This window comes from Alosa sapidissima, chromosome 3, assembly GCF_018492685.1.
Source record: "Alosa sapidissima isolate fAloSap1 chromosome 3, fAloSap1.pri, whole genome shotgun sequence".
Classification (NCBI taxonomy): domain Eukaryota; kingdom Metazoa; phylum Chordata; class Actinopteri; order Clupeiformes; family Clupeidae; genus Alosa; species Alosa sapidissima.
The window spans coordinates 30686623-30740877 of record NC_055959.1 but is presented as its reverse complement, the minus strand read 5'-3'; the positions used below and the strand labels follow the sequence as shown (position 1 = coordinate 30740877).

The following is a 54255-nucleotide window of genomic DNA, read 5'->3' as shown; positions in this document are numbered from 1 at the left end:
CCAGGAAGAATAGGCTCAAAGTACACCTGAGAGGATATAAAAGTTGCTCAGATATTGGAGGAGGGTTTAAAAGGAAAGGTAAGACATATTATATTATTATGAACGTAGCTAGCATAGCGTATAGTCATATACAGTATAGTTGTCAAAGTTTTTTTTTTTTCTGTCAACGTTCTGAATTGTTCGATTCCCTGGACACCAAAAACACCAGAACACATGAAACTTGGTGTGCATGTAGCTACAGTACACTACACTTTTACAGAAAAGAAAGGTACCCGGGGGCGATGTTGAGAAATTGAGATGTGGACGAGCAAGGCAAACTCACACACACATACACACAGTGGCAACCCCCCCACCCCCCATACACACACACACTCACCATACCCTGCCACAGATGCATAAACACACCCCCCACACATACACACAGCAAACACACACACATAGCATGAGTTAGCATGAGTTGCAAGAGTAGAGGGACAAACTCTGACTTGCGTGATTTATTTTTGTGGAGAGAATGTGCAGGACAGAGCAGCGGTCATATTTTGTACCGCTATGCGGTACATCTAGCTATATAGAGGATGCAAACTGAGAGTTCTTAGAACCCTTTGTTCTTATATAGGAACATTTGTAAGAAAAGAAAAAAAGACTGCAAATCTTGTGTTGACAATGCATTTATTTGTTTTACACTTTTTGTCATTTTAGAATAGGGCGATGCAAATATTTGTGTTCAGCTGTATAATGTAAGAATACACAAATATATGAATTAATCCATTTGTTTAATTTAGCATAGTACTCCAATTTTAATATGTTAACACATACATACCCACATGGCAGTCAAATTCACCAAATCAGGGCCAGATTTCCCTATACGCACACTACGCAAGTTGCATAGGGCCCCACAAGTTAATGAAGGCCCCCCTCCCCTGTCTCCCCCTGAGTCGAGCCAGCGACAGGTATACAGTTATGGACCCTTTCAAGAGAGTTCCATTATCAGCATCATAGTTGGCCCCACAAGGCTTCCGTTTTAACATTCCATATGTTATCTTAATGCAGAGGAAGTAGATTGGGGCCCAAATAGAACGTTCAAGCATTGTTTTTGTTTACCTTGTTGAAAGGGTCTATAGCGGCAGAAAATGAAGCCGAATTATCCTTCAGGGAATGATAAACGGAAGAAGAAACTTCACGAGAACGGATTTGATGTCAACAAATAATCTGAGTACGGTAATGTTAACTTGATCTGTTTATTTGCACCTCTCCAGCATGCGGTCCTAGCCTACTGTACCGAACAGGGTAGTGAATCCTCTGATCTGTCTGCAGCTTGCTTGCCAGCTTTTCCCAGTCAGAGTACATCGCACAGTTGTGAAATCTAACCGTATAGTTCATTTTTTGGAATGCTGGCGACTGGTTACATTTCTAAAAAAATAACTGCATCTTTCAATGCGTTCATAATAACATGTGTGCTTGAGATGAAACTAGCAGTTTTTTAGCAGAAATATGCGAGGACCCGTCTAAACTAATCAGTGACTTCACTCTTCCCATACATTTTTAATTTCAATATTTCAGTCAAGCTTTATTGGTTTAGATGCAACTGAACGTATGCAAAATGTAGCCTAATCAGATTAACTTTCATTTGCGGTGCTGCATACTGGACAATAGGAGGCTAAATTAAGCCTATATGAAGTATTAAAATAATAGTTTAAATATTCTGTTTGAAATATTGCAAGGAATCAGGGTGAGTGGCAAGTAGCCTACTACAGACACAGGCGAAGAAGTCAGCCTCAGTCAGTAGACTACTAGCACAACCAGATATGTAAGCTACAGCAAGCATCAAAAGCAAGCAGCCCAGACCCTAAAACTTGCCATTTATAGCTGTGAAGGAGATTCACACACAATTAATTTTCTTTATAGGGCAAAAAAACTATATTTGGTATCTTCCATAGCCATCCAAAATGGGGTGGGATGATCGTATTGGAAGAACTGGGGTGTGAAGTCCAACTGCAAGCTACAGTTTGGCCCTCAGAGTTCAGGTTTGAGCGTCCCTTAGCAGGATTTTGCTTAGGGCCCCATGGAGGTCTCAACCAGCGCTGCATACGGTTTGTGCTGAAATTCCTAGTTCATCCATATGCACATCTACCCTGGAAATCCAGAGTTCTCGCGAGAGCACAATGGAATTGTCTCTGCGAGACACTCTGGCAATGAGCAATGATGTACGTTACTTTTACCCCTTGCATCCCGGGGAACCAGCTAAACTGATGAAGACAGCGCTGCAACGTTGGAGGACAGTAAATATTGGGCGTAGTGTTATCCGATTGCGTCAAAGTCCAGAATCATTCAGAGTAAATTGGTCTAGTGTTATCCAATTGCGTGCAGTGAGATTTTCAAATGCATCCTTGTTACCGCCCCTCGAGTTAGGCCATTACACTGTTCGTGGCCAGACCCTAAATCTTTTTAGATTACCAGGGTCTGGATTTTCCAGGCTAATGTTCATCCGTACATAGATTGTAATGTTGTAAAATGTAACTTGCAGACGATCCCTTACACAGGCTGTAAAGTTGCCAAACTGTTGGATCAGAATTGATAGTAACAAATATTGTTGGATTCTCATAGGGTACATTATTACTTAAAAAAGAAAAAGCAGCAGTTAAACTGTATTTGACACTATAATAGTTAAAACTTACAATCAATCTCGGGGTACGTAGTCCATATGGATTATGGATCAATTAGGGTGCTAGTAGCATACACATGGTGTCTCAGTAATTTGTACACAAAGATTGCTTGACTGTACAAAGTGATTTCTTGTTTTTTATTTGTTTATTATAAAGTTCATGAATAAAAGGGGAAGACTGGAATGTTACATTGATTAACAGTGGAGGTTCAAGCACAGCATTGGAAATTCACATACACAGACGCAGGAAAGAGCATCCACATTTATATATCTGTTACTTACCATTTAAAACTACACAAATACATAACCTTTTGTAACAGACCAACCCAATGAAAAAAATGGTTAATTAAGGGAGGACTCAATACTGGATAGTTGTTGCATGTACCCAATTTTTCAAATGTAATATGATACTTCACATTCCTAAACAACAACATAGCACTATCAGGCAGAGACAGACACAAGACAGAGGCACATATTCAAAAGTTAACAGCAATGACAGAATCCATCATCTCCACTATAATCCAATTATTATTCCAAACTGCCCCATTTTCAATATACCAATCTTTACAAACCCTCTCTAAACAGCTGTCCAAAACACATTTGGCCACATACTAAAACAGGTTAGTGATACATTTAGGCAAGGTATAACAGGGAATAACAATCAAATTATTTAAATTGTGGTGGAAACGTAAATGCTGCAACAGATGTGCACACTGAAAAAAAAGTATGTGTGTGTGTGTGTGTGTGTGTGTGTATGGCTCTTAACAGCAATATAAAAAAAAAGAAACGAAACAAAATGGAGAAAATACAAGCATAATTCTTCATTTGGATTATATTCAGTCAAATATTAAATGTAATGTAACAGTATATGCATAATACAAAATGTAATACTGCTTACAAAAAAATACAATTGAAAATACAAAAATTCCACACAGGAGTTATACCTAAAATAAAACCATGGCAAGCCATACTTTTCCGCACTTTAGCAAGTTTTCCTTCCATCCCATCTTAAGTGGCAGCTATGCACCTACGAATAAGATTTACAAATTATACCTTAGTATAAATTCTGAATCTTCAGATAACAAACACTGACAGAAATGGAGATTCAGGATTGATGTGAGTGATACTGATTTTATTCAGTAGAGGCCAAGCACTGCAAGGAGCGGTGTGAGAAGGCAGAATCCTGACACACCCCTTCTAGTGTTTCCCACAGCGTTTTGCAGCTTATGCAGCCGCATAAACAACACACATCTCTCGCCTTACTTATCGGTACGTTGTCCAGAAATAAACAGACAAATAAGTAAATCATAATTTCATAGCTCTCGTAGATTTCATTGTAGACTATGCGTGCAACTTTACCAAACAGTATAGAAGTAAACCCCCTCTCCTTGCCATCGCCCTCTTTCCCTCGCTCCAAATAAAACATTTACAATCGTGAAAACAGGACGCATAGAAGACGACTAGCTAAATTACTATTAAATCCGGTTAGCATCATTAGCATGCTGCACACATTTGTTGAAAACTCTTGCATTCAAGTTGACTGATCATCTCAATACCAATGTTTTTCAAGACTCAAAAGGGCCTGTCCCAAGGAGAAAAAGTATTACCTTGAAACTTAAAACACACATAGGGAAACTGAACAGTCCAACCAGTAGACTATGGTAAGCTAGCCAACTATGCTACTTTGTGTACAATATTTCCAGGCTTTAACCAGACAGCTGAATTAAAGAGGTAGGCTAGAGTTGTAAAAGAAATAGTAGGCCTAGGCCAGGGGTCGTCAACCCGCGGCTCCGGAGTCGCATGTGGCTCTTTGATCCCTCTGATGCGGCTCAGCTTTTGAAAATAATTAATGAGTATTTAGTTAAAATGTATTTTATTTTAGTTCGTTCATTCAAATCAAAATGTAATATTGTAGGTCTATCTGAGTAATTTATATAACTTTCCACCTCACTTGACTCCATAACCGTAGCCTGCACAATATTGTTACATTCGCGGTTCGTTGCCATGTCAATATCAAACAAAATCACCGATTTCTCTCCATTTCAGGTAAACAATTGTTATTGTTGATGTGTGCGCTTGCTGTAGGCTAGATAAGGAAAATGTCAAAAAGGAAACGTCAGCGACCACAGCTTGCGAGCTCGAACACAAGCGTGCTGAAATGGGAAAGTTTCCATCCGAAGACTGATTCTGAAAACGCGAAATGAACTGCCCGTTATATATCGCACACTGCAACGAGTTAGTATTGCTGTGTTAACCCTATTCCACTTGCATGTGAGAAATCTTGCTCACATATGAAAAATATAACAACAAACCTGCGCTCACGTTTAAGGGCAATTCCACGCAAAACTGTCACATCCATAACGTCAACACAATGCCATGGTATTTAGTTGCCATTATGGATATATGAGTTTTGCTTGGAGTTGCCCTTAAATGATGACAGCCTCAATTCTTGCATGAAACCTATTATTATATTCACCTCACTGAATATGAGTCAGCCAGACTCCAAGGCAATCACCAAATCTAATCTCTGGTAGGCCTAATGTCAACATGTCAACGAAAATTGAGAGTTGTGTTGTTAACTATGATGTTACTTTGCATACCAAAGAACACTGGGAAAATAGGGGGTGGTGTTTAGCCTACATGGGAAGCCTAAGGCCTATACTACCGTCATTCCACTTTACATTTCAAGTTACTTGCACATTACTTTTAAAACTAGTAGAAAATGTATTAAAAAATCCTGTTGAATGAAAGTAACTATGTTAAATTTATAACTTATAACTGAAATAAGTTGAATTTATTTTCTTCTTATTCATAACAGCACATATTGCAGATTTTAAAACCCTGGTGTAATGTTATCATGCTTAATAACTCATTGAGAATTAGAATGATGATCGGGTGGAGTCAGGTGCGGATATCTAAATCTGAGAAAAATTGTTGGTACAAGTGGGTGGCGGTGGATGATTTATTTTTACCTATAAACTATAAAGTAAACTAACCTACCATAGTTTTGCTAGAACTAGCAGACTACCACAAAGTTGCTGAATGTATGTTATTTCAGGTTAGTTTGCAACAATGTAAGTTTAACCTTAAGTCCTTAGCTGCTACCTAGCTAGTGAACATCACTAGCCATTCCCATTCACTTTCAGTTTACTGTGCTAACGTTAGCGTTAGGGTGTTTTTGATGTGCGACAGCTACCGTAGTTCTATTAGGTTGCAATATAATCCCTAAACACTAGATGGGAGAAGTTCTTACACAAGTTATCACAGGTAAGATAACACATTCAAAAAAACCTTTTAAATTAACTTTCAAATATGGCAAATGAGCAGTTAGATGAAAGTTAGTAAAACCAGCCCCTGCAGATGACCATCTGAATATTCATGTTCATGTTGGACCACCATTGTTGGCTCTTACCCTTCAGGCGTTATGCCCTTCAAGCATGCAGGCCATCTCCATCTCCATCACCTTGCTTCTGCATCTGTGCCTGCATTTTAGCAATCATTTCCTGCATGCGTCTGAGCTACAGGGGGGTAGAAAGAGAAACTATTGACATATTTTTTTCTTTTATGTTATCTTTAGTCAGTCAATATTGATGTGTAAATTATGTTGTTTTTTTTTTTCCCCTATTACATAATAGTTACAAATGAGTATACATTAAACTAGAGGCTAGAGCGGGATGAACCAGGTCCTGCTCCTGCAGGATCCAGTCCAGCTCCCAAATAATTTGTCTGACTCCCACACATCTTTCACATTTTGTCCCACTCCTACAAACACATATGGTGGACCGGGACTGTACGCATCAGTGCCTCCAAAGTACACTCATTTTGAAGTGGTGGATCCATCTCTCAGCAGCACAAGTTCAATCACCCAATCACAGTGAAATGGCATCTTTAGTTAACTTGGGAGAATTGATATCTTTACCCCTTTTTTTTACGCCATTTAATGCTAAGACGGCACCTAGTTAGTCATGATCCTACCCATTTCACAATGTTACATAGGGCAACATTAAGTGTTCCAGGCGCATATTGCCAATGTCAGACACTTCATTCTTGGTATTATGAGTTAGTAACATCAGAATGAGTTCTCAGCTGCCGTTTTAACTGCATTGAATTGTTTTAAAAGGTACAATAACTTGTTGCTATTCAAGGTCAACAGATGCTTATAGATGTGTTACAATTTGGATATCAAAATATCTTGTCAATGCACTATTGTTTTTGACACAACACATATCTGACCTTTGTCAGGTTAATCTTTTCTACAACTGGGCACCTTACCTCAGCTTCCTTCTCCTGCAGGATAATATCCTTGTCCATCTCCTCTGATGGTTCTGGGCCCTTCCTGGATCAAAATGACACAGTAAAGATGGCAGGGCTCAGATGGTCAAGAAAAACAAAAGCTGAATACTTTATTGTTTTAATAGAAAACACAAAAATATCCGTCTATCACTGAGCTATATTCAAAATCTGTTTATAATGATTATGATCCAGCTGCAATGGGAGACTTTAACATTACAATACAGTGCACTCTGTAAGACTGGGTGATATTATCATTCATCTTGACGATCAACGGCAATCAAGTATTTTAAGGCCAAGCTTGACAGATCAATTGTGTGGCCGAAGTAACATATTCCATCTTATATGGCTATGCATCCTTGTAAAAGGGTTAGGAGCAGCAGACTATGACAAAGGAGTACAGGATTATGAAATAATGCCCTCATTTCCCCCAAACTATACAGATATAGACTTATTACAGTGTACTTTGAGACTGATATAGCCATTACAAATGGTTTCTTCAACATTCAGAGAGAAGTGCAATAGTGTGGAATGGTATTTCTAGATAGACAAGATTGTGTCTCTCAGTCTCATTCTTTTCTTTAACAGCAAATCACTTTTAAGTCTAACAAAGTTAATAACATCCATAGCAATGTCTTAGGTTGTAAAGTGTTATGAACACAGCAACATTTAGCAAGAGCGTAAAAGGAGGTAAAGGGAAGTAAAGAGGTAAAAGGAGGTAAAAAGGCAAAGGAAGCTGGGCACTACAGTGCAGCAAGAACAAGCCGAGGGGAAAAGATAGGAATGTTATAAAGACCTCAACAGTACCTTCCCCATTGATAACTGGCTTAGAATCAGACATCTTTTAAGGCACGTTAAAGGAAAGTTCCGAAGTTAAAACAACCTTTGAGCTAGACCATTGTTTGTATTAGCAACGGCAGCGGGCATACACACACGTCAAAATAAATTGCTATTTTTAAAACCTCCGACAAAGTTTAAAATAGCCTTACACTTCGGAGGTAGTATCCATAGGGTTCCTATAGATAAACCGAAGTATTGATGAACCGAACTTTAAAGAGCACAGAGAGGCTATAACAAGGAAGGTTTCTGAAGGCAACACTGCCTTACTTCTGTTCCGGTAACGCCAAATCAGCGTGCGCGTTCGAATCCGTGATGCATGATTGATCAGCTCCAACATTCAAAGCATTTTCTCTCTTTGTGTATTAATGGTTTCACTCTTGAATTTTAACCTGTCCGATTTGTCTATATAGGAGCAAGGCGCTCAGTTCCTGGCTCACATTAATCCAGTGTTACTATCTCTTTATATGTGAGTGATAAGATTGATGGTTTCACACCGTATTTCCAAATGTATCCATTTATAAAATCACTGGTCTGCCAGGCAATTAAGCGATTTGTCAGGCATTATGTTATTGTTTGTTTTTATGTAATGTTCGTAATTTTATGTAATGTTCTGTTAATTTTTTGTATTTATTTGTCTAGTGAAATGTATTCACTCTTTATTTATGTTATTTTCGATAGTTTTTGTGTTATTCTTAGTCCTTTTTTTCTGATTACAAGTCGGCTGATGCCTAACGTTAACTAACATTAACGTTAGCTGCTACTCCATTGGGCTGATGAGCTTGCCTTGACTGGCCGTCCCTCATCCATCCGTGAACGACGCTGTAGCCTACATCCAATGTCTGGACAGAAAGACTGCGAGAGATCTGCAGCTGCCACGACCACGACGGCTGACCTGCGAGCTGCCATACTAGCATCTGACGTTGGGATGGGATGGAGCCATGAAGCAACAAACTGTCGCTGTCTAAATCCACCGAGCTGCAAGAAGATCGATTAAATAGGCCTACAACCCGAAACTAAAAAACAGACCAGGCCTGCTCAAGTTTAAAATAATGTTTAAACGTATTTTTTTTCTCCTGGGCCTTATTTTAAATAGGTAAAAAAAAAATCAATAATTATCTATATCGACTGATATTTTTCAATTTCAATTTAATTTAACTTATAGAGCGCCAAAACATTACACGTCTCATGGCGCTTTACAGAGTACAACTTCTGATATGAAACACTTCTACCGTGATACGGTTTTCAGCCATATCACAAAGCCCTAATCCTGACTACATTCTCATATTTTTAGAACAGACAACAAAACTTCTTTCCTTGGACCTCGAACATAAGTATAGTAGAGCATTAACCAACGAGTTGGGTCAGGTAGTCTATTACTCAGCAAGGTGGGATCAGGGCTATTACAATCATGATCATTTTCCAGTTATTATTCAACTTGTAATACAATGCCACACAAAGCTGCATAAAACAGTGTATTTGAAATGATTTATGCTCAGTATAGCTGGCATCTGCAATATTTTTGGAGATCATTTTTAAGTACATGGTTTAATCTTGTTTTTAGTTGATCTGTGTTTTGTAGATGGAGGTTGGGGAAGGCACAGAAAGGCATGCAGACAGAGCAGAGCAGTACGTACACAGGCGAGAGAGGCAAAACATAACCATGGGAAGACAACCTGCCACCGCGTTTCAGGCGTTCAGATCGGAAGTTCTCATAGTGCAAATCCTGGGTCACCTCCTGTAGATCCTGCATGTGTGTACTAAGGGAAAAAATAGATGTGCAGTTTCATCAATAGAGAACATATAGAAATGCACTAGTACACAAGATGGGGGTGCAAGGAAGACGACTTGTCATTGTTCAATTCCAGTAATCATGCACTGTCGATCATATCAGTGCCATATCAAGTAAATCAAAATAATAATAATGCCCTCTTACATGAGCATGGTGCGCAACTTGAGGAAGTCGTTATGTTCCGGGTTCTCCACTTCTACCACACCCCATGGGTACAACCGCCCACGCACTTTCTTTCCTTTGGCTTCAATCTGCTGGTTTGACCCCACCACTGCAAACGGAATGCTGGCCTAGACACAGAATGATGTACTTAAAATGGTTATCTAGTTTGTTAAGGACCCATGTTTGGCAACAAAACTGACAGCAAAAATCCAGGGTGTAAATTTTGCCCAAACCGAAGTCCCTAACCTGTGTGTGACAAGCGTGTCATTCAGTATGTACAAAGCTACATGGATGAATGACCAAAGGGACACCAGCTTACCACCGGGCCTTTAGGCCAGCATAGTCAGTGAGTACAGCAGTAGCTAGGCCTATATTAAAAGGACTTCATCTGATATTATTGGGATTAATGAGGGATCATTGCAGTAGGCTACATGGGCATAGCTCTTCAGACTGTTTGAATACAGCTATAAAGTTAGCTGATCTCTAATCGTAGCCATAAGTCTGCTTTTCACAGAAAAACATGAGTTTGCATGAAACCCTATTGACTGATCATGATTTTGACTTTACTTTTTTGACATGACTTTACTGCAGGCTTTCTAGCTTATTTAAAATGTCACCTCTGAATTTGCTGCAGTTTCACATATGATGTGTGAAAAAACACTTTCAGTGTAACAGGTTCACTTGCTAATGACGGGATGTAACTAAATGGCATCAAAATTTGAGTCTGATACTGCTCCATTGGGATGTGATTATGGGGCGTGTTTCAACCAAGGGTGCATCCTTTTTCTCCAGCATTTTTCTTACAAACAAATCGTCCGAAGCGTGCTCAGATGACATGATGGACGTGGCACTATTGCTCATCTGTCCATCATCATACAAAGCCCGCCCAGACAATTTGATTGGTCCGAACAGCGAATAGTTGCTTCTCAAAGGAACAAGTCCAGACCGAAATATCCAACATCAAATTTTGTTTTGTTGGCAATTTTTTTTTGTTGCTTTGGTTAGGCATTCATGATACTGGCAGCACATGTGGTACTGTGATGGAGGGGCGTTACAGATCCTGGGTACAACAGGCGGCGCTTTTGCGACTGTAGCCAGCCTACTGTGCATTGTCGTATCCTAAGCCATGTTGCGTAATATTAAATAGGCTTGGTTGTTGATTGGCCATTGTGGGAAACCCCCTACCTAGAGTACAAGGAATCTAACGTTTCCTGTATACATACTGTATCTGAAAATTGAGGCCATCTAATAATCAGTGTTATCCCTTCATGTTTGCCACTGCATCATTCTTTGCCTTGACAATGCAGAATTAAACATAAAACGACATAACTTTACACCTTTAAAGACTTCTGTGACTACATGAGGCAAACCATATAAACCCATATGAACCCAACCATCCATGTATCCATGACTAAACTGAAACTAGCTATTACAAAGGCAGATGTACCTTCAGAATTCTGGTCTGTTCTTTAAAGTCCTCATCTTCATCAGACTCTGCATCAGGCAGATGGTAGATTTTGATGCCATGTTCATCAATCTCATCAAGAATCTGTCAGAGAAATGATTATGAAGAGAAATGATTATGACATGGACCAGTTTGTTTACTGTTGATCTCTAAAGGTGCTCGAAGCGATGGTACTTATTTATGTCACTTACTGCAAACATCACCTAACCAACCGCTAGCTGTCTGTGGCCTGAATACACTGTAAAAAAACGTGATCTCTGGACAGCCCAGGCCCCAAAAACGGCAACAAAAACAACCTGGGAAAACCTAGCCGATAAAAACATAACAAACTGTTTCAGCAAATCACAGACGAGATGCACGTTTAGGAGAGTTTCAATTGCACGGGAGCAGCACGGGAGGGAGGGGGAGGAAGTAGTGACATTACCCAGCATCGCTTAGAGCACCTTTAACTTGCAAAGTGCATTTAATGCACTTGGCCCTCTACTGCTACATATGAGTGTGCAATGTGTTCTTAAATAGATTCGGCACATATGAGCGTAGTCCAGGGAGATATACATGTAATATAGCACAATTTGTTAAACTCGTGAATCAGGGCTTTCCAAGCTGTCACAAAAATACGTTATAGCATCATGTCTCATCAAGTAAGTACACGGATCAGTCGTAGTCATATTGAAGTTGGTTAGGTTGAGGGAGAGTCGTATCTAACACTAAAAGAAATGGCAATTGCAAAATTGGTGAAATGTGTGTCAAATCCTTTACCCTTCGTTTCAGTCTCTCTCTTTCACGCAGAGTGAGGGTGTCAGCCTTGGCAATCACAGGCACAACATTCACTTTATTGTGAATAGCCTTCATGAACTGAACATCAAGCGGTTTCAGCCTGTAAAAATAACACAGGTTCATCGATGTGTTTCAGCCTGCAAAAGGGGTTGTCAACTCTGGTTTTTCTTGTGTGTTTATATAACATACCCATGTCCCAGAGGGGAGATGAAGTAGAAACAGCAGTGGACACGGTTGTCAACAATGTGTCTGCGATTTAGGCCACTTTCATCATGCAGGTAACGCTCAAACTGGTCATCAATGTAGGAAATAATGGTACTGAAACTACACAAGAAAATAACGGTTTAGGAAACCTAATCTCTTTGTATAATGAATGAAAAATTAAGTTAAATGTACAAAAAGTCATCCCTTCTATACATCCATATTACCCTTAATACTATAAAAAAAGTGCTGGCAGAGGGCTATGCACAGAGTAGGCTAGCAGGATCCTAGCGCGTTCTGGTGTTCTTTCTCATATTTGTTTAAGCACCCACCGCCGTGGTCTGATTGGTGAATAGGCTATTTGTAAATCAATATTGTAAAAGAAAAGACCAAAAAAAAAAAAAAAAAAAAAATCAGACTGCCAGAATAATTTGGCTGGGCCAAATTATTTCGGTGGCGGGCCAGCTTTGGCCACCTGTTGCCGACCCATGTCGTAGATTATAGCTTAAACTAAAACGCCCATTCAGCCTACCGGGAGTTCAGAACTGAATTGGTGTTTATTATCTTCATGACTACAGGAGGAAGGCAGGCAGAAGCCTACTAGGAAGTGTCTGTGGCAGTTTGAGGACAAGAAACAGTGCATCATAGTAGCAGCCAGAATCGTTGATAACAGAACAAGTGACGGTGTAAAATAAAAAATCTTTGGCAGCACGGGATTAATGTGATTTAAAAAAATTAATGCGTTATGCTTGGTCCTTAATCTCATCACAATTAACGCATTAACACTGGCAGCCCTAGTTTTTATAAATTATAAGGGTCAGTTCACAATGTTTCGCAGCAAAGTTACTGCGTGGCCTTCCAGGCACACGTTACAAACGTTATATCTGAAAGGTGTGCCGGTATGTGAAAATTCCACACCAGCGCGAAAATTCAGCCTGGTGCAACGGAAAGACTGATATACTGCCCACCACCATGTGACAATTTCATTTTCAGTCAGAACAAACATATTGGTCAAGGGAAAATCTAAATTGAATAGATAGTTGCCAGGGATATGAATATTTTTGGGCTTAGCTGATATATAAACAAAAGTTTCACAAAATTGTACTGTACCAGTCTTGGCTGTTTATGGCATCTCCGTAGCCAGGTGTATCGACCACAGTTAGACGGAGCTTCACACCACGCTCCTCGATCTCAACTGTGGAAGCTTCGATCTGCACAGTGCGCTCAATCTTTTCTACAAATATAAGAAAATGCAAAAGAATAGAAAAATATAATACTTGTCTAAGTAACTGGGAATTTGGATCATCCTGGTATGGGTGCATGTGTTAGCACTGCAACTGGGCTGTGGGGTGGTTTATAAATTAATGAGAATTTGGAAATAAAAATAATCGAATGAAACAACAAAGTCATTAACCCCTATTCACATACATTAAAAACATTTTTATTATAATTTTTATTAAAAGTAATTGGGTTGCTTTGAATCAAGTGAGAAACATTCACTATGATATTGGGGGTACAATAGTCCCTAAGGGCTGCTGCAGACAACCAAATGACCTCACCTGCTGCTCCAGGAATGATTCTCTCAGGGTAGAGATCAGTGAGGAACAGACTGTTGATCAAGGTTGATTTCCCCAGGCCAGACTCTCCTGTGGACAGCAAAATATATGCAGTCACAATAACCAGATACACCAACAAATCTTAACACGCTTCAGTCGAGGACCCTCAACCCATTCAAGGTTTGCATATCGTGCGTGTTTCCCTGTGTTTGCATGTCGAGAGTGCATGCCTCTTCTCTGCAGCCTATCAGTGTGGAGAATAGCCTAGAAGCCTAACCCGTATCAGCCTGTTTGTATTTGTAGTAGAGATGCACTGATTGATCGGCTGGTGACCGGAATCGACCGATACACAAAGCCCAGGCATCAGTATCGAGACTGAAAAAGTCGGATCGGTGCATCCCTTCATATGATCTCATGAAACATTATGCCTTAAAAATACATTCTACATGATGATGTAATGTGAGTAGAAATGTACTTACCAACAACCATGAGCGTAAACTCAAAGCCTTTTTTCACAGATTTTCGATGGACTTGGTTGGGCAGATTTGCAAATCCAACATATCCAGGTGTCTCTGGGTTGGTGAACTGACCTTGCTGTGAATATATAGTATAAGTATATAAGTATATACTCTTTTGATCCCGTGAGGGAAATTTGGTCTCTGCATTTATCCCAATCCGTGAATTAGTGAAACACACAGCACACAGTGTACACACAGTGAGGTGAAGCACACACTAATCCCGGCGCAGTGAGCTGCCTGCATCAACAGCGGCGCTCGGGGAGCAGTGAGGGGTTAGGTGCCTTTCTCAAGGGCACTTCAGCCATGCCTACTGGTCGGTGTTCGAACCGGCAACCCTCCGGTTACAGGTAACCAGTAGGCCACGGCTGCCCCGAAATGACGCAATTTAATAGAAGTTTGACTTCCTACATGTCACTTGCTAGCATTTTATCAACCATGAAATTTAATATTGAAATTACATTATTTTGGTAGTGTCAAAACTATACAATTGCAGACATAGTCTTTGAAAATGCACAAAGAACTTTACCTTAAGTTTATCCACCTGAGACATTGTCAGCACCAACCTGTGGAAGAACGATCAACACAATTGTATACAATTATTTAAGGCAAAACTTGTCATAGCTTCATCTCAAATACGCATGTTTTACATGGCTCCCGAGTGCTGCAGAAAGCTTCTGCTAACCGGGTCCCCCAAGAGGACACAATTATCAATATCATAAGTTAATGTAATCAAATGAATATGTTTTTAAGCTAAACAAACTTAATTGTCATGATAGCCTTTAGGCCTGGGTCATTCTATGAAACTAGGGAGGCACATAATGTAATCTGAAAACTGCTGCCCTGAGTAAAAATAACAATGCAAATGATCTCAGCTGGTGGTCTATAATGGAGTGGGATGGAAAAAAAAGTGACTCCAAACTTTTGACTGGTAGTGTAATTATAAAGTAATTAATTAATATTATACAGTCACCACCTTAACTAACAAATGTCCTGCGGGGAAACACTGTAATATGAAGAGCTTAATTGTTCAATGTTCATTGTGATTTTAATTTTCATTTAGACTATGTGTAGGCCTACACTGTTTCGTTATGGTTTGCTATGGGGGAAAGCTGGGAGGATAGAATTTAATTCTAATTTAACATAATTACAGAAAGCATAATCAAGATTGAAAGCCATTATTCTGTGTATCGGTGTTGCTTTAATCCCATACATGTCGTTTGGCCGTCCTTTTCAACTCACATCAATAAATATAAATATAAATATAAAATCCCATAAAACCGGACAAAAACCAGCTGCTCCCAATGCATTTCTATGGAGCCGTAGTGTCGGCTGTCGGAGTGTGTCTGTCTGTGCGGAGCTACTGAACCGCCATTGGTAAATCAAATAAGTAAAAAAAAAACAAATTGTACAGTTTTCAACCATATCGCCCAGCCCTACTCTACAGATATTAAAACGATTCATGCACTGTCGTTGGCCACTAACTCGAAACTCACTGACCTCAGATTCACTTAAAGGAGCCACACATAGGCCTAGGCTACTGCTATTTTGTTGACTGCTGTACCATTGAGGACTATTATTTGTTCTGTCCATCATTGGCAGTAGATAAAATTACTGAAATTAAATAATGATCATTAAATGCTGTCCCGAATTAATTTTTCATAATTTATTTTCAAGAGTAATATTATCGGTTATCTACAGAGCCCAGGAGGTGTCATCGCAAGATATTTTTGTGTAGAGAGAATGTGTGCTCATTTTACTAAATTGTGCACTCATTTTACTAAATTGTGCTCTCAATTTAGTAAATCGTGCGCACACTTCACTAAATTTTTTACAATGTCTCCCTATAGAGCACCTAAGAAACTAAGCAGAACAATTCTGACATTCTTTTACATTGTTTATTTGTTGTTTTTTCATTAGTATGAGGGGTAAGGCTAAATCCAACAACCCAGTCACACAAATTAGACAGGAACTATTTTTCATTACAGTTTGAACACTATTATTCGCTAAGCAAATTACATTTCTAATTGTACAGCATGTACAGTATGTCGAGTCAATAACTTGACCATTATTGGATAACTAGAGCCATTTTATCATGAAATGTACAACCCAGTCACATACCACCCAGACACATTTATTAGCCTATATTTCAATCCATTATATTTCAATGTGAAAGAAATGTATGCCTGAGGTGGGCAAATATAGATTTTAGAGGGTGATCATGTCTTTAATGCTGTGGATAAATTAGAAAGAAGTTTACTTTTGATGAAAATTTAGATTATGTTATAGTGGAAAAGGCTGTTTCATTGGAATCATTTTTTTTGTCGAAATTTTGTTAAGCTCTGTCTGAAGGATGTGGTCTTGACAGTAGAGAGGCTTTTTTTCTCTCGTGTGTTCTTGTGGGAAAGGAAGTCTGACTCAACCCTAAGGCGGGCTTTAACCCTTAAAGGTGTAGGTTTTTGAACATTCTAAGTTCCGCAACAATTGAAGGTTCTAAAATTCTATGTTGAATTCAATGAACCCAGATATTCTTTAGAACGTTCATTTCCCAACATTCCCGTCACACCGGTGTGACGGTACTCCTTTAAGGGTTAACTACAAAGGGTTACCAGGGTCCAACATGAAGATTTTCCTCTCACCGACCTCATAGGCCAGTATATCAGTTGTACAACACACACACACACACACACATATATACTACCCCCGAAAAGTCACTTTTACATAAAACTGTTAGCCTAATTTTATTAGGCCTACATTGTAATGAATCCTTCTTTCTGTAAGAAGGCAGAAAAACCAATCCAAACCAAATTTACCAATCAACTTGCCAAACATGCTCTTTTACTTGCTGCACGATCTCAGATTTTGTTCAAACCTTGTCTATATCATGAATGGGTCATATCATGAATGGAAATTACAGTATTATTCATACTGTAATTTCCCAACTATTAGCCGCAGCATATACATTGATTTTGCAAAATTTCTTTAGCTATGAGGTTAATACACGGGGGCAGTTAATATGGTATTAATATGGTTTTGTTTATTTTTGAAACTGCATTTTTATTTTGAAACAATGCTTACCACGAACAGAACATACATTAAACATGACATCAACATGAAATATAACAACACAGAAGGATAATTTGATTGTTTCAGCAAACTCAAAAGAGACACAAGGTGTTCATTGAATATTGCACTTATCAATGTGCATGTTGTGCCTTAAAGTAAGCCTAATATTGGACTGTAACTAGAACTTCTTTTCACTTGCTAAGTTGAGTAAGTTAGCATTAACTGACGTGCATGAAGGACAAAATAGCCTACTTCCATACCGGATATTTCAGACTAGCAGGAGAGGCTTCGAGTTTGGTTTATGTGTTGTTTTTTTTTAACTAGCTGCAGCTTGAGCTTAGAGGAGAGCAGGTGGGCAGTTTCCTACCCCAAACTAGAAAGTTGCTAGGTTGGTAATCGCCTACAGAAGACCGCTCAGACAATGGTAAAAGTGCCGTTTGTCATACGTTATGAGGTTATCCTCTTATCTATCACTCATTGACATATCTTACTGTAAAACGACCTAGAAATATGATTTTGAAGGCCAAATGTGTAGGCTGCGCATTAAAGTTTTGATAAAGTTGACGTTTTTCTTCCTAGTTCAGACGCTTGCTGTACGTGAGAGCAGGAAAGTTTCTGTTTTCTTTGGTCTGATAACTTCTTGAAGAGGCCAAAAGCCAAAACACAAAGTCATCATAAATAGGCTATCCACTCGTAATTATTCTGAAGAAATTTTCCATTTAAGCCAAGAGATTTAGGAGAAGAAACAGCGACCTAAACAGTTGTTGCTGACAAGATTCCTCACAGAGATTGCACCCGATTGGTCCGATTCAATTTGTTTTGGAGTTTAAAAAACAAAAACATTAGGCTATACATTAAGCATTAGGCTATTTTTCTCCTTGTCGTCTTCAGAAGTAGATCGAACATTATAGGCTACCTCACAAGTTATACGAATGCCTCACAGGTTTTACCGCCTGCGTGAATGGAGCATTTAGAAGCTGCGCTCATTTACACGTTTCACAAACTTTAAAGTTGATTTTCTCAAAACTTGTTTTTTTTACTGAGATGAGGATAGCCTTCGGCCAGAACGAGGCTAAAGGGTAAGCTTACACTTGCCATTACATATCTCTGGGTTGGATAAACGAAATTGAACAAATGACCCCTTGTTTTAAACCCTAAGGTCTATGGATTATGAATATCCTATAAACCCATTTTATTATTTTGTCAAACTGGAATCATTTCGTGGTAGCACGGCCCATTTACAGCAATCGATGTTGTACAGACATTGTTTACATATAACGTTAGCATACTGGTCTTTGAGGTAAATAGTAATGAACTCTGTGCAGTAGCCTAAGTTAGGATACACAGCATCAAGCAGACGCGCAGACCCACCTCCTGACAAAATACATTTTAATTTACCAAACCTAACGCCTAAGTTTTCGAAGGCTGTTGATTCTCTTAAACCTTATCTGAGCCGTATTTGCAAAAACTTCATTCATTTTCCCATAGAGATTCTTTGGATTGTGTACTGTATAGCCTACTTTTAAAATGCCATGTCAATGAAAACCTGGTCCCTAAAATGACCAGGACATTTCTTAAAGTTTGTGCTTTTGACCGTTCATGCTCTGAAAGGCAAGTCTTTGACGTTCAATAGGGGTTTCACGATTCTCCAAATCCTCGATTCGATGTAATTTTCGATTTTAAAGTCACGATTCGATTCGATTTTCGATCTTTTTCAAATATTACTATTAATGCATTCCTTATATGTTATTTACTCTTTTTGGTCTTTTCCTTTTCTTTTTCGGGGGGCTTTTATTTTGAAACCGCTTTAAAACCGTTCCAACGGTTGTAATGTAAACAGAACTAACATTAGGCTAAAACAGAGACGTGAACATGTTAACAGAATGTTAATTTGATTGTTTCAACACACTCCGAAGAGACCCAAGGTTAGTGTTCATGGAATATGTAAATGTACATTTTAAGCCTTAAAGTAACTTTGGACTGTAATTAGACCATCTTTTCACTTGCTAAGTTGAGTAGGCTAAGTTAGTTTTAATTGACGTGAATGAACGAATACTTCCACAACGGGTGATTTCAAAGTAGCAAGAGGGGCTTTGATTTCGGTAGGTTGATGTGTAGGCCTATATTTTAACTGGCTGCAGCCTAAAATTAGAGGAGTGTTGACGCTGCAGTTCAGCACGTGCATGTGTGTTTGTGCGTCTTGGCATACATGCTGGACGTGACATTGGGGGTGTGGCTGCATCGTCGATTCTACTTTTAAGTTCGAAGTTCGAGATTGAGATGTAATTTCGATCGATTTCGTGACACCCTTAACATTCATATTCGGTTACATCTGCCAAGAACGAAAGAGAGCTGACATTGAGTAAATTTTAGCTCTACCGTAAAACCTTATAGCGGCGTGGACAAAGGAAATTACTGCTAATGTGTTAAATCTTCACCTAAATAAAGTCAGGGTTTAACAGTCAAAACGTATGTTTTTCCGTGAAATTTGTTCACAATCTGAAAGTGTAGACTGTATACTGTGGAATTATGCGAAATCGTGAAATTCGACATTATAACCCGTATGTTTGTTTATCGTGGATTTTCTCAAACTAGCACCGTGCGCAAAGCGACTGGTTTCGCCTTGCAGGGTCACATTTAAAAAGGTTTGTAGGGATTTAGCTACAATAGCGACAATAAATTATTAGATAGACCCAAGAAAAGATTTTTATATGCTGGAATTATCATGAACTACCATGTAAACTTTTTTTTTTTTTTTTATAAAGTTCATGCCTGTTTTGGTCACGCATTGTAGCCTATAGGCTAATAAGGGGTTTGCACGGTGTGTCATCAGATCGGATGTTGCCATATTGGCGGTACTCGCACCGAAAATCAAAAAATCTAGTGGAAACTAGATGCCAGAAGTATGTAGGCCAATCGGCCCACCAGCTTTTTCTACTTTGCCACCTACAGTTTGACAGGTACGATATTTCGAAACGACATGTTATTTCCCATAGACATTTGACAACCGGAAGTTGGGTGGACACGGATGTTTCGGAGGCGGGACTTATTCCGGACAGGTCTATTCTAGCCATGATGTGCTGCATCATCAGTAATTGACATCTCTTAAAAGTGATGCGTCAGTGAGCAGGACATATCAGGACAGGTCTATTCTAGCCATGATGTGCTGCATCATCAGTAATTTACGTCTCTTAAAAGTGATGCGTCAGTGAGCAGGACATATCAGGACATATCTTTTCACATTCACATTCTCTCCTTCATTCCTCCATCCTCTTATCGTTCCTTCCTCGTTTCCCATGAAAATAATTAGGAGGGATAGGACAGGAAGAAGGAAGGAAGGATGGACAAAAAGACAAATGATCTGCACCCATCATCTCTATGGAGAAAATTAACTGGATCAGAAAATGAACCGGAACTGAAGGGGGGCGGGGCTGTTATCAAGTCAACGCCTAGATCTTTAACGTATTTGTTAACTGTTAAATACCTTCTTTGGCTAACGTTATGACTTGTTAGCCGGTCCAGCTCAGCCGCACGAACATCAACTTCGGTGACGCCCAAATCATCATGTTAATATCTACAAGCACTCTCTGACTATATTAACGTTCCACTCAAATTAACACCTACATTACACATTTGCTACAACATAGGTAGTTATTGACGACGTATACTCAGGATTCTGCGTTCGCAACTAACCTAGCTAACGTTAGATAGCGATATGAGGTAGCGTTAACGTTACATTTAGCTTTCGGGTCATCTCTCCAACATTTCCTGTCTGCACACCACCAGAAGTAGTCTACTTCCTCAGCTAAATGTAGCTGTTAGCTTTACATTTGATCATTTTCACCTCCATTCAAATGATTTTGCTCAGCACGGCAAACATGTCTTTGCTTAATTTAAGCTTTATGTTAGTTATCATTATAACGTTGTCCCCGTTAACGTTAGCACTCAACGGCCAGCTTGCCATAGTAAAAGAAATACAACGCTACTTGATGATTAACCGCCATGTATTAACCATACCCGCTTTGATACTATACAGATCATCTTGGACAAGCTTGACAACGTTCAATACATACATTATGGCGTTAACACTGTGTAACTGTTAGTAGTTAACTAACGTTAGGTGAAACACCAAGGAACTTCACTATGGATGTAAACGTTACATCAACACAGTTGGCTTGCTATGCTAACTTACCTTCAATGTCGACATCTCAATGGTCGTTTTAAAACGACCCTCCCTGTCAACTTGCATGTTAGAACTAGCACTAGAGGATTTCAAGGTTTCGAACAACTGAATTCAATGGTCGATTTACGTACTTAAATCACTTACCGTCTAGATATCTGTGGCGTGAAAGCGTGATCTGAACTTCTCAGAGAGGCTGTGAACAACTCACATTCTTTGAATTCCAGTAGCCTACTTCCTGGATTTGTTAAGGTCCCAGAGGGCGCTCGCGAGTTAGTCGACCGGAAACTTGACGGCGGGACCAATATTAGGCGGAGCAAGATAGTTCGTCGTAGATACAGTGCATGAACATGCAGTTCTGTTATCCTAAGTCTTCTTCTTCTTCTTATTATTATTATTATTACAGTGCATGAAATGTATCAGAAGTCTGCTATCCTAAGTCTTCTTCTTTGTCTTTTTTTACAGTACTGTTCTGCTACCCGAAGTCTTCTTCTTTTTACAGTGCATGAAAATGCACTGTTCTGTTATCCGAAGTCTTCTTCTTCTTATTACAGTGCATGAAAATGCACTGTTTTGTTATCCGAAGTCTTCTGAGTCTTCTCAGACTTTAAAGGCGCTCTAAGCGATGCTGGGTAACGTCACTGGTGCTGGGTAACGTCACTTCTGTTGACTTTCAAACAAAACAGAGAGCTAGCTCGCTACTTCCTCCCCCTCTCTCCCGTGCACTCCCGTGCTGCTCCCATGCAATTGAAACTCTCCTAAACGCGCATCTCGTCAGTGATTTGCTGTAAAGCCTATGGTACGCTCCCGCGTCTGCGTCCCGCGCACGCGGCACTGGTGAGTGCGTGACGAGAATTGCGTCACTTTTAAGGCATGCGTCGCGTCTTTGAGTCGACCGAAATTTAAGACCGTGCGTCAAAGTGACGCGTAGACTGCGCATGTGTGAAACGGAACTTCTGTTGACTTTCAAACAAAACAGAGAGCTAGCTCGCTACTTCCTCCCCCTCTCTCCCGTGCTGCTCCCATGCAATTGAAACTCTCCTAAACGCGCATCTCGTCAGTGATTTGCTGTAAAGCCTATGGTACGCTCCCGCGTCTGCGTCCCGCGCACGCGGCACTGGTGAGCGCGTGACGAGAATTGCGTCACTTTTAAGGCATGCGTCGCGTCTTTGAGTCGACCGAAATTTAAGACCGTGCGTCAAAGTGACGCGTAGACTGCGCATGTGTGAAACGGAACTGCTGTAAACACTCCCCTCCAGTAGGTGGACCACATAGAAGAACAACACTTAAACCTAGAAACAAACCTAGACAGAAGAAGACTTGTTTGGTTACCATAACGATGATGGAGCAGAGCGCCTGTCCTCAGCTTGCCTGGCTTTGAGTTACGTGAGACACCACGACATGGAGTCAACTTCGACCGATGTAAAACCACAATCGACAGATACATTCTTTAACATTATATTTAACGGTTACTTTACCATCTATGGTGTAGAACCCAAAGTATTTCAAGACACCACATTTTAGATGAGTTGGGGACGTAATTATCTGTCTGCTGGCCGTTCTGTGCGTTATCTTTCATTGTCGAAACAGTGTGGCTGCATGGGCTCATTGTGGCTACTGGCTATTATATTGGCTTGATTTGGTCATGAGCCCTGGATCATAGAGCACTGAATGAGATGGCAAACAATAAAATAAAACTAATCATAGACTGTAGAAATGTGCTACACAGTACTAAAAACCGAATAGTTTATTTATAGTTCGACTACGGATATTTCACGTCATGTTCGAATAAAAAGTGACAGCCCTACTCCCTGCATAGAGAGCTGACATGACTTTGGATTAAATGCATCTTTTAAAAATGAGCGTAGCCTAGCACCTATTACTGAACAATGCTGAAATCATATCGCGAAACCCAGAAACACTTGCTGATCGAGATGCATTCTCTCCTGTTCCATATATAATGCGTTATCAATAGTGATTATAATAATAAAGGGAATGTAGCCTACCTCTCCCAGGTGCAATCATTATCACCTACTCCTGAACAATGCTGAGCTCAAATCTCGAAACTCACCTGTCAACACGGATAATGCGTTATCATAATAATAATTGAAGGAATAACGCTACCTCTTGCTCTAAATACACTCATTATCACAGTGAGACATTACACACCATGAACACAAATAGTTACTTCAAAACTTTTATTGACACGTCATAATTACAGGTTTTTGGAGCCTGGGCTCGCTGTCCACAGAGATCGCGTTTTACAGTGTATTCAGGACACAGACAGCCAGCAGTTGGTTAGGTGATGTTTGCGGTAAGTGACATAAAATGTTTTAGCCTAACAAACGCGTGGCATTGTGAGCACCTTTAAGCATACAATCTGGCTCATTACAACAATTCACTGTTAAACAATTTAACATTTTAAACTACTCAACTATTTAACTGTTCCGCCATTCCAACTGTCAGTTATCATCAACTATGCCTACAGTCAACTATACCACCTACCTAGCAACCAACTTAGCAACCATTGAAATAAAGCATCTATGTCAGTTTCCATAGCAACCAACATGATTATACTAGAAAACCACTATAGTAACTCCTTTATTTCTGAGAGTAGCAACCATGGATACCCTAGCAACAACATAGCAACCACTTTTACTGTTAAAACCTAGCAACCAATTACATTAACCTAGCAACCAGCATAGCAACCACCACAACTAACCTAGCAACAGCCTAGCAACCACCTTAAGTACCCTAGCAACAACCTATAAACCACTTCCATGATGACAACCTATCAACCAATAAAGCAACCAACCTGATTACCCTAGCAACAGCCTAGCACCCATGTAACATACCCTAGCAACAGTCTAGCAACCACTTCCACAGTTAAAACCTAGCAACCAATATAATAATAATAATAAGCTTTATTTGTATAGCACCTTTCATACACAGAATGCAGCTCAAAGTGCTTTACATTTGAAGCATGTAACACAATAATAGTCAGTCAGTCATTATCAATCACTTTTCTTCATTGCTTATGATCCACTCAGCAACATATCAAAAATATAGAAAAATAACATGTTATAAGACTGGCAGCCTTATATATATATATATATATATATATATATATATATATATATATATATATATATATATATATATATATATAATATAGCATCCAATGAGATTAACCTATCAACCAGCATAGCAACCACCACAACTAACCTAGCAACAGCATACAGTAGTCAACCACCTCAATTACCAGCAACAACCTATCCAATTAGCAACAACCTATCAACCACTTCCACAATGACAACCTAGCAACCAACATGATTAACCCGTAGCAACCAGCCTAGCAACCACTTGAGGTACTATAGCAACCACCACAACTAGCCTAGCAACCCTCTTAATTACCCTAGCAACAACCTAACAACCACCACTATAATGTAAACCTAGCAACCACCATAGCAACCAACATGATTTCCCTAGCAACCAGCATAGCAATTGCTTTATTTCGCATAGCAACCACCATAGGTACCATAGCAACAGCCTAGCAACCATCTTATTTACCCTAGCAACCACCACTATAATGTCAACCTAGCAACCACCATAGCAACCAACATGATTACTCTAGCAACCATCATAGCAACCACTTTATTTTGCATAGCAACCACCATATGTTCCCAAACAACAACCTAGCAACCATCTGAATTATCCTAGCAACAACCTAACAACCACCACTATGTCAACCTAGCAACCACCATGGCAACCAATATGATTAACTTAGCAACCACCATAGCAACCTCTTTATTTTGCAAAGCAACCATCATATGTACCCTAGCAACACCATTGTAACTATCTCTGCATTATCTGGTTTTACTCTGTTTGATATTTTACATCATGGGTCATTGCACGTCAATTCAACCAGGGCCCACGCATTTAGGTCTCAAAAAATTCTGAAAAAATTACCGGGTGTACCTATTTTACCCAGGAGACACACTGTAAAATGACTTTTATGTAAGATCAAGATACGGCCAGTTTTACGGGGGGAGGGGGTGTCGATTTTGTTCGGCCTCTTTTTTTTGTCAAAGTTCACAAGCCCCTATTAACAATTTGGAATGCAATTAACTGCACCTGTGCTCTCTCACTGACTGCAGCAACTTCAATGGAACCTCTTCTCTGTGTCTCTCTCCATTGGACTGGATAGCTCACTGTTCTCTTCCCCACTTTCTTTCACTTCTTTTTCTTCACTTCATCCATTAAACTATCTGTCTTATCAACATCCTATGCACATCTATTCATTCACTATTAAATAATTTAAGTATTTAAACTGCTCAACTATTGAACTGTTCAGCCATTCCAACTGTCAGTTGTGATCAACTATGACTTACATTTTCTAGTTTCAAACTGTTACTGAACTGTTATTCGGGAGATACTGAACTGTTTCACAACTTGAAACTTCCACAACTGTTTCAAAATAAATGTCCTCACTACAATAATTCACTATTAAATAATTTAACTATTCAAACTACTCAACTGTTTAACTGTTTAGCCATTTCAACTGTCAGTTGGCATCAACTATGACTCCCGCCAACTGTTTCCAAATAAAAGTTTGTTTTGCATTTCATGTTAATATATGTTTTGCATTTTCATGCACTGGTAATTTCCTCAAAGTTACATTTTCTAGTTACAGTGCATGAAAATGCACTGTTCTGTTATCCGAAGTCTTCTTCTTCTTATACTGTTCTTCCTAGGCTTCTTATTATTCCGCTTACCACTTTTTCCGTACGCAATTTCTCTTGAACCGTTTAACTTAGAAACTTCGTTCAAACTTTGTAACGTAGGTTTTCAAATGGACCAGGTTGCTATGACTTTTCATCTTTGTAACTTTTATACTTTTTAATTAAACTAGTAATTAAAAACGATTACAAATTTCCCCATAGACTTAACATGGTGATTATGATATCACAATACGGCCAATAAGCAATTAGAATTTTGTGCCAGGTGTTCAGGCCACCTGCAGCAACTGCCAGTCTCAGGCTTTAAGCATACAATCTGGCTCTCTTAAGACCAGGTGTCAAAAGTATTCACATTCATTACTCAAGTGGAGGTATAGATACTAGGGTTTTAAAAGACTTCTCTAGAAGTTGAAGTATCAACCCAAGCTTTTTACTTAAGTAAAAGTGTAAAAGTACTGGTTTTAAAACTACTTAAAGTATAAAAGTAAAAGTAATGTAAGGGGAAAAAATGCCATTAAGGACAAAAACTTAAGCCGTGCCACAGGGGTCTATAGTGCACTAGCTTACCCCACCTCCCCCCAAAAAAATGTTCTTAAAGGCCATAATGACTATAATCATAGCTGCCAACTCTCACGTATTGGCCGTGAGACACACGCATTTGATTAGTTTCACACACTCACACGCCACACCCACGATTTCTCACGCTGAAGTGTCAACCCGGTCGGTCAGATGCCTGAAAAATGAGTTTAGCCTATAGATCTACCTGTTGAGCCACGGTTATGCTTTCAGAGACGGTGAGAGGGTTCAAGAGCACCCCCTGTCTGTGGAATTTTCTAAATTTTCTCTCATTTGCGATGCTACTTCAAAAGCCATCCCAGGCGCATTCCCCCGGCTTCAGGTAGGCCTATGCTTTGAGTATTTTTCACGCTGAAGTGTCAACGTGGTAGGTCAAATACCTGGCAGATGAGGTTCAACTAAACTAAACATATACATGATATCACACATCATGTGAACGAGCGGAATCTAAGCTTTCCAATGATATTAGCGCCAAGTTGCTGTGATAAATGGTTCGCGAGACAATTATCATTGAACCGACGTGCAATTTAGGCTAATCATATTTGCATTTTGCACACAGTGCACACCCATTACTCTCGGTTGTAATATCTCACTAACCCTTCACACAACATGTGGCAAACCTAATATCACAATAAACAGCAAACCGTACCGAATACGAGGATATAAAGCATGCCTCTGTTTTTGAAATTGCAACACATTTCTACATAGCCTCATTGGGGCGAAATTATAATGTATTCTAATGTAAACTATTTGTCAGTAGGCCTACATACATTTTTGTAAATTGTTCAGTAGATTATTCCACTATCATGGTTCTTATATTGTCAGGTTCCAGCCAATCCCACTTACACAGATAAATGAATATATTTATATTGCCATGCTTTCTAGTGACATTAATGCAAAAATATAAAGAAAATCAAATAAGGAGACACAAATATTGATATAAAGCCTGACATAAGCCATATGCAAACATTCACATCATGCAGATATGGGTACATCCTGAAAAAGGAATAGCCTGTAGGCTATGGCCATTACAATGACCAATATATTATCTTAAATGAACTAGATGAAAAACACAGGTGACCACTTCTGCATAATTTCATGGAGTGCTGAACATTTCTGAACTGTGAAATGGACCATATGTTTTTGTGGTTGTGAACTTATTGCAATATCACCATAACTATTCCACCTGTGTATGTATGGTTTTAATTCTGAAGTGCAAAATAGCTTAGGCTACAGCACAAATATTTCCATAAAAATAAGCCTGTAATAAGTCTGACCTCTGAATTGTGAAAAATAAAAGTGCACCAGATTGATGCATTTAAAAGTAAAAATATACAAACATTTCTTAAATTCTTACAAAACACCCACCCACTTTTTAAAATTGTTAGTTTGGACCCCCCCACTATTGCCGTGCGAAATACCAGTGCTGTTTGTACGCCAAATAAATAATAACCTATAGGTTTATGTAAAACTCCCCATTAACAGCATCACGTCACTAACCACAGCTAGACTGCACAATGGTAGGCCTTCAAAAGCATGACATTTTCGCTTTAGTTTGATATTTAATTTACTTTATCCGCTTTCATTGAACGTCCGCAGTGCTGTAATGGAAACCTCATTGCGTAGCCAAGTAGCCTATATATTGAGTTATTTTTAAATTATGCATGATTTACTTTTTATTAATTTCGTAGGCTGGCTTTATTTTGTTATATAGAAGTATCTAAATAACCTGGTAAAATGTACCAGAATTCAGGAAATTGCATCTAGTCCAAAAAAAAATGTCTGGGGGAGGACCCCCATACCCCCCACTGAAATGTCCCACCCACTTTCAGAATGCCTCCATTGCCCATGGTCCTAGCATTAGGCTAGATCCCTTTGATACCAATGTTAATTTAACTCTGGGACCCTGGTCCCTACACCTGAGAACCAATGTACTTTTTTTTTACTGTACGGTATAATGCTGAACGAGCCAAACAAAAATTTCCGCAGCAAATGCCATAAGAAGCAAACGGAGGATTGAAGTAGGTTGGCTACATTATCAGAATCATAGCTTTCATCAAGTGAGGTCTAAGAATGGTGGAGGAACAAGGCATCTGGTGCTGGAGAAAAGTACCTCAGTGAAACAGATCATGGTGATGGCAAAGAATCTGTTCTTCACAGAGGGCAAGTCACCTAAAGCAGCGGTCCCCAACCACCGGGCCGCAGGACATTCCTAACCGGGCCGTAGCCTACGACATGAGTTTAAAAAAATGCATGCAAACTAAACTAAATTTAATTCGCAATAATGTCACGTTTTTACATGGCTTAGGCCTATATGCAGTTGTTTGATTGCACGCATGTTTGCATTTTGCAAGGTCTATTTTCTTACGTCTGTCTGTCCCGCCTTCAACACTTTTACATATTGCCTTCAACGCTGCGCAGCCTCAGGTCAGCTCACTTCACTTGATCAGTTCTTGGCGAACAGTAGTGTCACACGAAGTTAGCTAAACTGCTAGAATGAGCAACAAAAAACAAGCATCTTTAGCAGGTCACTGGCCAGAGTGTTTGAGTTGCGAGAGCCGCTGCAGAGATTTCTTACAGAAAAAAAGTCACCGTTAGCTGCACATTTTATGATGAGGACTGGGTGTCAAAACTCGCTTACCTGTGTGACATATTCGGGTTGCTTAATGACCTCAACCTGTCACTCCAGGGGAGAATGACGACTGTCTTTAAACTGGCAGATAAAGTCGCTGCATTTAAAGCCAAGCTTGATTTGTGGGGACGACGAGTGGACCGGGGTGTATTTGATATGTTCCAAACAGTAGTGGGGGTTTTGGGAGAGACTGAGGCAGGGCCCTTTCTCTCGCAACTGGTGGGCTATCACCTTGTTGCGCTTTCAAATGAGTTTGAGCGTTACTTGCCATCCTCCAAACAAAGATCCACGGCAAATCAATGAGTGGGTCCGCAACCCATTTGTCAATATCCCGAATAGTCCTAACTTGTCAGCGCAGGAGGAAGAGCAGTTGATCGAAATTGCAAATGACGGTGGTCTTAAGAGTGTGTATAAGGAAACCTCTCTGGCGGGTTTTTGGATCAAAAACAAAGCAGAATATCCCGAGATAGCCGTAAAAGCGCTGAAAACGTTTCCCACAACGTATCTATGCGAGGCCGGGTTTTCGGCAATGACTGCAACTAAGACCAAATTGCGCAATCGACTGGACATTTCAAACACACTGAGGGTGTCACTGTCTTCCATCACCCCCAGATGGAAGCTTCTTGTTGCAGGGAAACAAGCAGGGCTACCACTGATTATATTCGTAATGCACGTTTAGTTCCCATGTTTTGTTCCCATATTTTGTTAAGCATGTTCACATTTATAGATGTAGCTTCAAGTTGTTCAATATTCATAGTTCATATTGTTCAATTTTCACTTCTTCAAGTTCACGTTTTTCACAAGAGATCGTTACCTTCACTGTTCATACATAACTGGAGCTAGTTCTTTTCAAGTAATGCATGCACAACACATATGGAACATGGAACCCCCGAACCCCCCACCCCGCTGCCGGTCCGTGAAAAAAAAATAGGAATCAAACCGGTCCATGGTACATAAAAGGTTGGGGACCCCTGACCTAAAGGACCTATTGAGGACTTTACATATGAGATATGTGATTTCAAGAAACAGCCTGTGGCCATAACTAGTACTATCGCAGACCTTTATGAGCAGTCAAAGCTGAAAATGGTTAGACTTTACCTGTGTACAAGACCATTTGTACATTCAATCACAGAGTCGGACACTTCAGACACTGAGAGCCATGATAAGGTATGTATTAATAAATCCGTTGTTTTAATGATTTATGTTAATCAGCCGATTGTAAACATTTCTGACACAAAGAAGTAATGTGTACTGTGATACTTCTTTAGATTTCTTAGCCATGGGAAATATTCATGCAGCCTTTATTAGAATATTGTATCACATTGTGGTAATGGTAATATAAACCAAAACTAGAAACTAAACTAAAGTCGCGGTCATTTCAGGTCAAAGGCCCAAATCCTATGCATGATCCTGAGGCAGATAATGAAGATGAAGCTGAAAGCTCTCCACAGTCCTCCACACCAGATGTAGGGCCACGTTTCTCAAGTCCAGTGCAACTTCATCATGATGCAAGTCCAGTTCATTCCATTGCTGACACAGAAGGACTACCAGCCATGCCCTCCTACCAGGTCCCTAACATTTCCTACAGCCTTGAAGTCCTGTGGTGAGGATACAGGAAATGTTTTATTCTACTGACTCTTCAGTGAAGGTCATACTGTATTTAGTCAGGTGTCCCTTAAAGGTAACAGTCCCACCAGTTGACTGCATCTTTTTGAAGGCGTTTTTTGCAGATAGCACATGTCCATGTGCAATAAGATGTTGGATATGATATTTGCACTCATACTATTCCAGATAACTTTAGATAATGTCTTTATTCGTCATTGGTCTGAAGAGACCGTGTGTGAAACTTTGTGAGTATCGACTCATATGCGAAGAATGAAGCTCTCTTTAATCACAGCATCAAGTATGTGTTTGCAAACTGATAAGACCTGTGACTGTGTGTGCATTTGTGATATGGAGTTGGTGTGCCCAGAGGTAAACTGAGCTCAACACAAGTGTTCTTTGAGTCATCATTGTGTTGTCAATGTTAACATTACCGGATTTTTGCAACAACCCTTTAAAGTGAAATGTGTTGTGAAAATTAACTGTGTTTCGTTTTTTATACCCAGGGAATAGAATTTAACATTTACGTAGAGATGGAATTAAACAATGTTTGCAATGCCAGTCTGTTATTCCACCTCCTGAGTACCGCGCCTTGAATGTCTATGACCTGAAGAATGACTTCAGTTTGTAATGTCAGGCTATCAACTGCATACATGGCTGAAACAACATGGCTGTAACTCCCATGTGGTGGATGTTTACAGGCCATTTAAGCAAGCACATCATTTATATGTGCTTCTTTGACTCAGATTGGAAAAGCTGACTGACTCAAATGTCCTTACGTACTGTATGACCCGCTGGTCATATCAGAGACACTATTTTGTGTGTGTTTGCATAGCCACCGTTGAATAAATTCCTCTCATCAAATTTGTTGACCAGAGACTAGCTTAGCTAGACTGTTACTCATTTGACCAACTTTACAATCATATCAATAGTTTAACTTTTTTTGATTTTCAATAACTGTTCATCAAATGAAACTGTTTGTATGTGTATATTTGCATATTTGTACATACCTGGTTACACCCTTGCCTGGGTGTATTTGTTTTGTCCATTCTTTCTTGTGGAAGAAGCTGTGACCATATTTGGATCACCCATACATCGTTGAACAGTGAAATGGTACCAGGTACACCTATCTCTGCTTTTCACAAATCCTCGTTCAGAGCATGCGCTATATCAATCCACGGAGCAGCCCCACCTAACACAACTTTAGTTTTTCTAGGTCAGCTTCACTGCTGAGAAATATTTTTTAAAGAAAAGAGAAAAGACCAAACATGGCCTCCACCATCTTACAGACTGGTGCTTTTGTCCTGGGCATTCTTGGTGTTGCAGCTCTTATTGCCTCCACTGCCATGGATAACTGGAGCAGTCAGGATCGTCAAGGGGATGTTGTGACTGCTGTGTACACTTATAAGGGACTTTGGCGAAATTGTGAAGTATCCACATCAGGGTTTACCGAATGTCGGCCTTTCTATGGTCTCCTGGGTTACTCAGGTGAGTATCCCAATACAATAGTACCATTCTATTGCTTTTGTATTTACAACCCAAACAATAGTTAAAATATGTAATAACACATAATTTAAAACTTGTTGAAGTAATTACTTATGTCACAGTATTTTGTCTGAGGATTTAAATTTAATGAGAGTAAAGATCCTCATTTTACTGTGTAAAACCACTCTTCTGTTCAGTTGTTAGCTGCCTTATCATTTATCTAACTTGAGACTGAAACAGTGTGTAAATTCTAGGTCGGAAGATATTTCGCTATTCAGTTAAATTCCTAATGTTTATGTGTTTGCACTGATGAAGGTCTGAGGACCGAAACATTTGTACATCACCTCACTTGGTAGTATCTTGGCTTGATGGATTAAACACTTTATTTATTTATTTTTCAACGGCAAATAATGGTGTGCAAGTTTTTTCTTAATTGATTGACTGATTAATTGATTAATGTTTAGGTGTAAAATGACAAACATATACTCATAGATTGTAAAAAGCCATTACTGTAGGCCTACTGTAAAACACTGAGTCAATGATATTGCAACAGCAATAATAATTTATCCGTCATAGTTTAAAGCATTTCCTTCATACCATTGACTGGTATGGCTCGTTTATATTATTAAAGTGGGATAACTTTCAAGGCTTTTAACAGTTTGCCTTCATAAATGATATGCTTTGATTAAGGCATTTATTGTGCCATCTGCCATAAATTATTTTATAAAGGCATTGTAATTTTAAAAAGAATGTTATTCACCATTCTTCTATAATGTTTTAACTGGTTATTAATTAGAAGAAAGGCCTTTGGAACGTAATAACTAACATTTCTGCTCAGAATGAAGGGAAATGCAAAGGATTCTTTTTAAATGCCTGGTCTCAAAGTTCACTAACTGAAATGGGACTGAAGTATTTTTTTTATTATATTTCTTAGGTTCTTTTCAAGCTGTGAGGGCCCTGATGATTGTGGGAATCGTTATGGGGGTCATCAGTGGTCTGATTAGCCTTTTCTCCCTGAAATGCTTGAGAATGGGCAACATGGAAGACTCTCCCAGAGGAAAAATGACTCTGACTGCTGGAATCATGTTTATGGTTGCAGGTGGACATAATGATTTTTTTGTTGATGTTGTTCTTTGTTTGGGTCTTGAAGATTATTATTTGAACTTAAAAGTAGCCGATGGAACTGAGTGGAACAGCATAGTGGCATATAGAATGCAGTCAATGTAGATGTAGAAGCTAAAACTTATTTGCCGCTACCTACATGTATTATGCTACAGTGGCTAGCCAACGACAAACCTCACTTGCCCTGAATATGTATTGTGCTAAGTAAGTAGTCAGTGACGGACTGGACGGTCTGGCATTTGGGCAGATGCCAGAAGGGCCGCGGCCTCTCGTGGGCCGTTTGGGCCGGCCAATCACGGAGCGGCATGCTTGTCGGGTTTGCGCGGCCCATTTATCGTAAAGACGGTTTTACAATATCTCTCGGCCCACTATCAAGCATCAATATTGTTAAATGGCTTCAAATAAGCTATTTATCTCTAACTCCCTTTTCCTCCTTCACTAAATGAAACTGATCAGTATTTATACCAGACATGAGTCTCTACACTACAGTCATGGTGACCCTCAATATTTACATCAGTCTACATTCTTTTGTAACCTTATTCAATCAAATGATTTAAAAGTGCATTGTTTGAAATTGGAATACAATAAATATGCTGCCTGTATCTTTTATTTTATTATTGGTTTGCAAAAGTTAGGCTACATGAAGCAATGACTTCTGGGAATTTCATAACCGAATGCGTCTACTTCCTTCAGCACGGGGAATTGCCGATCTAGCATGCCTTGATCCTCAGAATTTTCCCCTTATAAAAGCTAATAAACTGCCCCCAAATGCACTTCGAAACATAAGGGCATGTCTGCTTAAATTCAGTTGAAGGTGCTACGGTTGAAAATCTACAGTCGGAATTGACACATTTCGCCACGCACTGGGACAGCCTGAAAAAGTCTCCTCTAAACGAGTATACAGTCAAAGCGTCGGACTTTGATGATGCCGCGGAGTTATAGGAAGATACAGAAATAAACCTGGTGAGCAAGAAATGTGCTACCTGCAAGAATTGTGCAATCTGTTGCTATTTCCTTCTCCAGCAGTTAAACCTCTCTACCTGTGCCTACAAATATAGCCTATATGGTTAGCAAATGAATTCCTACTAACACTGTCATGTACTCAAGTGGCATGCAAACAGAGTTTTTCCACTCTTAAATTCATCAAGAATCGCCTAAGGACACGATTGTCATAGGATAATTTGGAGGCCTTTATGCTGATGGCGACAGAGAAAGAGGTCCTATAATGAACTTGGATGCTGATGACGTGATAGACAGGGTTGCAGAGAAGAGCAAGCTCCTTCGCACCTTGTTAACTGCATGACGTTAATTAAAGGAGAATTCCAGTGTGATATTGACCTAAAGTGTGTTGAAACATGATACCGATTGTGAACGTATGTCTCATAGCCTATCTCGGCTTGTCCCCTGCACTCCAAAATCTGGCGCTAGTTAGCCGATGCTACCAACAGCTTTTTCAATGGTGGTGCTTCGGCATCGGGCTAGCCATGCAAATAAATCACTGTTTTACACCATTTACGAGGCTCAATGTATCTCCACACTTCATTGGTAGACTTCCGAGGGCCCTGACATTTAAAATGAAACATTGAGAACTTTGAAAAAGCACTGGTAGTTTACTTACAAGACGATTTATGCAGACAGTATCTTCACGAAGTTTAGCGTTTGCAGCCATCTTGAATTTAGTCACGATAAGTCGAGCGACGAGTAAGAATGAACAGGTATGATAAGGGATCAGATTCCAAAAATAATTCCGTGGAAATGCATGGATTCCAGTTGCCGTTCATTTGCATTAACATCGTATTTTGTCCTTTTTGGCGAAGACATGCATTCCTTTAGGGATATTGAACATACTCTAACCATCGTGATTTCGAATTGGTGCAGTTTTCAGCACAGAAACTCATTTTGTTCTTTTCATGGAGAGCACTGCTCTTGCGCACGCATGTTTTCGTGACGTTGCATAGAAATCCATGTATTCTAGGCTATTCTTTTTTCATTTTCATATTTCATATTGCATTCATTTTTTTGGAGTTGTGCATTGATATATCCATGTTCTTGGTTCAGTCTTTATGCATATTAAAGTTAGAGTTCATCACCAATGGGGCTACAAACGTGTTATGTCCGTGCATGTGAAGTTATATCTGGCTGTTGCGGGCACATGCACGCGTGTGCAATGCGTGTCCCCGTGTGGGCCGCTGGTTGGTGAAAATGCCAGGGCCGTTTTTTAATCCCAGTCCGTCACTGTAAGTAGTTAGCTTTGGTATTGCAAGTTCACTTTTAAAATGGTTTCAAAGATGGCAAAAAAACCACTCTTAGTCAGATCAAAAGTATGCAGGCCACAACATCTTTTTTCCCGGCTACTTCAATACAGACACAGTTAGACAAGTATGATTATTCAAAATCCTCATTATTTTCCCAGAAATCACCTGTGGAAGTGACGTGTAAATTGACACATATGGAGAGGTCTACAGAGTTCAACAGTGACTGCCTACCTCCACATATGTTCTGGTTCCAGAAGCAAATTTCCCATTCATTTTCTCCATGGACATTTAGAAAAATTTGTATATAGTTTTGAGCCTGGACTCAGGCCAACAAGCTATATGGTGGATTGTGCCCATAAAACATCCAATTTTGAGCACATTTTACCTTGTTCTGTTCTGTTAATGTCACAAGAGTGGGGCGCTAGTGCCACCACCGCTTGCACCATCCACCACTGGGGAGAACAATGTACCCTTCAATAATGCTTGGAGTCGGGGGTTCTGGTGTAAAAATATATTTTTATTTAAATACTGTCTTGTCAGAGGGGACTTGTCAGAAAAGAGGTAGAAACATGTCCAAAGAGAAGTCCCTGAGAAAATGGTTCATATACACATTGTTTACTAAAAAGAAAGGTTTTGGACAACTCACTCCTTGACTGGCAAAATGGCGGCGAGCAGAAAAACCAAGGGAGTTGTTCAAAACCTTTCTTTTAGTAAACTCTGTGTACACAAACAATGCTCTCAATGCTCAAGTTCATGTGTAGAGACACTGATGACTTCGATCAAAGTTTCATGTTGTGTTGAGCCTTCTTAGTGTTTTAAAAATAGCGATTTTGACGCGACCATGTATCAAAATAGTAGTGCCCCTACGATTCCCATTCAAAAGTACCCTGGAAAATAAGTGAGATAATGGACTCCACGGCATTCGGTTCACAGAAAGAAATGCACTTATGAGGTGTAACGGCCCTCAGCTTGTGTTATCACCTTAAACGTGGATTTCTTTCTTTCTCTCCCTCATGGTCGTTCAGGAAAGTTTTCTTGACAGCGCCGGAACGTTCCTTCATCGTTAAATCTTTGGTTCCGGGAACGTTAGCTGAACGTTTTTTGAATCATGTTTAAAACTCGATTAAGCACAGAAAAATCAAAGCCTTCTTACAGGGCACTGACTAGGCTATAACTTGACTTGGGAGACATATCCGCTCATGATAGGACAAATTTAAGTAGACGTATCATATGTGACAGTCATTATTTGGTCATATACAGTCATCATATTTTCTGCGTGTATCTATTAGTAGGCTACTCACCTCATGCCAGCGCGACATATATATCCTCCTCCTTCGTCTTACCACTATGAAGCAGCTGTAGCCTATATATATACCGGGTCATACCTAGTACTTTCACGTTTACAGTGTCTCATTATAAATAATAAACAATAAACTAGCCTAACTAAACCATTTTCAATGGGCATATCCCATCATGTTATTATTCAAAACACCAGCAAGAGAAGGATAGGCCTACTGTTTCAACCATAGGCTATTGTTTAAAATCAAAACAAACTTTCAATTGAAATTCATTAATGCATGCCGGGACTAACTAAAGCTAAATTACGAAGTGTTGCAACCTCAACATGAAAGACGCTGTGCAAATCAGCACAGCCCCGGTGCTGTTAAGCCTCTTGAATCCGTGGTCGAACCAGACGGAGAGCTAATGCTAACCTACCTTTGGTTGAAACTTGGGGCAAAAAGTTTAGCGTTGTCAGGGCAACCCCGACGACGTCTCTCTCTCTCCCTCTCTCTCTCACACAGACACACCTAGGCACGTTAGGCAAAATCAGCTCCACACGATGACAGATCTACTCCACTGATTATACAAAAATTCAACCTTAATTAATTCTTTAGGATTAGGTATACATTTTTCTTTTGCACAAAACTACCTTTAGGGAACACCATACCCTGATGGTATATGGATTTTTTAACCATTAGGGAACATTCCCTAAAATAATTGTTCCCTAAAGGTATTTTGTGCAACCATTAGGAAACCTTTAGGGAATGTTTATTAAGGGAACGTTCCCTGATGGTCATATTAAGGATAATTTTTTATTATCCATTAGGGAACGTTCTGGGAGGTTCCCTAATAGTAGAAAACCATACCTTTATGTTTGCTGGGTAATGACCGGTAGAACTTTGGAAAATCCCATTCAAGTCAATGGAGCGTTCTACTTGCATTGTGAAGAGCCGTATAATAACTGGGGACAAACAATTGGCACGTCATCACAAGCAGGTAGTTTTACCTTATTCCCTGCAGATGTGATTCCGATTCGACAAATGGTAATGTTAACCACACTAACTTTGTGTTGAGCCAGTTGAGCCTACTTCTGTGCAATGAAAAAATAGGGGTTGGTAAAATGTTCCCTTTATTCATGTCCATGACAAATAAAATGACATAACTAAACCTTGTTTTGACTGTCAAGCACCTCAAATTATGCACCTTTCAGTAAATACTGGATGAACATATTTAAGCAGAGGAAAGCATGGTATGCTTAGAGGACACCGTTGTATACACGCACCTCCATTCACAGACGCACCGTGACTATCACTGTCATAGACGATCGATCATAATCTCCAAAAGGATATTCTCCTTCAGAATTAGAATAGGTGAATAACATAGCTTACCTAAGACTTCATCACACGTGAACGTTTTTCAACATTTGGTGTAGGCCTATTTCTGCTTAATTTCTGCTTCAGTTTCTGCAACACTATGGCCTGCATCGCTTCCGCGTCATTACAAATGCACGTCTTTGTGTTTCTCGCGTGTAATACAAGTATTTCCTGAAAACTTTGCGCAGCGATTTTGGGTTTGAATCAAGCTCTGGATGTCTTGCACATAGTGGAGCAGAGTAGGCCTACAAATGAGATTTGTCACCGTACCTGGATCTATCGTCTATTTTAATCAGTATCGTTGTTTGTCGCAATTAATAGCCTCAAGGGCCGGATTACATTATTATTTTGTCATACGTCGCGGGCCGGGTGTTTGAGACCCCTGGTCTAAATGAAGGTGTGTGCATATATGTGTGTGTGTGTGTGTGTGTGTGTGTGTGTGTATGTGTATGGGGGTATACGTGTGTATGTATAGGCACTTGTGATCATGGGGTTGGTAAAAGATGTACCCATGGCTGTGATTACCTGTGGCCTACAGCCAAATCACAGCCATGAGGCATAATTATTTGGCCTACAGCCAAATCACTTTGGCATGGCATATTTCTTAACTGAAGACTAAACAGACAGAAGACTGATTCTCAGTTTTATTTATTCAGGTATTTGTGGCATCGCTGGAGCCTCAATCTATGCCAATCAGATTGTGGCTAATTTTATGAGTACCATGTATAACTCCAATAGTGGTGGCATGATGGGACAGATGGGAGGAATTGGTGGAATGGGAGGAAACCTTATTCCAAGGTAAGCTGATCCTGTTGAGGTAGAAATGAAAAGCAGAATGTGTGATATTAAAGACAGAATGGCAACTCTGGAGACAAATAATCCTTATTGCAGTTAGGTATGCAGTGTACAGTATTTGTAATCCTAATAAATCTCACTATAAATCTCACCCCTGGTTAAAGCCATTGTATCAGGTTAAATTTGCTATGATAATACAGTACACTGAATAGTGTTTGATATTAATGCTTGTTTGTGTCTCAAATGCCAGGTACACTTTTGGACCTGCACTTTTTGTGGCTTGGATAGGAGGAGCATTGGTGCTATTGGGTGGGATATTGGCTTGTGTTGCCTACAAAGGACTTCAGCCTGAGAAGACTAAGTATGTTCACATTCTGCACCATAACCTATGTGTAAACAATGTTGTAAAATAAATATTAACACAACAACCTGTACACGATGTAAAAACAGCTGGGAAATAGTTCAATCGTGTGTCTTGCACTTTTTGTCTTTTAATCAGACTAGTCATAAACACATGCATTCATTTGAAATATTCACATCTGCATCCTCTGACAGCTATGGAGCAGTGGCTTACAAAGCTCCTTCCCACCACAATGCAACTGTACAGCACATTGCCAATGAAGAAGGAAGAAGAGACCAAAAATATGTCTAATCCTAATCCTGCCACCTTCATGTCATATCAATAGCAGGATGAAATCATGTTAGTATTAAAATAATTACTTATGAAGTATGTTGATGATTTTAAAATATATTGCTTCTTCATAGCTGGGGTTCTTATTTTAAAAAAAAATACTCAGGACAACACTAGGCTAATGATCTGCATTTGCAATGATGTTACAGGGAGAACATTTAATCCGTGTGACATGGACTTAAAGGAATGTTCCAGAGCAAAAACAACATAGGGTCTATTTTCAGAAGCTAACAGGATCAAAATGTTGTTTGAGAGCATAATTATGTTAATTGGTGGAGTTTTGAGCAAGAACGTTGTTTGCATTAGCACTAAATACACCACCGCCGACTTCAGCTGCAAAAAACACTCTGGAAGTCCCGTTTTGGCCGCTTGAACCTAGGAGCAGCTAGGAGGTATTCCAGACGCCTGCTGAAATGTTCAGTTATATGTTACATTTTAAAAGAACAGTTGTGATAATGTACCCCTACATAAATTAGCTACATTTGATATTAAAGGAACCATATGTAAGATTGTGGCCAAAACTGGTACTGCAATCACTTTCAAATTACTGTAGAGTGGTGTGTCCCCTCCCCCTCCCCTCTGACTCGAGGTTGCCAACCCGGATGCTGAAACACTACTGACTTTGTGATTAGTAGATAGAGGTAGAGGGTGGCGCATCAGGCCAAAACACAACATGACATGACACAACACAACATCAACAACAGTTGAGGGCTGCAACTTCACTTTTTAAATGACAATATCCTGGCCGGACTACTGTTGTCAGTGATATAAGTATTTGAAATGAACATGATTTCTTAATGTCTAGTGACATATCAGGGCCATTTTATTTTACATTTCTTACATATGGTTCCTTTAAACATTACTTTATCAAGAAGCGATAAAAATGTGAAATTGGGCTTGCCTCAATTTTGAATGATGGTCATTGACAGCATCTGGCAGCTACCTCGGAAAGTATAGCCTGTATCGCTAATGTTTGTTTGCTTTCACTGTAAGCCAATTTGGTGTTAATCCAAACAACGTTCTTGCTCAAAACTCCATCAATTAACGTAATTATGCTCTGCTGAAAATAGAGCCTAGGTTTAGCCTAGAAATCTAGACGCACCCTAGCGGCGGCAAATTAATTTGCTCAGCCTGTACGTCTAGTATCGAACCATAGGAATTTCTATTGGCTTAACACCGTGGATGTTCTCCAATCACAGCGCTCTATTTCGTTAGAGAGTCTTAAGGCGGGCTTAACAGGATAACGACATCCTGCGACGGTGAACAACAAGGAAGGTGGCTATGGCGAACGAAGAGCGGTTGTTTGAATCGGCGTTGGCGTCAACTTTGGAGGAGTTGGACTTGTGCTTTTCTTTGAAAGTAGAGCAAGTCATTCCTTTCGAAGAAGGATGTATTTGCCGTTTTGCCGACCGGATACGGATATGGTCGTAGCGCTGGCCTATTGCATGCCTAGGCAGTTTGAAAGACAATTCTCTGCCCGCCCCTTGGATTAAGCAGGTGAATGATTCGATTCCAGACTATACATTTCAATGATATAGGATGGCCCGCCAGGCTAGCCTAGGTTGTTTTTGCTCTGGAACATTCCTTTAATTAATTGGATGCTGTAGCCTTATTTAGTAACATTTACATTTTTATTCTAAAACACTAAAGAAAACGAAGTAATCATGAATAATGTTATAATTTAGTATGTTTTTGCATGACTTTTTGTGGTAATATTAAAAACTGCAATCCATTGCCAGTGAGAAATGTATGTTGAATTTATGGAATCGCAAGATCACAAATGCTTAGAGACTGATTGCTGTTGCCAAAAGTGACAGTATTTGCTATAGGAATTTTCAGACGTTGTGATTACAATTTTATATATTGTCATGAACAAATGAAATGTATTGGTGCTAATTTTGGTGTATATCCAGAAAACGTGCAGTCATTTTACTAAATTGTGTGGACGTTTTACTATATAGTGTGCTCATTTTAGTAAATTATGCTCTCAATTTAGTACATTGTACACACATTTTACTAAATTGTGAGCACAATTTACTAAATCGTGCGCACGATTTACAAAATCGTGTGCTCATTTCACTAATTGGTGCTCTCATTTTAATTTTTGTAAAATGATGCACATTTTCTCGAAATACAGAGATATTTTGCAATAACACTTCCCGGGCTCTGTAGAAATGCCCTTATATTTTGTAATTAAGTTATTGAATTATACTCACTGGCAGCCAGAGGTGGAAAGTAACGAAATACATTTACTCACGTTACTGTATGGAGTAGTTTTTCTGTGTATTTTGTATTTTTTAAGTAGTTTATAAAATCTGTATTTTAAATTTTACTTGATTACATTTTGAGTGAAGTATTGTACTTCGCTACATCAAAAATCCCATCCGTTACTTGAGTAAAACAAAAAACAAAAGTTAAGACTAACGGAAACGGGAAGGGAGAGAAAAAAATCGCGCCTTAAACCACTAGCCAAGTGATAATGATCAGCATGTAGGCTAGCCAACAACAGGACATGAATCAAGCTGGCGCCATGCAGTCTTTCTGAAAGTGATGGAGATGGAGATGGATCACGAGATGCATCTACATGTGTATGTATTTTCCGCTATTTCAATGGGTTGTCTCAGTTCGTTTTAGCACTAATGATTGCGGACACATTCAAGCAAACCCCATGGGATTTCGTGTTTTGACGTTTGTGCTCACCTTTCTTTGGAAAGAAGTTTATTAGCAGTTGTTTCCTCTGTCTCTCTTTTTCCTGTTTTGGCCTTTGTTTTTGGTAACCTGACTTGGCTTCCTTGGAGAAAGACATTGTACCAGCAGCACAACAATTAGCGGTCCACTAGGCCTACTAGCGATGCTCAACTAAGTAAACAAAAGATAGACTAGGCTACTTATGAATCGTGCAGGCGGAATAAACAATTTAGCTCTTTAGCAAGGGAGAGAGAGAGTGACCTTAGACAGTTTTCACTATGTTGTATACAAAATCACAATCAGTCAAACTTTAAATTTCGTCTGACATTCATTTTGACATTTAAAGTAAGGAAGGAAGTTAAAAGGAAGGAAGTTAAAATATTCAGGTAAAATAAATATATGGTGGAAATAAGTATTGAACGCTTAAATGTTTTTTCAGTAATTAGCCTAAACTTCCAGTGAGTCTATTCAAAATGTTCACCACACGTTAACACACATATAAAAAATCCAAACATAAGAGTTATGTGTAATAAAGTGGAATGACAGAGGAAAAAAGTATTGAACGTGCCTACTGAAATTTCTTCAATACTTTGTGGAAAAGCCTTTGTTTGTAATGACAGCTTCAAGACATTTCCTGTATGACAAAACTTATTAGTCACAGTATCAGGTGTGCTATTGGTCTATTGTTCTAAACAGATTCCAGGGGTCCCTCTTGTGAATCCTGATCTTTAGTTACTTCCAGAACTGTTTAATTGAATTGGCTGCCTTCAAGTCTTTCTGGAGCTTTCTCCGAGTGGTCCTTGGCTCTTGTAATTGACTATCCTTCTGACTCCCTGGTCATAAATATGGCCGGTTGATGATGCAGTGATGTTCCTTCCACTTGCAGATAATGGCTCCCATGCTGCTTACTGGAAGATTCTGAAGTTTTGAAATGCATCTGTAACCAGTTTCATTGATATGGTTTTGCAACAATAAGGTTGCAAAGGTCTTGGAAGAGCTTTTTGCTTTTATCCATCATGAAATGTTTCTTGTGTGACACCTTGGTAATGAAAAACCTTTTTATAGCCCATCAATATGTAGGCTACTAACCAAGCTTATATTAATTTGCACAGATAGAAAGGATAAGTAGGCTACTCTCTAACTACTTACAGATTCCAGCTCGCTCCTTCCCTTTCCTTGCCTTAGTGCCTTTTCTTAGCGTGTTCAATACTTTCCCCCTGTGTTATTCCACTTCATTACACATGACTCTACTAATGGACTTGTTTGGATTTTTATTGTGTGGATTACCTGAGTTATTACTAATGCCTGGTGAAAATGTTGTGCCCCCCGTATTCCACTTTTCAAGGGCCCTCTCCTCCATTGGGGCCCTATACTTCCCACTTTCCCCCCTAGTTTGACGCCCTTTAATCTGCTGAACCTTCTGCTCGTTTCCAAATATAAAAAAACTCCCTGCAACTCAACATTGGCCTGCCTGCCTCAGCTGCCTGCAGGGGCTTTTCAGTTGTGCTGGATTACTGTTCACTGCAAAGTGACCAAGGATGAGTGCAACTAACTTTGAAAATCAACTACTGCTCAAACTTAAAGGAGAACCCTGGCGATTTTTCACATTTTTGACATTTCTCAACGTCACCGAGTACTGTCGGTATGAACAAAACTGAAACAATCGGTTTTACCTAGCTCGAGTTGCTGCAGCTACAGCGCTACACACTGGGAGCATGAACATGGCTGCCTTAGCTGCAGCAATTCGAGCTAGGACCAAAGTCCTTTTAGGCAAGTACCTCCACTCGGCGGCCATATTGCAACGCTTTTTGGGCACTTATCGGGCATCTATTTCTGCAGAAATGTGTGTTTGTAAGGCTTCACGACACCAAAAAAAAAGTAACTAAGTAACTTTTACTTAAAGTACATTTTAAATTAACTACTTTTTACTTTTACTTGAGTACATTTTCAGATCGGTATTTTAACTTGTACTTGAGTAATATTTCATCAAAGTATTGGTACTTTTACTTGAGTACAATATTTTCATACTTTTTCCACCTCTGCTGGCAGCACAGTCTAAAAATACCTTTGTGGCTGAAGGACCTAACCCATCGTCCACTCAACTTGTTTCCAGCATACAAGAAATAACAATTCACAAGTGATGTAAATGTCCTTGCTGAGCAAAATAAATTGTCTGTTGGATCTCTGTTAGTCATCTTATGTCTTTTGTATAGTAACAGAATTATTTGAATGGATCATGCAGTCTGTCAGCTCAGAACTCATAGATTAGATTATATTAGATTTAACTTTATTGTCATTAAGTAAGTACAGAGACAACATAGTTTGCGTCTAACCAGCAAAAAAGCAGAAAAGTGCAATGTGATACACAGGCAGGTGGTGCATAAACTGTATAAGATATACAGGGCCAGATGTATGTACATTTGTGAACATACCGTTATCAGCGCCATGGCCAACCCGCAGAACCCGCACACTATGACACTTATGTTACATCGTATTTATCAAACCTGGAGTTCATCGGGTAAACAGCGACTTTCTCCGCCCCTTACCGCAATTTACAAACGTTAACCACTGAAAGACATACTTCAAGCGCAATTGAATGAAGTTAACTGATGACAACATTAAAAGGAATCAAACGTTTAGCGATCATGAAATAATACAATTAGGGCTGTCAAAATAACATGTTAATTTTAATTAATTAATTACAGAAATAATAACGCTGATTAATCGCATTTCATAGTGACATTTGACCCAGTGCAGTCTGGCTATCATGACTGAAGGAGGCAGAAGAGAAAGCACTGCTTTGAATGAAACATTTAGCCTAGGCCTACTTTTTAAAAAGAATGCTCAGACTAATACTGTTGACAGGAACATCAATCTACTATTTCTGCAGTAAGGAAGATCATTTGTTAAAGCCAGTATGGTGCAGACTGCGCATGCTAACGTTATGATTAGATGCCATCAAAAAACTGTTGGGAGTTCCAAATTGTATAACTTTTTTCAATATGAACTATATCAATATGAACCTATTTGTCCGACTTCGACATCGTTCAATTCATCCCTTTTGTTTCAAATTTGCGGATAGGCCGATGGTAAGCTTGTTTTTATGCTGGCAACAACAAAACAAAAGGGTTCATGAACGTTATTCTTTATTCTAAATGCATACCGCCATGTAAGCTGACTGTTGTCAAATTTGCCAAATAAAATATGGGAGAAACGATATGGTTCGTGCTCTCTCATGCTGTTTCATTCGTGCTGAAAAGGAGGGAGAATAAAACATTACGCACGTTCCACTTTTGCATAAATAATTCCTGAACGGTTTTGGTCAGGGCTGAAAAAATGCAGCTGTATTTGACAGAGGACAGATATAGGTTGCTAGTGACAAAATATGAGCTTTTAGTGTGATACGATCTCTTTGTAAATTATGTTTGATCAAAACGTGTTTCATCTGTTCTGGCTATCCCCGCTATTTGGATCTTATCTCACTCAATGAACATTTCAACACTAAATGAATGATGATCTGTAATTGTCATCGGATAGCCTAGTCATGGGTAGACATTCAGTGTGTTTGAAATAATGAATTTGATAATATTTTGCATCTTTGCAGAGGACAAGTTTTGTGTAAAGGGAATTACAGCAAAGGCCTGTCTCATATAGACACGCCAGTCTCTAATACTAGCTGGTGCAGTTTGGCGATTTGGGAAAATAAAAGCCTGGGCTATTATTTGCATATTTTACGGTATGTGAATAAAAATGTACACAATAAAAAAAGGATAAATCATAGGTGGTATTCCACACGTTACCTTGGTGTTAGGTTAGCCTACTCTGCACATGTCATTGACAGTGAGTGGTAACTTCAGTCATTTGCATTTATCATGCTAAAAATCTGACACCAGGCACTATGCTGATGCCTGACCCAAAGGGAGAATTATAACAAAAGAGAGACACGTTGAACTTTAAAGTCTATAATGTTGGTTTGGCTGTTCTTCACTCATCTGCCAAACTTGTTTTTAAGATATTTTCATAGCAAAAATGGATGCATGTGATTCATTTAGATTAATTAATCACAGAGTATGTAATTAAATAATAAAAAGATTACATTTTTTAATCGATTGACAGCCCTAAATACAATACATGATGTCAACAAGCAGGAAGATAATGAAGAGCAGTAGTTCTACTCAAACTACTTGTGCACATAGGCTATGGAAGACTGGTCAAATCTAGCAAGTAGGAAAGCTTAAGCGGATGACGTGAAAGTGAAAGTAAGACATTCGAAAGGCCAACAAAAGTTAAGGTTGCTTTTGATATAGTACAAAGACGCAAAACTGGTGCTCTAAATAGCGATTCTGTTGTCTTTGAAACGTTCTCTTGACACATTTAACCGCAACTTGGAGACAGAAAAGTGCAATTTGACAATTGCGACAAGCAGTCTGCGCTTTTACCTCAGTGTGGCCTGTTTGTACAGTACATAATTAGCCATTTTTTTACGCGCACGTTGCGAAACAAATACACCTGAAGTGGGCACAACTAGTGTAGTGTAGACCAGTGGTTCTTAAACTTTTCGTCTGGCGACGCCCAAAAAAACATGGGTCAAGTGTCGCGAGGCAGAAAATGTCTTCTCTCATAGGTAGGTAGGCTATGCCAACACCAAAGGCATTAATGTCAATGGCAGCCTTTGACAATCTGATGTATTACATCCAAAGGATAACTAGCACTCATCCAATGTATAACTGGAATAAAATGTCTTTAATTCAGACTGCAAATCATTTCGCGACCGCTCCGATATGTTTGGCGACCCTGGTGTGAGCTGATGTGTCTTTCTAATTGATGGTTCAATGGGTCTCCCATTCACTTACCCGATGGCAGCAGACACTGCTGAAGTCAATCAAGCTCAACACGCTATGGCCAAGTAGCTGGCCCCGCCCACCTAGATCTTCTTTCAGGGCGATCTAGTCTGGAACACCATAGTTCATAACCGTTTCCTTCAGACAAGACATGTTCCTACAGACATGTTAGGCCAATTACCCATTTCCCAATCGAGAGTCACCAGACTCATTCACTTTTTCCAGGCTAATTTTAAGAGCAAAAAGTGAACAACCAGGAGCCTAATTAAACCATAGCTGGACAGGCTTTGACGATTCAGGGGCCAGGGTGGGCTAAGCCCAAGCATTGTGTCTTGCCCACCCAAACAAAGTCAAGGATGTTTTATTCAGTTGTGCATCTGCACAGTGTGCAGCCTCAAACCCAGCTTGGATGTAGATAAGTTGGGGTTGAGTGTCATGGTAGCTAGCTGGTGCATAATTGTTCAGTAGGCCTATGCATGGGTGTTAGAGACCCCCCGCCCCCATGATGCCTTAAAAGAAAACTCTGGATATTTTTCATATACATCTCTGTTTATCGAAGTCACTTAGTACTGCCGGTACGAGAAAAAAAACTGAAAACAATCGGTGCTACCTAGCTTGTGTTGCTGCAGCCAGGCAGCTACAGTGCTAAAGCTCTGGGGGCCATGATTTTAAAGATGCCCCCAGAGTGTAGCACTGTAGCTGCCTTGCTGATTTAGCTGTTGGCAAGGATGGTCAAAAGTACATCAAAATGTATTTTAAAATGAAATATCAATTACTCTTTTTAAGTATTTAAGTATTTTTTACTATTTTAAGCATATATAAATAAACTTTAGCCACACCATGTATCAAAATAAAATACTGTATTTCTGTATTAAGAAAGTACTAAAAATACTCTTTAAAGGGAGCATGACATCACATTGCAAACCTTCCGTATCTGTCTATTGAAAGCTGCAGTTGCCAAGATTTATGTAAGGGATAATTTATAGAACGCCAGTCATTATTGGGAAAATAAGTCCCGACAGGGCGAACCGGTCTTGTTCCGCCCTGAAGGTACTTATTTTTCCAATAATGACCAGCGTTCTATACATTATCCCGCTTATTACACGGCTACTTGCCAAAACGAAATAATAAACTCCCCACGATATGACTTTAGCCTACATAGCCTAGCCTATTTGTTACCGTTCATCGTGGCATTTGCTGAAACAAATAGTTTGCAACAACACACACTGAACTTCAATTAAACATTCTTTAGAACATAGCTGATCAACCGTCTGCTTTCACTTTTGAATGAAGTTCCAGTCCTTGCGTAGTGATATGAAAAACCTGAATTAGAAGCACAAACTCCTTTGCCATTGACAGCGATCATTATTTTTTCAGAGGTCCTTTCCTCGGAAATAATGACCGCTAGAACTTTGGGAAATCCCATTCAAGTCAATGGAGCGTTCTACTTGCCTTGTGAAGAGCCGTGTAATAATTGATGATATTCACTGAAACCGACACTATGCTCCGACAGAACAACATAAATCAGCTGGTTTTAGAAAAACGCACTTCTACCTCCACCTAGAGCCTGTTATTTGTTTTGCAAAAATCAACAGCTCCCGGTTCTTCTGGTCCAATCAGAGCAGGGCTGTGTGAGATCTGACTGTCAATCACAGTCAGGTGGTCTGGTGCACACTGACGAGCACAAACTCGATGAGAGGGTGCTCAGGTAGTGGGGGATGGGCATGAGAGTTGTAATTATAATTAAACATTTTGGCTAAGTCCCCTCAATCTGTCAGCCTTGCCAACTGCAGCTTTAATCTATTCCTTCATCAGTACACTGACTCTGTGGGTCTGATTAAGTAGAGAGTGTTTGAGAGCAACAGCTATTCTCTGCCTAAGAGTCATGTCATAACCTGCAAACAGTCAACAGATCAACCTGGCTGACCTGCCTGTTACATCTCATAGTCTAAACAATAGCCTAGGTTGAAACAGTAGGCCTATAACCTTCTCTTGCTGGTGTTTTGAATAAGAGTATTATATTTTTTTAATAAGACTTATTTGTTCTAAAAAGAGTTTTACACATGTCAATGATGTCATTCATTAGCAGAATACTGTTATTGGCAACAACGACCCAACCTGTAAGAAATCGAAAGGACATAATTACTCATTCATTCAACTTTTGACCTATAATCCATATTGAACTTGCAGAAACGACAATCAAGTGAAAGAGACACATTTAGCCGTCTAGCTCCATAGACTCCCATTAATTTTGCATTTGCTCGCGATCAGTGGAACTCTGGTGGAACTGCAACCAAATTCGGTACAATGGGGCTAATAAGAAGTGAACAGGCTCTCCGTAGAAGGGCTCTGGTTATAGGCTACTGGTAGTGCGTGTCTGGGGGTTATGTTTTATGCCAAGGCTGAAGTGCCAGTAGAGAAAGCATAGACCTACAAAATAACAATATTCGACAGTCAGAAATATTTAATTCCAATCTTTGAGGGACTGATTCTCTTAGTATTTGATTCCTTCTCCAATTCTGTCTCAATCATGTACACCTCCATGCAGGCTTGGAATTTCACCATTTTAGGGGCAAGGCCACATGTCAGGGCACAAAGGCCAAAGTTAGCCTATACAGTAGTAGACTCTAAAAATGATCAAAATTGTATTCAGCCTATGCAGTAGACCTGTATCACTGTATGAAACATGACATGTTACATATAACTGTAAATCATCTGATTATCTAATATTTACAGATATCTAGGCTATATTTAACATTTACTTTATATTTGGCCTGTTGAAGTCATGTATTGAACAATTTAAGCACAGCAGCTTTAAGAAACTCAAATAGCCTTAGCATTTTGTGATCATTAAGGCTACTTTAACAAACTCTTAGTCAGCTGTAGGCCTATATCCTCTGATTTTAATATTTACCGAAATCTAGGCGATATTTGTAACATTTACATTTTGTATTTGGCCTGTTATGAAATCACATCGAAAAATGTAAACACGTTGTGAAACTTAAAGCCCAAATTTGGAGACATGCATGTGGAAATTTGCTGCAAATTCAAAACCGGATTACTCTGGAACGGCTAACTGTACAGGGGACTGCTTTAAACCTCCGTGTTCGGTAAGGTCTGCTGTTTATTTTGATATATGGTTTGCCATGTTTTGAACGAAGGGTTCATGAAGTATTCCACCAAGATGAATGGGTAGGGAGATAGGCGCAGGACCTAGAATTTATTATTCAATTTAATTATAGTATTTATTTGTCTCGCGAACCGTTCACCAAACGGCTAACATCGTTTACAAGCTGAGAAAAAGCTCTTTCATGTGATACTTGTATGTCTGTATGATGAGCAGGCTACTTCTCGAGTACTGTAGTTAAACTGAGAAGAATGGGTGAATCTGGAGGCACTTTCTTTCTTGCCATGCGCTGTCACTTTCTCCACTGCATAAAAGACTAATTTGCGCTGTGAATGCTAAGATTATTTTGTCAGGCCATAGGCTAATAAAATACGCAAACCAGAATATTGAAAGAAGGCCACAGTGGCCTGTAAACCTCTGATTTTCAATGGGGCATCACGGCCAACGCAAGGGGCAAAGACGGCCATGGCCGCCGTGAAATTCCTACCCTGCCTCCATGTGTAGGCTAAACTGGCTTTGAAGCAGAAGCAGATCTTGAAATTAGCAGAGCCCGTCTACGGAGAGCCTTGCCACTCCGTATTAAGTCCCATTGTACCGAATTTTGGATGCAGTTCCACTGGGGGCGATCGCCATGAGTGCAGAATGAATGGGAGTCAATGGAGCTAGACAGCTAAATTTGTGTCTTTCACCTGATTGTCGAATGAATGTTCAAAGTTGAATGAACGAGTACTTATGTCCTTTTGATTTCTTACAGGTTGGGTCGTTGCACATAACACGCTAGCATTGTGCTAATGAATGACATCATTGACACATTTGAAAGGCTTTTTAGAACAATTAAGTGACTTTAAAAAATATAATACTCAACCAAGTGTATTTTCTTTGCCTCCCCTTTCGAATGCAATACTCAAATTACTTGAAAAAAAATTATATCCCAAGAAAAGTGGATTTTGAGGTGTACAGCTCCATAGACCTCCATGCATTCTGCACTCGTGGACGAGCGCCCTCATGTGGAACCACAGAAGGAACTGCAACCAGTTCAGAAACCTAATTATAGGATTATAACTGTGCTTGTGAAATAACATCTGAGCATTTCTTGGACTGACCTAAGTTGTATACTTTCAGTGTTAACATCACAAAACAAGGTAAAATGTTCTGTTCATCCATTCACCCCTTTAATGCGATGGGTCAAACCAGGGGATGCAAGCAAAATATTAAATATTTACCTCCAAAAACATTTTCATCAGATTTCATAAAAAAATACAAATGTTTGATAAGAATATAACATTTATGTGGTGATGTTTTAGATGTAAATGTCATTTTGGTCAATCCGGGCATGGAAATGGTCATGGACTTGTGAAAAATGGTTAAAAATAGTATGATGCTCTTCAAGAATAGTAACAACAAGTTAATAAGAATAGTTAACAAGAACCCTTGAATTTTTGACTTTAGGCTTTAGAAACACACTTTGGCTCTAGTTTGTGCCTTCTGCATCTCATCAAATGCCTGAACGCAAATGGTATCATAGAATGACTTGTGTTATACGTAAGGGATAACAGCCGCTGAGATGTCCTGTTATACAGATTTTTTTTTTTGACCAATATCTTTATTAACTTTTTTAGTTACTACAAAAAAGACATACAGAAACAAAACATAAAATAGAATAAAGAGGCACATCCATTATTACTCTAAAGCACACAATATTACAAACTGGAAAAGAAACATGGTTGAGTTTTAGCAGATGCTTATCACAAAAAGAAAATCATTCAGAAAAAAAACAACAAAAAAAACAGCAGACAGGCATGTACTGTAGTGTGTATGCACAGAGACGGCAAGCAACAGGACTATAGTAAAATCATTGCCTTCCAGAAATTCCATAAATGAACCCCACATCTTCACAAAAGTCTTATATTTCCCCTTAACTATGTAAGTCAGTTTTTCCAGTTGGGTTGAGGGGATATAGCAAGACATTGCAATATCCCCTCAACCCAACTCTGTTTACTTGGTCTATGAGCTGATTTCCATGACAGTGCAATTTTATGTTTGGCTTCAAGAAGACACAGTATGACCATAATTTTCTGAAACTTCCTAAGTGTACAGTCTTCTGGAAAAAGTCCAAATATACAAAGTTTGGGACACAGAGGAAGAGGTTCATTTATTACCTTTGATAAGATTATAATAATCTCCTTCCAAAACTCTTGAATGGTGGAACATTCCCAAATACAGTGAAATAAACTGCCTTTATGCGTGCCACATTTGAAACATGTATCAGGCATATTAGGGTAGATACGATGTAGTACCTCAGGGGTAATGTACATTCTCATCAACCATTTGTACTGTAATAGCTTGAACCGTGTATTTATTGTTTGAACATGACACTGTAAACATACATCCTTCCATTCTTCTACAGTAATTTCCTCATTAAGATCTGCACACCATGCGCACCTTTTTATCCTCTGAGGATTCTTTACTTCCAGCTATAATGATTTGGTATGTTATACAGAATTAATGGACGAGGGCGAGATGCAAAGAACTCCCCAACGCGCAGCGGAAGGGAGTTGCCTCCACCAAAGTCCAATAATAATTAATTATTCAGAATTAATAGCCACCCCACCAGCCAATCAGAAAATAGTATTTCTTCTCTCTGGGTGATACCCAGTGGTAAAAATAGCTGAAATTAGTTATCATAAGAACATTAACTTTAAATGGCCACAACGTGTGCACCTACAACCATCCAAAGATGTGTCATTGGAAATGCCATAGCAACCTTAAGAACACATGTTGAAATAGAAAGGTTTTAAAAAATTGCTGTTACATGCTCTTTAAATAAATTGACATTCACATTGACAATAATGGGATATATAATATGCTGCTTCTGAGTTAAAACCCAGTACATTAATAGTGACCCGAATTCGGGACAAATACAGTGCCCCCCACCTCCCCCCAACAACCCCCATGCATTTTTTTGCACCTTATCATGAACTACCATAGTCATGCTATATACCATTTTAAAGCTGAGAATCTCAAGAAAGAAAGCTTTCCATGAATTAACATATATTTCGTGTGTAAAATATAAGTTTATCCCGATATATAACATATCAGAATACCCCCCTCCACCACCCCCCAAAGTTGCTGCGTTCATACTTTGTCACTTGTCTGTATGGCCGTACCAATAAGTTAGCCCAGCATGCTTGGTCTTGAAATTTTCGTAAGAATCCATAGATGTAAAATATCTACATTGTTTTATTGCCAATATATTGAGTAGTTGTACACGCCAGTACAAACAAAACAGATGCATACGAAAAGAAGCGAAGTAAAAACTTATTTTTCGCGGAAATCCATATATTTCGGTTCTACTTCCATTATTGTCGCTGGATTCACGGTACTCTGCGTGTTCACGAGGCTCTTCTGATTCCATCGATACCAATTACATGTCTGTAGGACCAATGAGAGTCGAGATAGATGCCATCAAAGCCAATGAGTCACGTAAGCGATGAATCTGACAACCAGTCTTTGAATGGCCATAGCGCTGCGTCTGATTGAGCCAA

The 54255-nt window shown here is 39.4% G+C and overlaps 2 protein-coding genes across 3 annotated transcripts; one reads left to right on the top strand and one right to left on the bottom strand.

Moving 5' to 3' along the window:
• Positions 1-2786: 2786 nt before the first annotated feature.
• sept2 (septin 2) lies at positions 2787-21790 on the bottom strand. Of its 2 annotated transcripts, none has more exons than XM_042084775.1 (13): positions 21651-21790; positions 14787-14823; positions 14222-14336; positions 13746-13832; positions 13297-13420; positions 12175-12309; positions 11968-12085; positions 11191-11292; positions 9726-9871; positions 9427-9549; positions 6935-6998; positions 6075-6180; positions 2787-3689 (listed from the first exon to the last, which is right to left on the bottom strand). In XM_042084775.1, exons 2-12 carry the CDS (start codon positions 14808-14810, stop codon positions 6094-6096), a joined length of 1125 nt encoding a protein of 374 aa, XP_041940709.1. In that variant the 5' UTR covers positions 14811-14823; positions 21651-21790; the 3' UTR covers positions 2787-3689; positions 6075-6093. The 2 variants fall into 2 exon arrangements, with proteins under 2 accessions (XP_041940709.1, XP_041940710.1); XM_042084776.1 differs by having other exon boundaries at positions 9466-9549; positions 21651-21789.
• Positions 21791-32034: 10244 nt separating this feature from the next.
• Positions 32035-40015, top strand: cldn18 (claudin 18). Its single transcript, XM_042086576.1, has 5 exons — positions 32035-32540; positions 33472-33636; positions 39225-39366; positions 39614-39724; positions 39919-40015. Exons 1-5 carry the CDS (start codon positions 32321-32323, stop codon positions 40013-40015), a joined length of 735 nt encoding a protein of 244 aa, XP_041942510.1. The 5' UTR covers positions 32035-32320.
• The last annotated feature ends 14240 nt before the right edge of the window (positions 40016-54255 follow it).

Excerpts from the sequence above, each read along its gene's own strand:
- sept2 (XM_042084775.1), bottom strand. The coding sequence starts at position 14,810 with ATGTCTCAGGTGGATAAACTTAAG. Across the intron at positions 13,833-14,221 it reads GTTTACGCTCATGGTTGTTG|GAGAGTCTGGCCTGGGGAAA; the intron begins GTAAGTACATTT and ends TGCTGTCCACAG. Across the intron at positions 9,550-9,725 it reads AAGTTGCGCACCATGCTCAT|TACACACATGCAGGATCTAC; the intron begins GTAAGAGGGCAT and ends TTTTTCCCTTAG.
- cldn18 (XM_042086576.1), top strand. The coding sequence starts at position 32,321 with ATGGCCTCCACCATCTTACAGACTGGTGCTTTTGTCCTGGGCATTCTT. Across the intron at positions 32,541-33,471 it reads TGGTCTCCTGGGTTACTCAG|GTTCTTTTCAAGCTGTGAGG; the intron begins GTGAGTATCCCA and ends TATATTTCTTAG. Across the intron at positions 33,637-39,224 it reads AATCATGTTTATGGTTGCAG|GTATTTGTGGCATCGCTGGA; the intron begins GTGGACATAATG and ends TTATTTATTCAG.